Genomic DNA, 66,459 nt, shown 5'->3' with positions numbered 1-66,459 from the left:
AATTAACCTGCGTGGAACCAGTGATATTCTGTACCCTGAGGGTGCTAGTGGATATGGGGTTTTATGGTCCTGGTGGGGGCAGTGAGACAGCAGCTGCCAGCCTCAAAGTCATTGTGGGTTTAGGTTCCTGAAAGTTTGGAAGCCATGTTAATTTAGGTTCACGTGGTGGTAATTTTCGGTTCACGCGGTGGTCATTTAGTTCATGCAGTGGGCACGTGTGAGCTGGAGTCACAAACAGACACCTCAAGTAGATATTAAGTTGTTAGTATGGAAAGGAGGGGGTTGTTTGTGTTTTGTCTCCCACAGGATCCTGCTGGCTTCCAGCATGTTTGATGAAACCTTATCATGTGCAGCAAGAATTCTGGACAGAGATCAGTGAATGCTGAGCAGCACAAGACCAGCCTGACTATCACATGGAAGAAAACATATCCTAAATATGATTCATTTGTGTCTACTAACTTTTACTAACTGGTGTAATGACTCAGTTATCGTGCACCTGTCTGTTGTGTCTTATTGTCCACACCTGATGCTGTGATTTGTGTAATGAACAATACCTTTCAGGTGATCCTTGTTTATCATTTGTAGTTCTCAGTGAGCCTGGCCAGGGGCTGGGAGGATACAGCTACCACAGCCATGACTGCTCCTGCATTGACCTATTCAGTGCAGGCCATGGATCTTGAATGACAAAATAGATTGGTTATGCTTTGTTTTGTATTACTGGTAAGCAACAATCAGAATTGGAATACTATTCCTGAACAGTGTGCTGTCAAGTTATTCTGGTAGCAGTGTTAAAGGTAAAGGCTAGAGCTAAGCCCTGGCTTTAGGATGTGAAGGTAATACGTGATTGCTGTGTGCAGTGTCTGCAATTGTGCTTGGTTTTGCCTCCTGGGATGGGGCAGACGTGTCACTAAGGGGGGAAAGAAGACAGTGGAAAACTATAGAACTTGTAACATCCTGAAGCCTAATGGTCATCACTGTATAGAACGATCTGTTTCTCTGCTGTTCATGTCACACCGGTGATGTTTGTGAAGATCAGGCAGAACGGTGTGGTTCAGGAATTCTAAATCAGACATTGATTGTTTTGCAGTGCTCATATTTGTATGTGTTTTGTCCCAGTAGTGTTACAGCAGGTGGCAAGAATTATTTGGAATCAACAAATGACAGAAACCTTTTGGCTTATGAGTCTACACAAGAACATATGTGATCGTGAAATAAGCTTGTGTGAGGTGTTGGGCCTCCCAGAAGAAAAGTCTTATGTCGAAAAGCTGGTTGGCAAGACTGCAAATGAAGGACTGATGTTTGTGGACCTCCCTATGGGCTCTGGCTCGCATCATGCCTGCAATTTTCTTGTGAACATTCTAGTTAAGTGAAGAAATGGTTTCTTTTATAGCATGGAGGCAAGAGATACCTGTACTATCACTCCATGAGGTGGAAGGGATTGACTGCAGTCAGGGGCAAACTGTGGCAGGATGGCTTGCCCCGATGAGGCCTGGAATCTGTACAGAGAGTGCAAGCTTTCTGTAGGAGCAATTGGTTAGACCAGGATGTTGTCTGGGGTTGAATCAAACTCCAGACACACATTGCCTGTGATGGCCCTAATGGGCCCATAAGAAATTATGGCTGCCAGTCAACCACTTCATACTATAAAAGGTGAATCTGAAGTATAAAATTGTCTAATAGTCTAAAGCTACATTTTGCAGGAAATCCTGACTTTCATCGCATTGTCGGGTCCCATACGAGTGGACACACCTGTCCGTCTCTCCCAACTTGAGAAACTAGACCTGCCAACCGGGGAACGGTTATCCTAAGAACTGTTGGCTCCCAGTAGCTGATCTCTGGAACCCACTTGGATCTCCCTCCTGGGAATGGACATGATTACCAATATAGTATTGTCTGTACTTTTGCTGTTACGCATTTTTGGAGATGTGTCACTCACCTGTGTCATGGTCCAACCACAGACCATGCGGTGGAATGTACCAGGGTGAATTTATGCTGATACTTTTGGTCTGTGTTTGGCCCTGCCACCTGTGAAAGCTTTGCTCTTTCCTTGACAAGTTATGGGAAAACAAGCACTGATAAACAGGAAAGCTGTCCTTGAAGAGAGATTCTTGTATAAAGAGTTTTAATTGGTATTCTGCGATTGGCTAGTTGTCCTCCAAGGTCGCTTGAAAGAGAGATTGAGGAGGATGATGAGGAAGGCTTGGCCCCAGACTCAGTTAAGAAAGACCCCCAAAACATACTGCGCGTGCGTGACGGGATTTCCGAAGTTCGCATGCGTGCACAGAAGAGATGCACTTACATAACCGGGAGGTGGGACTGAGGGCCTTGGGCTGGGCAGTGCTGGCCACACCTGGGGGCTTGTGGCCACTCAATTAAATGTATAAAAAGCAGATAGTGCTTTCTTGGGGTTTGCTAACTTCACACCAAGGACAACGTTGCCTTTGGCGGGGACGCCTGCCAGTTTGTGAACTTACTGACTCTCCAAGGATGCAGTTTCTGCTATGGGTAATTATAGGCATGGTAAGTTGGTAAGATGACTTTATGGGCAACAGCTGGGTAACTGGGTAGGTTGTGCTGAGAGCTTATTTCTCTCCTCCTTCCTCCCTTTTGGGTTTGTTCATTTCGTTGGCCACCTCTTGGTAATAAATATTGGTTTTTGTTGAGCTTGCAACGGTGTCTTGGTTTTCAAGTTTCAGTATGGTTTTGAACCCTCCCTAATACACCTTCACATCCTCAAAGCTTTGCCTTCCGTTTTAATCACATTAGCCAGACCAACCTCACATCAACTCCATAACCTCTTTGTAGATGGCCTAGGGTTTCCAACGCACAAAGAGCATCCAACGGGCTCTGCGCATTTACATCCCTTTGCATGCAGGAGTTCCAGTTCTTTGCCGCTTGCATTACCAAGCAAGAAAAAATAGAGACTAGATCCTTTTTCTCACAAGAACCTCTTATTGCTCAGAAAGAAGGCTTTCTCCATTGAAATTTCCCCCTCTCAAAGTAACTGCTTCCTACAAGGCGCAGGAGACTGCTAAGCGCTTGCAGCGTCACGCTTCAAATGACTGGGCAAATCACTATCTGTCTATGGAACGCTGTTAACAGGCTGAAACGTTCCACATACTTGCACTCCCGGGAGACACCGTTTGAACTTGCAGAACTATTTCCCCTCAGTAAGACGCGCAAGACGGAGATGATATCCCCATGCTAAATCTTTATTGTGCAACTGCTGCTCAAAGCTTTTATTACCTTCCACACACACACGTCACAAAAACTTGCACATCAACAGCGGCTAGATTGACGGGCAACAGATGAAATCCATTCAGTGGCGATTTGTACACGTGTGGCAACTCTTGCGGTGTAAAAATCTTAGTCGGGCGGCCAGGTCAACTGATGGCCACCCAGAACACGTAGATGTATGCGATACACAGACTGCCCACCCTCGGGCCCTTCGTCCACAACCATCCGGAATCCATTGGTCAGGCCCAGGTGAGCAGCACGCTTCTCGCCAACAATCATTACACGCCCAAGAAGCTGGAGAAGGAAGTACAAACCCATAAATAAAATAAAATAAAATAAAACAGAACACGCAAAGAGGGGAGAGGGCAGGAGGGGAAGGAATGAGAGCAGAGAACCACTCAGAGAAAGCAGCTAGCCAATTCCTAGCAATTCAACCATTGCGCTTCGAATTACTGCCCGTCCGCCCGCCTGCAACCAACCTTTGCCAAGCAAAGCTACAACGACCGATTAGGAACACCGCAGGTGGAAAAAAGAGCTAGGCAGTTTTTTTCAAGCTAGACAGGAACGGACTACAAAACAGCCACAGAAGCTGACTTGGTCTCCGGGTTAAAGCCCCCGTTCTATCTTCAGGCAACATAAGCAATCCTGGCGGAAAATAAACCGGAGGCTGCCTTTTGCACGGGTTTACAAAGTCTTTGAACTTGACTTTCCATAGCTAAAAGCAAAGCATCCAGCACCTCTCAACCGGCTTTGCCCTTCCTCACCCCTCACCTGCCAAAAACCCCAAGCCCTCTTCTCCGTGTTAGAAGAAGTACTACTACTCCTGCTCTAAACCATGACAATAGGCACCAGACCGCGCTCCAAAACAACACTGCATTTTGCACCAGAACTACATACCCAGGGATGAGCATTGCTTTAGAGCACTGCTTTTAGTCAAAAAGCTCAATTCCATTACAAGCTAGAGGCAAAAGATTATAGCGCCAGAACACCCAAAGTAGCCTACTGTGCCCTATCGGGAGAGAAAGACGGGATGAGAAGGAGTCTAGTAAATGAGGAACTAATTACAGGTACAGTTTAGCGTACAGAAAGCTTCCACAGTACTTACAGATTCCCCAGAATCTTCTGCTTCAGATAACCCGATAACTGGCTCCTTAGGCATGACTAAGAAAAGCGTCGCAGCTTGGGGTGAAAGACCGTGGAACGCGAGGCACTGGAGGAAGAGTAAACAGTTAAAACGTAACCGGCTTCAGAGAAAGGTAATGGCTTAGGCAAATCCATCTGCCCCACTGAACTCCTACAGAAGCAGATTGCCAGATACCCCAAACGCAAGCCGGAACGTTGACTTGTCTTGCGCGATATCAATGCTTTCTATACCCAAAATACAACGCATTTACAGAGCCCCCTCCAGAAGTGCCATTCGGCATGCAAGACCGCGGGGACAAGGAGACAGACGGGCCACTACTTGCGATTAGCGACCTCCAGTAGGTTTTAGTTCGGGCTGATTGTTTCCTAAGTACTTTTTCTATTGGATGTGGTCCACGCAGAGGCAGGAGGCGAATGGCTTAACTGAATCAGCAAAGAGTTTAGTGAAGTGGAAGAGCAGCGGCCATTCATTGCCCACGGCACAGGGAGCTCAAGTATTGAACAAACGCATAATCACAGGAAGCCTGCAAGCGCACAGTACGAGTCTGTCTTCTATATTGCGCATAAACCATATTGCTGCAAAAGCAGAAGACGTCCCTAACTGTTAACCTTCAGCATTTTAATAACAAAATTATACGGGATACTAACTTAAAGTTAACATCGCATAGGCAACGGCTGCATTGTTTTCCCCCACGCGAAGCACCTCACTCTAGTTCCCAGCACCAGCACCCGTGAAATCCGCAAGCATGCTGTTATCACGGTCCCGCTTCCCCACAGAAACAACATCTGGGAAGCTTTTGCAGCCTGCAGGATGAGCAGGTTCTAGATATTGTTTTGGGGGTATTTTTAAGAAAAACGAGAAAAAGCTGCAATTCTTTGCTTTAATAATCCAGTTTGGGGGTTCAGAACCGAAGCCTAGCACAGCAGAGCTGTGAAACCTCTTCGATGCTATTATGAGGCACATCGAGACCTGCACGTCTCCAATGCAGAACCAACTCGTTACGGTCACTGCTCAGACGTTCACTGTTTACAGACACACGCACACACACCCCACATCCCCCCCGGAATCCCCGAGGAGATTCACTGCGTGTGCCTAAAATAAGCTTTCAGAACTATCATCCTACACGAGGTAGGACCACTCCCATCCCTCGGCAGCAAACTTTGCACGACTTGCAGTGCCAAAGGGACATCGTGCGGCAAACGTCTGCGGCTGACACCAAGCGCGTTACCGTCGGAGGCCCTTCTCTACGCGCGCACACGACACAGTGGGGCTGGGAACCGAGGCGAGCCCGGACAGCACCAGCAACCTAGTACGCGCCGCGGCAGCCGGGGGGGTGGGGGTGGGGGCGGGGCACGGAACAAGCTTTGGGGATGGTGCAGTAGAGAGCGCCACAACCCAGAGAGGCCCCGTCCGTCCCCCGTCCCTCCACCCACGCGCAGCAGCAGCGCCGCCACCCGCCCTGCCGCGCCCCCGGGCACCGCGCCCCGGGTCCTCGGCTCAGGGTGCCCGCGAGCGCGGGGGGAGGGGGAGGGGGGGAAGGGAAGAGGAACCGCGCACAGAGCAAAGCCGCGGCTACCTCCTCGTCCTCGTCGCTGACGGTACCGGGGAAGCGCCTTGCCGATGACCTTTCCGAAGAAAGTAGTGGCGCCACCAGGCCGGGCGGCCCGCGCCCCGATAATCTCGTCAGCAACGACAACGCCCGTTGTCGCCCCCGCGCTTCCTCCACTCGGCCGGGCCCTCCGCGGCGCGCCCATTGGGCCACCGGATCGCCGCCGGCCGATCCCGCGACTCGATTGGATGGCTCGCCTGTCGTTTTCGCTTGTCCCCGCCCCCTTGGCGGGTCCGCCCTCGTCGACCTGGCGCTTAGCGGGGCTCAGGGAGTTTGCGCGCCCTCGGGGCGCGGAGGGATCCGACCTGGGCGAGTCCGCGGAGGGATCTGCCCCGTGTAGTGCTGCGACCCTGAGGGCGGGCAGGCAGGCAACGAGGTCGCAGAAGAGGCTGGGGTAGCTAGAACTACCATTTCTCGTTATTTGTTACTGCATCAAGTCCACCCCAAAACGTGCCTGTGGCTTTTTGGCGCTGCTCCCTCCAGTCAAATGACTGCTTTTGCCAGGGCCTGGCCTTAGCTGCTCAGGACATTTCGCAGAACCAACAGAATTTGCTCTACATTGTTCCCTGAAAGCCCCACCTCAGTTGCAGACCTTTCTAAGCGGCACGCCTCCTGGGAGAAAATACAATATGAAGTGCCTGAGATGTTACATTTTATAATACTATCTGTCCAATCCCAAGTGTGTCCACCCCATAGCCTTTGCTCTGGTCCGCCCTGGGCCCATCCCCTAGGAATTGGGTCTGGGGACTTTTTGGGACCCCCTCTTCATCATTCTCATCATCCTCAGAGCACAAAGGGTACACGGTCACCCAGTTCTTGACTTTGTTCTGTTGTTCAGGCCAAGACATGAGTGTTCTCTAAACAGCATAGGCCTTGTCTTGACAAGAGACTAAACATTTCTACTGAATTCAGGGGTAGGATTGATATAGGGAGCATAGAATGGGGTAGGAGGGTTTAGGAATGTGTAAACTAAAGGGTGCTAAAGGGTGAGGAATACAGTATAGCTACTTCTAAAATCTACTTCTACTATAATTACATATAAAGCTTATAAAAATTAGCAAAGTTAAAAAAACTAAAAGGACCTTAAGGCATCAGATCCCCCCTTAGAGACTGGACAAAACCCAAAGGTCTTGTCCAATCTCTCCTTACACCTACAGCAACTATAACATTGGTATATGCAGTGAGCTATTATACTAACACTAAGTATATACATCACTACAATAAACAGTTGTCTCATTCAAGTCCAATTCGGTAACCATGAAGTGAGTTTGTGGAGGACATCTCCTAAGCCCAGTGAGACATCATCCAGAGATATTTGGTACAAGATTTTGGTTTGGTTTCGAATTGTGGCCAAATCATTATTAATTCTATCAGTCTGGTCTATGTAAGAGCAGCAACTGGTGTTGATAACTTTACACACGCCTCCCTGTGAGGCTAGCAAGAAATTGAGGGCCATTCGGTTTTGTATTACTACATGAGACAAGCTCTGGAATTGTTCTTTTAGAGTTTCAATTGCATCTGAAGTGTGATCTCGAATGTTTTCCATGACAGCCGAAATGTTTACAATTGCTTTTTCCAGTTCGCTTACTCCTAGAGATGGGACCAAGGCTCTGACTATGCTGTGGAAAATTGTAGGGTGCTCAATAAGGGGATTGTTAGTTCTTTTCACTCTTTTTGGATAGGTTTTATCCCATTCTTGTTCATCAATTGGATCGAGAATTGTTATATTTTGGATTACTGCCCCTAGGGCACAGGCCCGATCTTTATCAAGAGGGCAAAACTTTCCAGGCCTCCTTTTCACAGATCCAGTACCATCCTGAACCCTGGGGAGGAATTAATCTCAAAGGGAACTGTACCATCCCTGCAACAATTTCTGGGTTTACCCCTTCCTTTGAATTGTTTTTATCACAGTGGGGGGGAGAATGATTTTTCCTGTAGCATTTATAATCATGCAGGGAACAACATTCTGATTAGAAATCACATTACTTAGGGCTACCGGATAATAAGCCTCTGTAACTGGCTTCCAGGTTCCTGGGAAATTTATCATAGACTTACCAAAGTTTGTCCCATTTAGTAAAATGCCAATTAGGGGCCAGTCACTATCCTCATCATCAATTGCTGGTACTTGCGTACAAATCCAGCACTCAGTTTTCCGAAGAATTTTAGACACATTTTGGACTAGGGCCACATGCAATTTTTGATCCCAAACTTGGTTCATAGTTACCGGTTGCACAAACAGAATACACAGCAAAAACAGTCTATACCACATCTTCTTCATCAGTGTCCGGTTCTGATTGGCTGGTTGTTCCGGGAACTGGTGCTCTTTTGACTCTGGAATAGTGAAACCAGGGTTCTTTGCCAGCAACTTTGACGGTGGTGAGGGAAGTCAGCAGGACTTGGTATGGTCCTCTCCACTTGGCTTGCAAGGGGTCACTGTTCCACCACGACGTAGACCCAGTCTCCTGGCTGGAATGGATGAGCAGGGGTGTCCAGTCCTATGGGTCTGGATAACTTGATGACCTTCTGGAGCTTCTGTAAAGTAAAGCCTAAAGCAATCAAATATTTTTGTAAATCAGCTTTCCCTCTTATGTGTACGTCTCCTGGTATGTCTGGTGCCTGATATGGTCTTCCATACAGTATTTCATATGGACTTATATTATCCCTCTGCCTTGGTTGAACACAAATCCTTAGCAGAGCTAGTGGCAAAGCTTGAACCCTTGACATAGATGTTTCTTGACAAATTTTGCTAATTTGCATTTTCAGAGTACCATTCATTCGCTCAACTTTGCCACTAGCTTGAGGTCTATAGGGGGTATGTAGGTCCCAGACAATTCCCAGAATGTGGCATACTTCTTTCACTATTGTCGCAATAAAATGTGTTCCTCTATCTGATGACATTCCTAGAGGAACCCCAAATCTTGGAATTATGTGATTAAGCAAAGCTTTTACCACTTCCCTCGCTGTGTTATTATGACAGGGGTATGCTTCAGGCCATCCACTGAAAGTGTCAACCAACACAAGTATGTATTTATACCCACCCCATGGTGGTAACTCAGCAAAATCTATTTGCCAGTAATCTCCGGGTTGGTCTCCAACCTTTGTTACTCCTAGTACCACTCTCTTTGTTGTATCTGGGTTGTTTCGCTTACAGATTTCACACTTACCTACTATGGACTGCACAGCTTCAGTCATACCTGTCCCTATTACTGTTTTCTTTAGATGTTTTAGAAGGTTTTCTGTTCCCCAGTGGGTAGCCTCATGTTCCTGTTGAGCTATTTCTCTAAGGAGCGGTGGTGGAACTATAACCTGTCCGGTAGGGGTAACAGCCCAAACACCTTCCTTGAGCTCAGCTTTCAGTGATTTAATTAACTGATTGTCTTTCTCATCATATTTAGGGGTGTATTTTGTTAAATCAATTTCTTTTTGCGGTACTATTGCCAGGATGCCTTTTTCTGCAGCCCCTTTTGCCGCTTGATCAGCAAAATGATTTCCCAACTGGGGAGTTGTTTTCCCCTTTTGGTGGGCTCTACAATGCATAATAGGTACTTCTTCCAGCTTCCAAATACTCTGCAGGAGTGCATGGATTTGGTCTGCATGCTTGACTCCACTGCCTTGGGCAGTTAGTAGTCCTCTCTCTTTCCAGATAGCTCCGTGGGCATGTACAACACTAAATGCATATTTTGAGTCACTCCAGATATTTACCTTCTTTCCTTTGCTTAGTTCCAAGGCTCTTGTTAGTGCGATTAGTTCTGCCTTTTGGGATGACACATCCGCTGGCAAGGCCTTTGCCTTGATCACTTCATCTCTGGTCGTCACTTCATACCCTGTGAAGCACTTACCGTCTCGCATGAAGCTGCTTCCGTCTGTATACATGTCGTACGGTATCTGTAGGTCTTGGTCCGTGGGGAAAAGAAAGACACACAAAACAGGGTGAAACAGGAGGCTAGGCCCAAAAGAGTTAACTAAGAAATTTGGGCCTGCTAACAAGCTACCAACATCCAAAATGATCTGTGCTCATTCTGTTCTACTTACTGGACCAAAGCTTCAGAGAATAGTACAAGAACATGTAATAGGCCTAGAAGCAATAAATTAGAAATACAGCAGGATCAGGTAGACATTTGAATAGGAGAAATAGGTCAGGAGCCAGGGCTTTTTCCAAGCTTCAGTGAGCGGGTCAAGAACAATGGAACAGAAGAAGGGTCAAGCTGAGGAAGATGAGTTTAAACCCCCAGACCCACCAAAATTGAGGACCAAGAGAAGCACCACCCCAAGCCCTGCCTGAGCTCCACCTATACTCCGCCTATTATTAATATGCATAGATAGATGTAATCACCTGAATATGCATTTAATCTAACTCGGTTCTCTCGGTTCCTTAGAATTGTCAGAATGTTTGAGCAGGTCAAATAGAGGTGCCAGCTGGGTGTTTGTCAGTTCCAAATAGGACCTAATCCAGTTCAAAGACCCTAACAGCTTTTGTACGTCAGTAAGAGTTTTGACATTAATAACCAATTGGACTGGCTGAGGAATGACTGCTTTCCATGTAATTTTGAACCCTAAATACTTCCAGGGTTCCTCTCGCTTCACCTTCTCAGGAGCAACTACTAGGCCAAAGGATTGTAGACTCTTTCTGGTTTCAGCTTCCAACACACACCCAGCTGATCCTCAGTGGCCACAGGCAGCAGAAATATCATCTATATAAAGATAGCAAAGACAGAAAATTGCATTTGCATAGGAGACAATGCTATAGCCGCAAACCACTGAGAAATTATAGAAGAGTTTGTCATTCCCTGGGGGAGGGTTTTCTATTCATTACGGTCGTAAGGTTCTGTACGATTAATAGATGGAACTGAAAATGCAAATTTTTCTCTATATCTAGGGTCTAACTGGATCGTGAAAAAACAGTCTTTTAAATCAATAATAACAATGGGCCATTCTGCAGGAAGTATAGAAGGGATCAGTAAACCGAACTGTAACGCTCCCATGGTAGCTATTAACTCGTCTGAGATCATGCAGCAGTCTCCATTTTCCATATTTTTTTTTAACACAAAGACAGGGGCACTCCAAGGACTCTGAGATGGTTCAATGTGATCAGCATCAAGCTGCTCTTTAACAAGTTGTTGCAGGGCCAACAGCTGTTCTGTAGGTATGAGCCACTGCTGAAGTCACACAGGATCTGTATGTTCTAAAAGAAAATTCTGAGCAGTACCTCCTAGTCTCACAACCCAAACCCCTGGCGTGACTACAGGCCAGGAGGCCGGTCAGGATGTCCGTGCAATGATAGTTATGTCAGCTCCTGAACGCAGAAGATCGCTCGCCTGGACAACTGACAGCAAGCTTCGAGTATCATAGAGAATGCAGGTCAGCTGCAGGTAGAACAAGCAGCAGTCACAAGTATTGAAGCCATTTTGCTGAGAACACAGCTGAGATGGGCAGGGCACGTCCCAAGGATGAAGGACTAGTTGTTTTACAATGAATATTGCCACCAGCTGCCGCATGACAAGAGAGCTGCCCCGAAGAGAAGACACAAGGACTCCCTGAAACGACATCGCAGCCCTGGCCACACTGATCAACATAACTGGTGTCCTCTGGTCTCCAATCAGGAGGCCTGGAGACACACTATCTATAACACTGTTGATGCCTCTGAGAAAGGATGCAGGATGGCCCTGACAGCCTGCAGGGCCCTCCTGCAACAGGCTGATCAAGCAGGGCAGCAAGATCGACAACCCTTGATTTAAACCCTGGAAAACACAGAAAAGCCCAAACGACTCTCACTACTGCCATAGCAGATGCAAATGCAGTTATTTGATGGTCTAAGGACCCCACCCTGGCACAAGCCTGCATCATTGCATCAAGGATAGTACTTTTTGACAGTCTGTATTGGCATTATCTCTGGCTAGTTGTGTAACTAGCAGCTTCGGTAACTGAGTGTCAAAACCTGTTTCTCTACAGCGTCTTGCAGCTTTTCCATGAATTGTAAGAATGGTTCCCGGGCACCTGAATGCATGGTCGTGCACCTCGCTCTGGGCTCTGCCAACTCTGCAGCCTGCATTAATGCTTACTGGCTTATGGGTTTTACTTGCTCCAAAACTAGTGGTCTCCTGCACAGCCTACACAACTACAATTTATGGGTAGCATGACACATGAAAAAGGAGCAACACCAGTGGAAAGGTTACACCTGAGAGTTAACTTTCACAAATTTCACACAAGGCTGAAATAGAATACCAAATTTTTGCAAGAATCTCTTATTTAACTTCAGTCCTAATCAAATGGCTAGCCAGACAGGGCTAGTCTTGAAATAACTAAAACCTCACCAGGTTTCATAAGAGTGGAATTACTTATGGTGGGAATTTGAAGAGTTCATATACCATCCAGAAAAAGGACTCACTATGGTTCAACAGAATCATATTACACATCTTTTTAAAATCTTGACACCAGAGGAAAGTATTTTTAAATCTACACAGTTACACCTTCACGCAACTTCTCTCTTTCACACAGTCTATTTCCAGTCATGCATTAGGTGGCCACCTCAGTCATTCGTCACTCACACAGACATTTTAAGTAGTTATTGGCTGTGTACTTCTCATCAGTCTCATAACTTAAAGGGAATTTATGGCATATTTGCTAACATTAACTTGTAAATCTTGTACAACTCTCCATACAAAAGACAAATACAACGGGAACGGACAGGATATTATCTTGGAAATTTTCAACCTTTTTCGTAGAGCAAGGACACTCTATTTGTCATAAAGGCAACAGAACCACTTCTGCAGGAGGCAGGACTACCCCCTTTTGTCTTCTCTTCTTCACCTTTTCCCGCCCTTTGCCCCCCCTGCGTCTCCTGTTTGTCTTGAGCACTCGGCCCCCCTTGAAGCAAAAGTGTTGCTTCGTTAAGGGAGCTTCATTAGCATTTGTCGGAGAACGAGGGAGAGGGAGGGAGGGAGGGGGAGGAGGGGGAATAGAGGTTGGGTTCATTCGGAGAAAAATCAAGAAGAGGAGTCAAATTGCCTTTGCTCTCCTTATGTCGCAACTTAGCTACGTGGTCTGCTGAGAAAGAATGATACATAGGAGGGGAGGAACAGCTGCAGACGGACACGTTCCGGGGGGGGGGGGGATGGTGGTGGTGGTGTAAAACAGGAGAGAAGACAAACAGCTCCCCCACTGCACCGCCTGACACCGCGGCCGCCGCTGCCAGCCCGCCACCCCCCCCCGGGGTCAGCTCTGCTGCAGGCACGCTGCAAGGGAGAGGAGGGTTGCCAGGGGAAACACCCGCCGCGAGAGTAGAATTGCTGAAGAAGGGGGAGGGATACACCCCCCTGTCACACCGCTCGGGACCATGGCTGTTGGCAGCGTGGGGGAAAACAGACCCCCCCCGCCGTCCGCTGCGCCAGGGCCCAGGGCCGCGGCCGCCGCTGCCAGGGCAGCGCTACCTGGAGCCGGCGCCGCCGGCAGCGCGGGCGCGAGCGTACCATAAGAAGCCGCAGCCGCCGCTGCCCAGGGTTGGCGCCGCGGCTGCCGTGGGAGCCGCCAGCATGCACGGAGTCGCCGCCGGCGCATGCGTAGGCGCGCCGCTCCGAGCCGGGGCTGCCGGGGCGAACCCTCGGGCCCCCGGCAGCATGCCAGCTGGGATCGGGCATGGCACTGCAATTACGCACGGAGCCGCTTCCGCCGCCGTCCGCCGCGCCGGGGCCGGGGCCGGAGCCGGGGCCGGGGCCGGGGCCGGGGCTGGGACCTCAGCTGCTACCAGTCTGCCGGCACCCAGGGCCACGGCCGCTGCCGCCGGGGCCGCGCCTCGGCTGCCGCCACCCGTGCGGGCACAGACGGAGTCGGCGGCGCCAAGGCCGGACCCGGTGTCACCCGGCAGGCACCCGCAGCGGGCGGACCTGACACGGCTGCCATGGCGTATGAATCCGGCGCTGGGTACACAGCCGCGGCACCATCCGGAGGAGAAGTAGAAAGCTCCTTAAGGTGGAATTCAGTCACACCGCCCGCAAGATCGTCTCCCGGTCCATCGGCAGCACATTCATGCCGTAGCTGTCCTTGATTATCTTGGACAAGTACTGCCGAATTGCTAGCACCGCGTTCATCTTGGCAGGGCCGCTCGGCTGCCCCCGACCCCGCTCCGTGATCTCTGGTCCCGCTTCGGCTCCCTTCAGCTCCGCCCGGCCCCTCTTTAGCACTCTAATGTCCTCCCAGGCATAAATACCACACACAGTGGGCAAAGCAGCCTCTCTCCCATTCCGAAGACACAAAAGTAACAAGCGACATAACTTAGCTTTGTCGCGTCTAACACCAAGACGCCATAACAAAGCTTTCCAGGCGATAAACACATGCCTTTCGTTTGCACTCATGGTCTGCCCCATGGTGACTAGGAAAAAAATCTCAGGAGCTCACCTGTGCCTTACCAAGTGCCAGATGCACTTGGGCTCTCCAGGCAACTTGTGCCTTCCAAGTGTGGCAGAAACACTTGCGCCTTCAGGTGTGAAAAACAACTGGATCCGGATCCTGCAGCACGCCCCACTGCTAAACAGCTCCTGAGCACCAAGACCTCACTGCGCCTCGCCCCGCAGCTTAGTTACCTCCGATCGTGATACCCCAGACAACATAGGCAATACTCGACCGTCTTTTTCTGGTCCTCACACGGGGCACCATTGTCATAGGGTATCTGTAGGTCTTGGTTCGTGGGGAAAAGAAAGACACACACACAACAGGGTGATGAGACAAAGAGATGTCTGCCTGCTCAGCGTAGCAGGCAGCTTTATTGAGTTCCCTAACTTCTATTTTCTCACACATGTAATATAAAGATATTCTTACAAAAACACCCAGGAATGCAGCACCTGCACTCAACCAAAGAGCTTTAACCTTGTACTCTTTATAACTCAAGGCTGTGTCCATGGGAACTATCTAATTAGCTCCACTGCTCTCACGGAAAACGGCTCAACACTTTGTAATATTCCAAACCCCTCAAGCTTCAATTGTGGGGCTGCGACTTCACCCCACATATACAGTTTCCAGTCTGCATTTTCCTGGGGCACATCTTTCAGGTCTGGTCTGCTGGAATAAGTTTCCTCTATAGTCTGTAAACAGTCATGCTCGGGGACACTGTTGGTTAGTGTTGAGGACAGAAACATAGCAGGGTTTACAATAGATGTTGTTTTCAGAGTAACATCGTCCTGTTCCAGCAACACAACCTGATACTTAAGCATTCTGCTGGGGGACAGCCAGTGGCCTCCCTTTTCTTCAAGCACTGCTTGAACTGCATGGGGTGATGTGCTGCCCAAGGGTGAGCTTCCAGGCCTCTTCAATCAGGATAACAGTCGCTGCAACAGCTCGCAGGCACCCCGGCCACCCTTGGCTAACACTGTCCAGCTACTTAGAGAAATAAGCCACAGCTCTTCATTGGCTTCCCAGAGTTTGCGATAATACCCCCAGAGCAACATTCAACTGTTCATGTGTGAACAGTTCAAAAGGTTTAGTTAAATCTGGTAATCCTAGTGCTGGAGATGACATCAAGGATTGTTTCAGCTGTTTAAATACATCCCTGGTCTCATCTGTCCATGTTACAACTCCCTCTTTGGCCATTTTCAGGGCTTCATACAGAAATTTGACTAGCAACCAATAGTTAGCTATCCACAGCTGACACCATCCTACCATTCCCAGGAAGACCTGCATCTCTCGTACAGTGTGGGGCTCTGGGAGGCGGCAAATGGCCTCTTTTCAGTCTGTACTGAGTCGCCGATGCCCACGATAGATTTCAAGCCCCAGGTAGATGACTATCTCTTTGGCTATCTGTGCCTTCTCTCTTGAGACCCGATACCCACTTAGCCCCAAAAAGTTCAAGAGACTTACAGTGAGTTCGATGCATTGGTCTCAGCTTTTGGCAACAATTAAGATGTCATCTACATACTGCAGGACAACTCCTTCTTGTTGCTGTCTTCTCCAGTCCTCCAGTTCTTTTGCCAGCTGGTTCCCAAAAATTGTTGGACTGTTCTTAAAGCCTTGTGGAAGAACTCTCCAGGTTAGTTGCGTTTTCCTCCCTGTGTCAGGATTTTCCCACTCAAAGGCAAAAATCTCCTGGCTGTCTTTATGTACAGGAATGCAGAAAAAGGCATCTTTAAGATCGAGTACAGTGAACCATCCTAAATCTTCTGTCAATGTGGTTAACAGTGTATAGGGGTTGGTTACCACCGGGTAGATGTCCTCAGTTATTTTATTGATGGCCCTAAGATCTTGGACTAGCCGATAGCTTTTGCCATCAGCCTTTTTCACCGGTAGGATGGGGGTATTAAATTTGGATTCACATTCTACCAGTAAACCAAATTTAAGAAACCTTTCAATTATAGGTGTTAAACCTTTTCAACTTTCTAGTTTCAAAGGATATTGTTTTTGCCTTACCGGGACTGCTCCTGGCCTGAGTGTGATGCTTACTGGTTCAGCTTGCTTTGACTTCCCAGGGTACTCGCTGGTCCAGACTAAAGGTATGACAGCATTTTCAACTTCTGCAGGAATCTCTCCATGATTTTCCTGTATAAAGAAAGCAGCTGCCTCGATATATTTAGTATCTGGAATTATAACTTTTATTTCTCCCCCTTTGCAGAATTTAATTTCAGCTTCTAATTTTTCCAATAAGTCTCTACCCAGTAAAGGTCTAGGAGAATTTGGCATGTAAAGAAATTGATGAGTTACCCAGTGCTTGCCCAATTTGAATCTTAAAGGTTTAAAAACTGGCCTTGTTTCACTTACCCCTGTAGCAGCTACCACAGTTATAGTTTCATGACTCAGTTTCCCTTCCAAAGTATTTAATACAGAATATACCACACCTGTATCAACCAAGAACTCAACACCCTCCCCCCCCCAGCTTAGTTGTAACCAGAGGCTCTGCTGGGGAAGAAACCAAAGCTGTCCAAAGACAGCTCTGATCTCCGCCACCAGCACACCTACACTGAGGAGAGGCCTTACAAGTTCCCCGAATGTGAGAACCGCCGCAGAGACAGCCCAAGAGATCGGTCTCGGTCTCCTCCTGCCCCACTCAGAAGGAAAGGAAACCCCAAGAGCAGGCCAAGTGGTGAACTATGGTTCTTTCTGCGTGACCAAGGGGAAGACATGAAGAAGTGGGATGGTGAATCTACCTATAAACTTGAAGCCCAGGTACGAGAATTAAGAGGGAAGAAAGCTAGTAAGAAGGCCCTCCACGTAGTTGATGCAGAGGCCCTGGAAAGACATCAGCGACCTCCGAGACGCAGAAAGACTGAGATCAATTCCTGTGATCCCAATGAGGGAACCTCTGACTGGGCAATGCAAAGGTCAGACAGTGAATACTCTGACAAGGAACAATAGAGGGGCCCTGCCTTCAGCCAGGAGAAGGAAAGGGATGATAGGGTTTACTGGACTGTGCGGGTTCGATGGTCTGGCACATCGGATCCGCAGAGATATCGAACTCTAGTAGACGTTGGTGCACAGTGCACTTTGATGCCATCAGGGCATAAAAGCACAGAGCCCATTTGGATTTATGGAGTAACTGGAGGAAGTCAAGAATTATCAGTGCTAGAGGCTGAAGTGAATTTAATGGGGGACAAATGGGAAAAGCACCCCATTGTGACTGGTCCAGAGGCCCCTCGCATCCTTGGCATTGATTACCTCAGGAGAGAGTATTTCCAAGATCCAAAGGGGTATCGATGGGCTTTTGGTGTAGCCACAGTGACTACAGAAAAATTTAAACAATTATCTACCCTGCCTGGCCTCTCAGAAGATCCTTCCATTGTGAGACTGTTGCAAGTCAAGGATCAACAAGTGCCCACGGCCACTACAATAGTACATAGACGACAATACCGAATGAACCAAGACTCTGTGATTCCTATCCATAAGATGATCCAAGAGCTGGAGAGCCAAGGAGTGGGCAGTAAGACCCACTCACCCTTCAATAGCCCCATCTGGCCAGTATGTAAATCTGATGGAGGATGGAGACTAACTGTGGACTATCGGGGTTTGAATGAAACTACCCTGCTGTTGAGTTCCACTGTGCCAGACGTGTTGGAGCTCCAGTACGAACTGGAGTCCAAGGCAGCGAAGTGGTACGCTACCATCGATATTGCAAATGCGTTCTTCTCCATCCCCTTGGCAGCAGAGTACAGGTCACAGTTCGCCTTTACTTGGAGGGGCGTGCAGTACACCTGGAACCGACTGCCCCAGGGGTGGAAACACAGTCCCACCATCTGCTATGGACTGATTCAGGCTACACTAGAGAAGGGTAAGGCCCCAGAACACATACAATACATTGATGACATTATTGTATGGCGGGACACAACAGAGGAAGTTTTTGAAAAAGGAAAGGAAATCATCCAGATTCTTCTCAAATCCAGTTTTGTCATCAAGAAGAGTAAGTTCAAGGGACCTACCAAAGAGATTCAATTCCTAGGGGTGAAATTGCAAGATGGACGTTGTCAGATTCCAATGGAAGTCATCAATAACATAATAGCGATGGCTCCACCAACTAACAAGAAGGAAACACAAGCATTCCTGGGGGCCATAGGTTTCTGGAGGATGCATATCCCTGAGTACAGTCAAATAGTGAGCCCTCTTCACTTAGTGACTGCGCTGGTTTAAAGGTAAACCGGCAGGGGAAATGAACTCAACTCAAAAGAGAGATTATAAGTCAGAATAACAATTTAATAAAATAATACAATAAGAATGATTATACAGACAAACAATTGGTTTTAACCCACAAAACCCAAATGTATAACCCAGCACCCTGGGGCATGAACAGAGCGGTGTTTGTTGGGCCCCCTGAGTCCAAAGTAAAAGGAGAGGGGAAAACCTGTTGGTGAGAGTGCTGTTGCAGTCTGGTCAAGAGTGGTGATTGCAGTCCGGTCAAGAGTGGTGGTTGCAGTCTGGTTGAAAAGTGGTGGTTGCAGTCCAGTCAAGAGTGGTGGTCTGCAGTCTGGTTGAGAGTGGTGGTCTGCAGTCTTCCTCTGGATCCCATGAGTGGTTAAAAAAGTCCCAAGACTCCAAGTTTATATATCCTCCAGTTCAGGCAGGAATGCCCAGTACCTCCCTCAGGGCGGGGAGTTCCAGAATGGGTGTGAGGACACGAGCATCCTCCTATCTTGCAGGCCTCTTAACACCTAGTTTATAGCCTGAGGAGTCAGGCATGCTGTGGGCAGATGGTGTAAATGGTCTATTGATACCAGTTTCTGGGAAATGGCATGGAAGGCTATAGAATACAGAGTTTTGGGTTACACCCATCCAGTGATGAACTGGTCCCAGCTGTTCTAACTAGGACATTATTCACCCCTTATTCTATGCCATCCATGTCATGCCCAAATTAAAACCCCTTAAAAACTATATCCCTTTAAAAACTATATACACATATATATACAATGAAACATTACAGACCATTCTCACTCAAAATTAGGTCCCCTTGTGGTACACAACGTGTTTCCCCATCTTTCTGCATTACGCACCAAGTGAAACCAGGTCCTTGAGCAAAAACAATCCCTTGGATGGGTTTGCCTTTGCTTGAGGTGGGACTAATCCAGTCTTCCCTAACATACCTATCATATACACCACAGGGACTTCATCTACAGTATGCAAGGGTTCTGATTGGGCAGGGCCAGCTCGATTGATGGAGCCTCAGGTGTTGACCAACCAGGTGGCCTTTGCTAAATGCAACTCCCAGTGTTTGAAATTCCCCCCACCCAGTGCCTTCAGGGTGGTTTTTAGCAGTCCGTTGCACTGCTCAACTTTTCCAGCAGCTGGTGCATGGTAGGGGATATGATACACCCACTCAATGCCGTGCTCTCTGGTCCAGGTGTCTATGAGGTCATTCTTGAAATGGGTCCCATTATCAGACTCAATTCTCTCCGGGGTGCCGTGTCGCCACAGGACTTGTTTTTCAAGGCCCAGGATGGTATTCCGGGCAGTGGCATGAGGCACGGGGTATGTCTCCAGCCATACAGTACTTCCTTCTACCATGGTCAGCACGTAGTGCTTACCTTGGTGGGTTTTGGGGAGTGTGATGTAGTCAACTTGCCAGACTTCCCCATACCTGTATTTTGACCACCGTCCACCATACCATAGAGGTTTCACCCACTTGACCTGCTTGATGGCAGCACATGTCTCACAGTCATGGGTGACCTGTGAGACAATGCCCATGGTTAGGTCCACCCCTCGGTCACGAGTCCATCTGTATGTTGCATCTCTCCCCTGATGACCGGAGGCATCATGGGCCCATCGAACCAGAAATAATTGTCCTTTGTGCTGCCAATCCAGATCTACCTGAGAGACTTTAATCCTGGCAGCTCGGTCCACCTGCTCGTTGTTACGATGCTCCTCATTAGCCCGTTTCTTGCGTACATGAGCATCTATGTGACAGACCTTCACACTCAGCTTCTCTACCCGGTCAGTGATGTCCTGCCACATCTCAGCTGCCCAGATGGGTTTGCCTTTGTGCTGCCAGTTGGCCTTTCTCCATCGCTCTAACCATCCTCACAGAGCATTGGCCACCATCCATGAGTCAGTGTAGAGATAGAGTCTTGACCACTTCTCTCGTTCAGTTATATCCAAAGCCAACTGAACGGCTTTAAGCTCTGCAAACTGACTTGACCCACCTTGCCCTTCAGTCGCTTCTGCAACTCGCCGTGTGGGACTCCATACGGCTGCCTTCCATTTTCGGTTTGTCCCTACAATGCGGCAGGAGCCATCCGTGAAGAGAGCATATCGCTTTTCATCTTCTGGTAGCTGGTCATATGGTGGGGTCTTCTCAGCCTGTGTCACCTGCTCCTCTTCTTCTTCAGAGGATAGTCCGAAACTCTCACCTTCAGGCCAATTGGAGATAATTTCCAGAATCCCAGGGTGATTAGGATTTCCTATCTGGGTTCGCTGTGTGATCAGAACGATCCACTTACTCCATGTGGCATTGGTGGTGTGATGCGTAGGAGCTCTTCCCTTGAACATCCAGCCCAGCACCGGTAGTCAGGGTGCCAGGAGGAGCTGTGCTTTGGTGTCGATCACTTCTGAGGCAGCTCAAACTCCTTCATAAGCAACCAGGATCTCTTTCTCAGTCGGTGTATAGCTGGCTTCAGATCCTTTGTATCCCTGACTCCAGAATCCCAGTGATCGTCCTCGGGTCTCCCCAGGCACTTTCTGCCAGAGGCTCCAGTAAGGGCCATTCTCCCCGGCTGGAGTGTAGAGCACATTCTTCACGTCTTGTCCTGTCCTTACTGGTCCAAGGGCTACCGCATGGGCAATCTCCTGTTTAATTTGTTCAAAGGCTTGTTGTTGTTCAGGGCCCCACTGGAAATAATTTTTCTTCCGTGTCACAAGGTAGAAAGGGTTTACAATCTTGTTGCCCGTAACAAAGACACAAACCAACAGAGTGCCGGTTTATGCAGTGCTTTATTTGGGGCCCGGGAACCTGAGGACTAGCGTCCCAAGTCAGGATTCCGAAGACCCTCATTCTCAGTTCAGTTTTTATACTTTTACACAAACAAGTTTACGTGCAGTTTCTACATGAAAGCAGTTGCACTTAGTTACACACACAAACTCATATTTCATACTGATAACAATTGGTAATCATCTACTCTAATCATAAATCTGCTTAGGTTGTCTTACTCCTAGAAACTGTTAAACAGACCCTTACCATATATCTAAGGTAACAAATCATTATATACATGCTTGACTAAATCCTTTGATTATTGTTCTTTCCTCTTCAGCACATTCCATTCTCACAAACAAAGTTGCTAACTTACTACGTTGGAGTGTTGCTTTCTAGGCCTACTCTCCTACTAAGCCTTAGCCATTCTACTACTAAATTTGAATTATTCTGCAACATGTCCCCCCTTTTGAGCATTCTTCAGGTTTTGCCTGCAAGGATGCTCAAATGTAGAAATCTTCAAGCTGCAGTTTCTTGCTGGGCAGGAGGCGGTCCATCTTGGGGTGAGATCACTTCTTTTCTTGTTATAGCTTTCATGATGCGTTTTGTATGTTGACCTTCTTTTACAATCATTCTTAAAAGACACTTATAAACACTTATGGCTATGACAACAATAATTACAATCAATATTCCATACTGGATAACAGAAGATATCCATCCTGACACATGAAGACCTAGGGAGCTGAATAATTCTCCTATCCAATTGTGTTCTGCTTCCTTTTGTAGTTCATGAACATTCTCGTCAATTTGTTCTAATTGACTAATATCTTTCTCTACTTCCTGAGTGACATTTGGGATGTGCACACAGCAATGTTCGTCCTTTGCATGCAGGTATCCACAGACTCCGTGTTCCTTTAATAGGATTAAATCTAGAGCCATTCGATTCTGTACTGTCATTCTAGTGGTGGCTTGTAATTGCAAATTTAAATCTTTAAATCCTTTCTTAGTGACCGCTGCTAACCTTTCGGTTTGTCCCATTAATTTAAACAACATCTCCCTGTTACGGTATGTTGAGATTGGTGCAAACAAAGACTCTAATACCCATCCAAATTTGACTCCTGCTGATGGTTCATGCCAATCTCCCAACCCCAAGTCATCAATATTTTTACTAATTTCCCTTTTTCCTCGTGGTTGTATTTCTACTGATGTTAACTTATCTTGCTTCCAAAATGGACAGAGAGTAGGTATCCCTAGTGTGACAGGTACAACTGGACCATCTATTGGCATGTGGGTGGTCCACTGGCCATGCCCCATTACCCACACCAAATTTCCTGGACTCCTAACTGTGGTGGTACGGCAATCAATGTTTTTCACAGATCCCTTAATAGTATGATTATATCCTCGACATTCACATCCTAACTGCAAGAGTGTTTTAACTGGTATTAAACCTATATCATCGTCTTGGGTATCACATGTGTATACTCGAGTACAATTCCAATTCTCCTTTGTACGTGTTTCTGTCCTCCAATTATGATTTCCTCTATTTCCTGTAGAATAAGTTTGATTCTTTTTCCCTTTCCAGTGAATACACCACTGTACTTTTCCAATATAACTATTAGTCTCTAATAGGCTGGGTCCCCAAATTGTTTGCCACTCTTCCATGGTTGTAGAGCTAGTAATATTTTGACATACTTCTTCTTGTTTTTCTCGTTTTATTTGAGCTGGAACTTTAGAACATGGGTATGTTACCGAATCTGTAACTAAGCAAGATCCCTTTAATTTGTCAATGTTTTCGCTTGTTACCCATGTTCCAACTACTACCCATCGAAAAAATCCAGGCATCTGTTCACATTGTTTTTTAGTCATTTTGTCCCTTAATAAACATGCATCTGTCATTTCATTCCATGTTTTGGTTACAAATCTGCAATTCCATGTAGTATTCTTAAACACTTTAGGAATTTCTGGCACTGGAATTATTCCCCATGGGATTGGGTCTCCTGCAGCATGAGGCATAGGGAGACATGCAGTGATTTTTGTGACATTCTGTACTCTCCCAAAATCACGAATTAGGCCTACGACTAGGTTTTCTTGTTCTACTTCTCTATCTGGAATCTGTAGGTTACTTACTTGCCGGGTTATTCTTTCAGTCCTTATGTAGACGGCAGTAATTCCAGTATCCCACCAGTCATCTCTACTTATCCAGTAAGTATATTGGCCCTCATCTTCTCCTCTTCGCATTTCTTTGATTTTCAAAACTATTGCATCTGCCCTCTTTTCAATCTGATGTCTCTTCCCGACTTTCAAGTTCTGTCCCTTAAACCACCACCCATATTCAGAATACTGTCCTTCTGGAATTTTGCAACTTAGAATCAGATCTCTTCCTTCCTGGGCCGGGTAAACACTGTGTTCTGGTCTGACTCTTACTCCTTGATGTGGTACGGCTACTGCTGTCCTTATCCCGTAATCTTTTTCTTCTCCACATGAGACCACACAAAGAAATGTACCTTCTGTCTTTCCTACTCTGGGACTAGAAATATTCAGCCACCCTTTACCTCCCTTACTATTTGACCACCAGCTAACTCCTTGATTTTGTGATTCCCAAGATTGATTTGCCATATTCAATTTCCACCATTTTACTTTAACTGATTTTTGACAATCATCAAATTGGAAGGTACAACTGATTTTTAAGGGAGGACCATCCCACATGTCTAATTGTTTCCTAGTGGGCATAACTCGCACTTTGGTCACCGTTTTCTGAGTCGTGTTTATTGTCTGTATTTCTATATGTTCATAATCAAAACTTTCCCAAATCCAAACTACACACATATATGTCCCTTCCATAGCTTTAGACACCTTGGGTACCTGCAGAACGGTGTAACCCTTTTGTTGTGTAGCATCCCAAACTGTTGTCACTCCTTCTGTCATGATTTGATCTTGATCTCTCCATCTCCACTTGACGTTAACATCTCTTAATTCAGCTCCCTGGTCATCAGAAAATAGACAGGTTAAATTCACATCAGTGTGCTCTGGTACAAATAAATAAGGATCCGGGGTCTCAATTCTCACGGTGGTCTCTGCTAAACTCATCAACCCTAGGAATACTACGATCCTCAATGGTTGGCTCGAAATACCATCCTTGTAGGTGAGAGAGGTTCTACCGACCACGAGACTGGAACCTTCTTGATTCGGGTGTAATGGATCCAATTGTCGATTCCCTCGACCTTCACCGCCGTGTAAGTGGTCATTATCACCTGGTGAGGTCCGTCCCATGTTTCCTTTAACGGTTCCACTGACCAGTTTTTCACATAGACTTGGTCTCCTGGAGAAATGTCATGAACCGGATTCTCCAGGGGCAGAGGTCGATTCCACTGCAGCGCTCCTCTGAGGGCTGTGAGAGTTTTGTTTAAAGATAACACATAGTTAAACACTGCTTGATCCCCCACCACATGAGGATCCCCTTGATAGGTAGCTGCATGATAGGGTTTGCCATACAATATTTCGTATGGACTTACTCCTATTCTCTCCCTGGGTTTGATCCTGATTCTCAACAAGGCGAGTGGTAGTGCTTGGGGCCACGGAATTTTTGCTTCTTGACAGATTTTCTTTAATTGACCTTTCAATGTCTGATTCATCCTCTCTACTTGTCCACTGGATTGCGGTCTCCATGGTGTATGGAGATTCCATGTTATTCCTAATACAACGGATATTTCTTGCACTATCCCTGCGGTAAAGTGTGGCCCTCGATCAGATGATAACCCTAGAGGTACCCCAAATCTCGGAATAATTTCTCTCAGAAGAGTCTTAACTACTTCCTTTGCTTGATTAGTCCTGCATGGAAAGGCTTCTGGCCATCCTGAAAAGGTACAAACATATACTAACAAATACTTATAGGATTGGACCTTAGGCAACTCAGAAAAAATCTATTTGCCAATAGTCTCCTGGTAACTGTCCTATCTGTAACTTTCCCATTTGCACCTATTTTCTGACCACTGGGTTATTTTTGATACACATGGGACACATTGCATTTACCCTTTTTGCTAGTGTTAACATCTGGTTTGAGAGAACCTCCTTTTTCAAAAATTTTACCATTGCTTCTGCACCCCAGTGGCACTTGTTATGTTCCGTTTCGAGTACTGCTTTCATTATTCTGACAGGTAAGATTACTTGTCCTACAGGAGTAATGTACCACCCTTTAACATTTTTCCTTGCTTCTGTTATTTGAGCTAATTTCTCATCTTCCTGTGAATAATATGGTTTTTCTTCCATATATGCTATTGCTGGATTATTCCGAACGGGTAAAAGAGCCATCTGAGTTCATACCTCTCTTGCGGCTTGTTTAGCCGCTTGGTCAGCTTGTCGATTACCTTGAAATTCTCGTCCGGGATCAGTCTGGTGTCCTCTGACATGCATTATTGCCACTGCTGAGGGCTTGTGAATTGCCTCTAGCAATTGTAAAATTTCTTCTCGATGTTTAATTGATGACCCTTGAGAAGTAAGAAGTCCTCTCTCTTTCCAGAGTGCTCCATGAACATGAACTACTCCAAAAGCATATTTGGAGTCAGTCCATATATTAACTCTCTTTCCTTGACTTAGTATTAAGGCTCTTACTAATGCCCATATTTCGGCTTTTTGTGCAGACGTACCTGGGGGTAGTGCTTTTGCTTCTATTATTTGTTGTAGAGTAACTACTGCATACCCAGCATACCTGGTGCCATTCTCCACAAAGCTAGATCCATCGGTATACAACTCCCAGTCAGGATCTGTCAATGGCTCGTCCTTCAAGTCTCTTCTACTCGCGTAGACTTGCTCAATGGTCTCTACACAGTCATGTTCCAGGATACCTTCTTCCTGTGTAGACCTAAGGAATTCTGCTGGGTTGAGATGGTTAGTGATTTTTAGTTCAACATCGTCTTGCTCTCTTAGCAAAGCCTGATACTGTAACATGCGGCTAGATGAGAGCCAATGCCCCCCTTTTTGTTCCAAAACTGTTATGACCATGTGGGGCACGTACACCACCATGTGTTTCCCCAAAGTCAATTTTCGTGCTTCTTGAATTAGAATAACCGTCGCTGCCACAACTCTGAGGCACCCTGGCCATCCCCCACTTACTGCGTCTAGCCGTTTGGAGAAATACCCAACCGGTCTCTTCCAGGATCCTAACCGCTGAGTGAGTACTCCTAGAGCCATTCGTTGTCTCTCGCAGACATAGAGCTGGAATTCTTTGGTTAGGTCCGGTAGTCCCAGGGCAGGTGCTTCCTGGAGGGCTCTTTTCAGTTCCTGGAACGCTTTCTCTTGCTTCGCCCTCCAGGTCAACTTGGCCTCTTTTACTGCTTCATATAATGGTCTGGCAGTTAGTCCAAAGTTGGGAATCTACAGTCTGCACCACCCGACCATCCCTAAAAAGGATCTTAGTTCTTGATTATTTTGAGGCACAGGGATGGCACATATTGCTTGAACTCTATTTGTTCCTAAGCGCCGAATTCCTTGAGAAATTTCGCACCCCAGATAAATAACTTTCTGTTTTACTAGTTGAGTCTTTTCTTTTGAGACCCGGTAGCCTGCTTGCCCCAGCATGTTTAACAGTTCAATGGTTAACTGACGGCAGAGTCCCTGTTCTGTAGCCCCTAGGAAGATGTTATCTACATATTGCAGTATTATATATGAAAAAGGAGATTCTTTTACCTGATTGGTCTTCCATTCTTCAAGTTCTTTTGCTAACTGATTACCAAATATCGTAGGTGAACATTTGAATCCTTGCGGTAATTGAGTCCAAGTAAGCTGTCGCTTTCGTCCAGTCTCTGGGTTTTCCCATTCAAAGGCAAAAATCTTCCAACTTTCTGGTGCCAGTGGTATGCAGAAGAAGGCATCTTTTAGGTCAATCACTGTAAACCACTGAAATCTCTCAGAAACAGATGTTAACAAGGTGTAAGGGTTAGCTACAACCGGGTGGATATCTTTTGTGATGAGGTTTACTGCTCTCAAGTCTTGCACTAACCTGTACTTACCGTTAGGCTTTCTTATTGGAAAAATGAGAGTATTAAACTCTGACTCACATTCTTTTAATATCCCTAAAATTAAAAACTGCGTGATCATTGGGGCTATTCCTTTCCTGGCTTCTAAACTAATTGGGTATTGTCGCACTCTAACGGATTGTGCTCCTTCTTTTAATTCTATTCTAACTGGAGTAGCAGCTTTAGATTTTCCAGGGACCCCTGTTTCCCATACCCAAGGTACTACAGCCTGTTCTATTTCCTGCGGTATCTCTTCCTTTTCTACCTCTTTCACAACAAAAATTTTTGCTAAGTTCTCTTCCGGAATTTCCATCTTGACCCTCCCTTTTTCAAATATAATTTTAGCTTGCAAGGCTGAAAGCAAATCTCTTCCTAGTAAACATTCAGGACTGTTGGGCATGTACAGAAATTGATGATCTAATTCTTTTCCTCTAAATTTAATATCTAGAGGTCGCAAAAACGTCTTTTCTTCTATCTGTCCTGAAACACCTACCACCCATGCAGTTGAATCACTTAGTGGTCCCATCAATTTATTCATTGCCGAAAAACTAGCTCCAGTGTCTATCCTAAATTCTGTCGGCTCTCCCTCTACTTCTAAAACAACTGTTAAATCCCGGTCTAGTCAGCTTTGATTCTGGTAATTCCCTAACATAAATGCTTGGGCGACACCTTGTGGTGTGCCCATATTAACAGGGTTTTGCGAATTTGCAAAGCTCTGGGGGCTCCACGGATTTATCCCATTTCCAGCATTCAGTGGGCATTCATTTTTCCAATGTCCTTGTCCTTTACAAAGAGCACATTGATTTGGTCCTATCCTACCACGTCCTCCCCCATATTGATTTCCGAATCCTGACTGATTGTTAAACCCTCTACTTATTCCTCCTCTTCCTCTATTGCCACGACCTCTTCCTCTATGGCCACTAGTTCCATTGTTCCCTCCTGAAGCTTGCAGGAGTGCCAACAAGCTTGCTTGCTGCTTCTTAGTAGCTTCCTTTTCTCTATTATTGTACACCTTCCAGGCTACTTCTAATAATTTTTCCAAATCTCTTGTCTCCTCACCTTCCAACTTCTGAAGTTTTTTCCTAATGTCTTCTTGTGACTGTCCCATAAAAATCAATGCTAATTGCAATTTTCCTGATTCAGCCTCAACATCTAAATCTGTATATTTCCGAGCTGTCTCTTTTAACCTCTCTAAAAAGGCTGAAGGAGATTCCCCCTTATCCTGTCTTACTGAGTATAACTTTGACCAGTTTAGCATTTTTGGTATCCCACTTCGTACTCCCTCTACCAATAATTCCTGGTAAATTCTTAACTTTTTATAATCTCCAGACACATTCGGATCCCACTCGGGATCTTCCCGCGGCACGAAATCATTTACTGTTCCCCGCGCTACCCGGGGCAGAGTTCGAATTCTTTCTTTCGCTCTTTCCACCATCACCCTTAATACCATTTCTTTCTCTGTTGAATTCAGAATTGTATCTAACAATACCTGTAAATCATTCCAGTCCGGATTTTGAGTTTTTATAACCATTTTTATAATACGAGCCACCCGTTCCGGATTTTCTCTATATGTCCCAGCTGACTGTTTCCAAATTAATAAATCATTAGGTGAAAAAGGAACTTTTACCATGACTTTTCCCCCGTCCGCTCCAACTGCTTCCCGCAAAGGGGCCATCAGTCTAGGGGGTGAGAGTGAAACGTCTGTCTCCCTTCCCCCTCCCCGTCTCTTTTCTCTACTCCTTCCCCGTTCTTTTCGCCCCCTCCGAGTCCGTTCTGCTAGCGGAGTTCTATCAAAACCACATTCTCGCCCTCTCGTTTCTTCCTCATCCGAGGACAATTCTAACGGGGGCATGGTGGGTGATTGTGCCCTCACTCGTGAAAGAAGACTATCTCCCGGGGGCGCACTTGGAGTTATGCTGGGGGAGACTAACAAAGACACATCTTCCTCCGGTTCTGAAAACCGTATTTTCCGCTCTTGACATCCTATACATTTATCATCCAGTTCTTTCAATATCAACATACCACATTCCTTTTGCCATTCAGTCTTACGTTTTAAATAATAGAACAAATCTAGATACGGTATTTCATCCCACATCTCATTCTCTCGTAAATATTGCATCAAGGGGGTTATAATTTCCGGAGTCAAGGTACCATTCCTAGGCCACTGCATTCCCTCTGTCTCATATTGGGGCCATACATGATTACAATAATCAATCAATTGTTTCTTGCTTAACTCTTGTCCGAAATTTCCTTCCTTCCAATGTTTTAACAAACAACCAAGCGGAGAATCACTAGGGATATCATTTTCTGCACAAGATAGTGCCCTAAAAGTCTTAAATGGCATCATAGTCATACACACCGTAGTCTGAATCAAAGTTACATTTTCAATCACACAGTAAACAGTACAATACGAACAGTATAAACCAATACCTTCCTAAACCAACTTGTCAAGTCGCACTATGAGTGACAAGTGCTGGTTCAGCGCGGCTTTCGCCCCGTCTTACGACCAGCGCCTAGGCTTCCCAATGAAATCTTTGCCCAACCCAGCGGGTAAACTCACGGTCCCGTCTTATGGGCAGGCTCCCAACCAACAAACCTGAAAGAATAAAGCACCTCCGGGCTTACCTGGATGGTTGTCCGTCGGGCGCGGGGTCGGGCACGGGTTGATGTCTCCCCAGAAATCACCTGGTTGCCGGCATGGAGTGGATCAGCTCGTGAGCCGCCCCAGTTACCCCCGGAGTCCCATCTCTGGGTCGCCAGAAAACTGTTGCCCATAACAAAGACACAAACCAACAGAGTGCTGGTTTATGCGGTGCTTTATTTGGGGCCCGGGAACCTGAGGACTAGCGTCCCAAGTCAGGATTCCGAAGACCCTCATTCTCAGTTCAGTTTTTATACTTTTACACAAACAAGTTTACGTGCAGTTTCTACATGAAAGCAGTTACACTTAGTTACACACACAAACTCATATTTCATACTGATAACAATTGGTAATCATCTACTCTAATCATAAATCTGCTTAGGTTGTCTTACTCCTAGAAACTGTTAAACAGACCCTTACCATATCTAAGGTAACAAATCATTATATACATGCTTGACTAAATCCTTTGATTATTGTTCTTTCCTCTTCAGCACATTCCATTCTCACAAACAAAGTTGCTAACTTACTACGTTGGAGTGTTGCTTTCTAGGTCTACTCTCCTACTAAGCCTTAGCCATTCTACTACTAAATTTGAATTATTCTGCAACAATCTGACTGTACTCAGGGATATGCATCCTCCAAAAGCCCACAGCACCTAGGAAAGCCTGTGTTTCCTTCTTGCTGGTTGGTGGGGACATGGCTACTATTTTGTTAATCACCTTCATTGGAATTTCGTGGCATTCATCTTGCCACTTCACTCCCAGGAACTGAATTTCCTGAGCAGGTCCCTTTGATCTTACTTTGTTTAATGACAAAACCAGCTCTTAGGAGAATCTGGATTATCTTCTCTCCTTTCTCGAAGACTTCCCCCGCTGTGTTCCCCCATACAATGATGTCATCAATGTACTGTAGATGTTCTGGAGCCTCGCTCTTTTCCAGTGCAGTCTGGATCAGTCCATGGCAAATGCTGGGACTGTGTTTCCACCCCTGAGGCAGTCGATTCCAAGTGTACTGCACACCCCTCCAAGTGAAAGCAAATTGTGGCCTGCATTCTGCTGCCAAAGGAATGGAGAAAAAGGCATTGGCAATGTCAATGGTGGCATACTACTTGGTTGCCTTGGACTCCAGCTCGTACTGGAGCTCCAGCATGTCCGGCACAGCAGCACTCAGGGGTGGTGTGACTTCATTGAGTCCACGGTAATCCACTGTCAGCCTCCACTCTCCGCTGGACTTACACACTGACCATGTAGGGTTATTAAAGGGTGAGCGAGTCTTGTTGACCACCCCCTGGGTCTCCAGTTCCTGGATCATCCTATGTATAGGGGTCACAGAGTGTCGGTCGGTGCGGTATTGCCGACGGTGCACTGTTGCTGTGACTATCAGTACCAATTGTTCTTCAACCTTCAACAGTCCCACAGCAGAGGGGTCCTCTGAGAGACCAGGCAAGGTGTTCAGCTGTCTAATTTCCTTTGTCTCCACAGTACCTACGCCAAAAGCCCAACAAAGTCCTTTTGGGTCTTTGAAATACCCACTCCTCAGGTAATCTATGCCAAGGATACACGGGGTCTCTGGCCAGTCATGATGGGGTGTCTGTACCATTCCTTCCCAGTCAGGTTCACTTCAGCTTCCAGTACAGTCAGCTGTTGGGATCCCCCTGTCACCCCAGAAATAGAGATGGATTCTGGCCCTACATATCTTAATGGCATTAAAGTACATTGTGCGCCAGTGTCAACTAAGGCCTTATATCTTTGTGGCTCTCATGTGCCAGGCCACCGAATCCACACTGTCCAATAGACCCGATTGTCCCTCTCCTCTACATGGCTAGAGGCAGGGCACCCCTAGTCCTGGTCATGGTACTCACTGCGCTCTTCTTGTGAGTATGACCTGGAGGTCCCTTCAAGAGGATCAGACATATCATCATTCCTGTACCGTCTGGAGTCTTGCCCACAAGACTGGAGCAGCATTTATCCTTGAAGAGTTCCTTGTGGTACTTGTTGCTCTTTTCAATTCACGCACCCGGGTTGCTAAGGAAGAGGTGGGTTTTCCATCCCACTTCCTCATATCTTCCCCATGCTCATGGAGGTGAAACCATAGATTGCCATGTGGAGTGTACACTCTCTCCTTAGCTGGGGGATGCCTGTTCCTGATAGCAGAGACTCTTGTTTGTCCTGGTGACTCCAAGCTTATAGATCCTCCAGTTCAGGTAGGAATGCTTAGTACCTCCCTCAGGGCGGGGAGTTCCAGAATGGGTGTGAGGACACGAGCATCCTCCTATCTCGCAGGCCTCTTAACATCTAGTTTATAGCCTGAGGAGTCAGGCATGCTGTGGGCAGATGGTATAAATGGTCTATTGATACCAGTTTCTGGGAAATGGCATGGAAGGCTATAGAATACAGAGTTTTGGGTTACACCCATCCAGTGATGAACTGGTCCCAGCTGTTCTAACTAGGACAGTGACCCATAGGAAGAATGATTTCCAATGGGGTCCTGAGCAACAACAAGCCTTTAAACAGATTAAGTAGGAGATTGCACATGCCGTGGCCCTTGGACCAGTCAGAACAGAACCAAACGTGAAAAATGTACTTTATTTCGCAGTCAGGGATAATGGTCCCACCTGGAGTCTCTGGTAAAAGGTGCCTAGTGAGAACCGAGGCCGAGCACTAGGTTTCTGGAACCAAAGGTACAGAGGATCTGAAGCCAACTACACCCCCATGGAAAAGGAAATCTTACTGGTTTATGAAGGCATACAAGCTGCGTCAGAGGTGATTGGCACAGAAGAACAGCTTCTCCTGGCACCCCGATTACCGGTGCTGAGCTGAATGTTCAAGGGAAAAGTGCCCTCTACACATCATGCCACTGATGCTACATGGAGTAAGTGGATTACTTTGATTACACAACGTGCCTGAATCAGAAACTCAAATTGCCCTGGAAGTCTAGAGATCACAACAAATTGACCTGAAGGTAGAAACTTCAGTCTGGCAGATGAATAGGAAGAAGAACAAGTGGATCCAGGTTGAGGAAGCTCCACCATAAAATCACTCACCTGAAGGAGAAACACATTATGCCCTCTTCACTGATGGTTCTTGCCTTATTGTAGGGAAGAACCGAAAGTGGAAAGCAGCTGTCTGGAGTCCCACCCGACAAGTGGCGGAAGCTACTGAAGAAGAAGGGGAATCGAGTCAATTTGCAGAACTCAAAGCTGTTCAATTGGCCTTGGACATTGCCGAACGAGAGAAATGGCCAAGGCTTTACCTCTACACCGACTTGTGGATGATAGCCGATGCTCTGTGGGGCTGGCTGGATCCGTGGAAGAAGATTAATTGGAAGCGTAGAGGAAAACCCATCTGGGTTGCTGATTTGTGGGAAGACATTGCTGCTCAGGTTGAGAAGTTGGCTGTGAGAGTCCGTCATGTAGATGTCCATGTGCCCAAAAATCGAGCTAATGAGGAACATCACAATAACAAACAAGCAGACCGAGCTGCACAAGTCAAGGTGTCACAGGTAGATCTGAACTGGCAGCACAAGGGAGAGTTGTTCCTAGCTTGATGGGCCCATGATGCTTCAGGTCACCAAGGCAGAGATGTCACCTATAGATGGGCACGAGATCGAGGGGTGGATCTAACCATAGACACTATTTTCTGGGTTATCCATTGTCAGGGTTGAGTGACTACAAATGCTGAGTCATGGTGAGTTGCTACAGGGCAGCCAATCCTAATCATAATCATGGCTGGCCTTGGCGAACGAAGATTTGGGAAAGGTCTCTACCCAGGTTTGTCACAAGTGCGCTGGTGGCTAAAAAGACCAATATGAGACAGGCATGTCCGATTGCAAAAGGCGCAGTGTAGAGGTGTGGCTAAAGGCACAAAGGATGTGCCCAGGTACAGAGCCAAGAGAGCATGCCCCAGAGTTAGTAAACTGATTGGTTAAGAAAGTCACGTGGTATGTAGGGATATAAGGACCGGGAATTTTGAAATAAACGCTCTTTGTCCACACCACCGCACGAGGAGTGTCTTATTCCTTGTTATACAAGGACCCCGCCGCTACAAATGGCAACCCGAAAGGGACATTTTAGCTTATATTAAGCTAGATATCTGTCTTGTATCAAGAAATTAGCTGGTGACTCCGGGATCGTCTCGATTTTGCAGAGACGGGAGTCTTTACCACAAAAAACTTTGACGTCAATAATCCGTGGTCTCAGTGGCATCTGAGAAACGGGAAATTAGTTTAGCGAGCTCGAAAAATATTAGAAATAGTGCACAGGAGAAGAAGAGAAGAAAGAAGTTGAAGAAGAAGCCAAAAAGTCAGAGCAGGCAACCGGAGAGAGCGGAGAGGGTCCAACGCAACACCAAAGTGGTGAGTCCAGCTGAAAGGCATTCCACACGCCTAAGACTGTTCCGTGAGCGCCAGGTGCCTGCAGCTCGGAGACCCGAGCCACGGAGCACCTTAGGATCGTCAGGGAAAAACCTATTGGTCCCCCGTGCATCGGTCACAGGGTAAAAGCAGCTTGCCGCTGCCGAGAGCCACGGTCGGACCACGTGCGCAAAAGCGGCTCTGCCGCTACTGCCCGTACCATCCCAGCCCCACCGCACGACCCCCGCATTGCCTTTCTGCTTAGCGGAAAGCACAAAGCTCCGTGCCGCTCCACCGCCGACCAGGCACCTAGTGCCTGTAGACTTTAGCAACTAAAAAAGCCGTAGTTTGAAAGTACCGGGGAAACGGCCGAGCCAAGCACGTGTGCTGGCCGCCCCACCGCGCCGCGGCAGGGACCCGCGCTGAGAGTGCTGTTGCCCCTGCCGAAACCCGCGCTGCGCTTAAAAGCCACGTGGAAAAGGCAGAACTACGCCGCGACCCTATCGGAGCCCCTGCTGAGTCCTACGCATCGGAGGAGGCTGGCCGCCACCTCCTACAGACTCCTGCCTGTCTGTAACGACAGTGTAGACCCTCCAAGCTGAGGAAAAACTTTTCAGAAACCGCGAAAACCCCAAAGAACTTTTTGCCGCTTTTCGCCGCCTGTTGCCACTGGACCGGCGCTAGGACCGCCCGTCGGCCCCGCGCCACGCAGCGCCCGCCGAACCGCGCGCGCCGAGGACGTCCCGTGCAGAGCCGCCGCCACTGCAACCCACCCCGAGGATCCAGCCACCCTCCGCCCGCCAACGTTCATCGCAGAAGCCAGCGCCCACGCCGCAGACGCCAGCGCGCAGCCGATCCTGCCCCACAGTCGAATCAAGCCCGGACCCCCGCAGAGACGCCGAGAAAAAAAACGCAGAGAAAAGACTGCAGGACAAAAACCAAACTGCTACAAAAAAACTCAGAACACGTGTGCTCCCAGCCGGTCGTAGATAAGGTAAACACAGACACTTGTTTCCATAGAAACCTCATGATACATTGAAACGAAACACAGACACAAACTTTTGCCAGTTTTTGCAACATAAAAGCAGTTTACTCGGTGATAAACTCTGCCTGCACAAGGCACACAGGGAAGAACAAAAAACACACACCCCAACCCCCTGCACACACTGCTGATAACAGCACAACACAACATAGTAACACAAACTCAGGGATGGGGGGAGGGGGAGAAGGAGGGGGAGAAAGAACAAAACATGGTTCAAACGAGAGGGAACCAAAGGGCAGATAAAGAGCAATCAGTCAACATGTGGGAACAATGTCTAGACAAGGCAATTCGCATGGAAAGCCTGAATGTTAATCAGGCATGCCCAGACGATATTAGCCAAAACCAACCCCCTCAGAGTCAAGCCCTGCATAGGGCCACAGAGAACCTGAGGCAATTGATAAGAGGTTCTGGTCTGTCTTTAACCAAAATTTTCGAATATTTGGAGGCATTGAGTTACACCTATCCTTTCACCACATATGACTGGGAAGAATTAGTAAAATTAGTTCTCAGTGACACCCAATATACAGTTTGGTTAACTGATTTTCAGAAAAATTGCTCTGTTCATATTAAATATCCACAGGCGAGCATTAAGGCACACCAATTAAAAGGGGAAACAAATGACAATTTAGAATTACAATTAAAGTACCATAGAGAGATAGCCAGGCGAGCCCTAAAAGCTATGGAAAGCATTTTCACTGCAGATCAAGATGATTATCTGTCCCCCATTAAAGGGTTACAAAGTTATACTGAGTTAAATTTAAGATACTTGGACCAGTTGCAGTCTGCTTTAAACAAGCAAATTGAATACAATGAAGCCAGAGAGATGCTGTACGAGCATTTGGTTTTTGAAAGAGAAAATGCAAGCAGTGAAAGAGCTTTGCAGAGCCCTCCTGCAAGGGAGAACTGTGACTTTATTGAGCTGGTACAGCCCTACCAAGGAGCTAGCTCTGAGAAGCAGCTACCTGCCTCTTTAGTTGCAGCTTTAGATGCCCAGATAAGAGTACAGAAGGAAGTCAGACACACAACCAGTTGTTTTAGTTGTGGAGAAATAGGTCACTTTCAGGAAAGTTGTCCTTGGAAGCCCCTAATAGCAACATTCCATAAACACCCTAGCAGCAGAGAAATGACTGAGTTGTACCAAAGGTGCCATAAGCAAGGTAAAAGATGTGCTACAAGCATTATACTGCTTGTAGGAGCCCTGCTTGCTGTAATCCTTTGTGGTACTACTTTTCATGTGCAAGAAAGGAAACAAATTAAGGCAAGTCACAATATGCCAATAACCAGCCCTCAAAGTACCCGTGTACCCTGTACCCCAAAGAAAGGTGACAGGTGGAAAACACTGCCAAGGTTAACAGCAGAACACACAGTCAAAAAACATGCAGAAGCCTTGCAGATCGGACTGCCTCTACCTATAAGGCTTCTAGCAAATTGGTCACGAGTGGTAACTGATTCAAAAAAACATTCCTTTACCATACTCTGTCACCCTGAGGATGCCCAGAAACCCTTCTTTTCCATCATGGTTTTAATCAGTGCACAGTCTATGCAAAGTCACTGCTGGGCTGCCCTTCCTCAAGGGATGCAAAATACCTTGATAAAGAGTCAAACAGCCATAATACATCATTATGTAGAGGACACATTAATAACCACGGCCACTAAAAATGAACTGCTATTTGTTCCTGCTACTTTAACCAAAACTGCCCAAGGTACAGATCTTCAGGTTGTTTCAGGAAGAATCCAACAACCACAACTCTGGACTTGCCCGAGACAGGAGAACACAGCAAAAAGACTCTACGCAGGTGACACAGCTCGAGGTAAAAAACATTTGTATTTACACGAGTTGCAGAAGCCTCAGAGAGCTACCAATTGCTTAAAACCTGTTTTAACCATAACCATAGGGGACCTATACCCTCTCTTTGTGTTGCTAAGGGAGAACTCCAACCTAAAGTCTGACAAATCGCTAGCTGCAGAGGCAAACCAAGTGTTAGAGAATTATACCAAGGTGATAAAAAGCAAACAGAACAACAGAGATTCTGAAAGGCAAATCTGCCTAGTTTTTGTTTCCAGCAGGTATGAAACATTGCAGTTTGTTTCAGTGGGATCAAACTGAGAGAAGCCCACTGTTGGTTCTAGAACAGTCTTTTCTGTCATACCACCACCTAAAATATGTGTAAATTGCTAATGAGAGTTTGCAAGCTTGTCATTTAGAGCAGAGCACGACTGAGAAAACTGGATGGAGGAGATCCTGCCTTTACCAACATTCCAGCTTTGAAAGACAATTTGGATAGGATGATGCTGAGGACGTCGGATCTTAAGATGCCCTGACAAGTTTTAGTGGTAATATTTTAATTCATCTCCTTAAGCACAGATTGTGGCAGAAATCAGCAGTTTACCTTTAGAGGTCACACCAGATGCAAAACTGAACCAGTGAAAAGCCTCAGGGCCTTCACACATGCATCTAGGAAACACAAAATGCTGCAATGACTTGAATAAATCCTGCCACTGATCAGTAAGAAAACTACAGCCATGAACCAAGCTTCTGTATAGTTCTGGAACTGATTGTCATTCATATTACCTTGGAAAATTGTTGAACAATACTCTGATGTTATGATTGTGTTTATTATGCTATAAGGTTGATATCCTGTCTTGAAAGTTAATTTCCTTGAGATATTGTTAACCCTTACCGGTTGTTTGAAATGCGTTCTGTTTGGTTCCTGTGAGTTACAAAAGGTATGATTTCTATACAAGTGCACACAAACTCACATCCTGACACGCCACAGACAATAACTGACAGTAACTAAGAAGTTGCTAAAGTAGCAATGTTTATACCCAGAGTTTTAAGACAAGCAATTGTCTCATTCACTACATCAGAATACAGGTTCTCTAAGAGACCATTCAAAATAAAAACTACATCATCAAAGTATACCCACACTGTCAGGAAATCATCTAATGCTGTGTCAGAGAAAGCATTAACCCTAGCTGATTAATAGCAAGTGAGATCTAGCAAACAGATATATACATATCTGAATTGGACATATTGAAATGTACATGCAAATAGATATACATCCACAAAACATAACTGCCACTACATCCACTAGACAAAACACAAAAGTGTAAAACACAAGTTAGTTGCTTAGCAACCTTAATACACTGAAATGGATTAACATTAATAATAAGCAGCTACTTCCTATCAGATAGGAAAATTCTCATGTCACAAGCATTTCACACTAAACCATAACACAGCAAAAGTAAAATCACATTTTGAAACACATGCTAAGTTTAAACAAAAAGGGGGAGAACCGGTGTAACCTGTAAGAACATTTGTAAAAAGCTATGTATGTTATCAAATTTTGAGTTGTGACAGTGCTGAAAGAAGCAGGTCTGAAAAGCAGCACACAACTCAGGCGTTTGTTTCTCCTAAGCTACTAATCATAGTAAGATTTGATTTCAGGACAACGAACGAGATTCCTAGATTTATGCCATGGAGAGAAAGCTATGCCTATGCAGATGTAGAAAAAAGAACTCAAGCAGGTTTCTTCCGAGTGTGTAAAACCCTATTCAAATATGTGACCACAGCAGCCGGAACCAGAGTAACGCAGGAGTTTGAAAAGAGTTAAGGTTATGTTTCAAGTTTACATTAGGAAATGACCAATGTGGTGAAAAGCAATCTCTGAAATGTGTGTGTGTGTTCGTGTGTGTTCAAGTGTGCGGTGGCCACCGATGAATGAGATGTGTGAATGAATGAAAATAGTGTTTGACTGATCAAATAATAAAAAACAAACACCTCACAAATGACATTACCTCAGCCACACACAGGTCGCTTTTAAGAAATTGTAGTTTGCTAAGATTACCCTGTTTCTTAAATAAAGTTGAATTCCCCAGTTATAAAAACCCTCAGATTAAGAAAAGTTATAGTCTATACACAGTTAAGACCCCTAAGTTAATAAAGTTTTCCATCCAAGTTGCACTAACCTATAGGAATATAAGAAGGTTTTAAAAAGGTTTACATTAGAGTTAAGAAACTGAGCAAAGCAATGTGCGGGATCACTGCGAAGCTCGGTAGTTTTATAATGTTGTAAGTGTTAAAATTGTTGTTTGCATTGTTTTTTGCATTTCTGTTCATACTGTTTTGGTGACTTCTTAATATAATTAAAGGAGGGGATGTGTAGAGGTGTGGCTAAAGGCACAAAGGATGTGCCCAGGTACAGAGCCAAGAGAGCATGCCCCAGAGTTAGTAAACTGATTGGTTAAGAAAGTCACGTGGTATGTAGGGATATAAGGACCGGGAATTTTGAAATAAACGCTCTTTGTCCACACCACCACACGAGGAGCGTCTTATTCCTTGTTATACAAGGACCCCGCCACTACAGCACAGCAGAAAGACTCCTTAGGTGGTAAATTCTGCAAGGTATGATTCTTTCTGCATTGCCTTTTCTCCTCAAGGGTGATCCTGCATGCTTTCTCAAAGGTATCAGCAGCGTTATAGATAGTGTGTCTCCAGACCTCCCAGTTAGAGACCAGAGTAGATCAGTTATGTTGATCAATATGACCAAGGCTGAGATGTTGTTTCAGGGAGTCCTTGTATCTCCTCTTCGGGACTCCTCTCATGTGGCAACTGGTGGCAAGTTCACCATAAAGCAGGATCTTAGGGAGGCGGTGGTCCTTCATCCTGGAGACGTGCCCTGCCCAGAGCAACTGTGTTCTCAGCAACATGGCCTCAATACTTGTGACTGTTGCTTGTTCTAGGACAGATGTATTAGTCACATAATCTGACCAGTGGATGTTTAGGATTGTATGGAGATAGAGTTGATGGAAGCATTCTAGGAGTCGCAGGTGGTGGCGGTAGATGACCCATGACTCAGATCCATAAGAGAGTAGTCAACACTATGGTTCTGTTTATAAAGGAACACCAATTATAAGGCAATATGTATGTTACACCAAGGAGTATAAATGTCAGAGATCGGTTGCAATAAAGATCCTGTCCTGTTCTATCCCTCTCCTGTCTTATTGCTTGGAACTAGACTGGCTGTGTATTTTTTATTACTGACTTCCGCAACAATGACAAATGACCTCTGGATGTGATACGTGATCAACGTGATCTCCAAAAGTTTTACTGATGATCTTGGCAGGTGATCTCCTAGAGAGTTTGTCTGGGACCTCCGAGGTACTCTCCAAGAGAGACGTAATCCGTGGGGCGAGGCACGGGTGGTGGTGGAGCTTGGCGTAACTAAAGAGTAACAGGGATCGCTGCCAAGTCTGGATGAAGAAAAATAGACACCTGGTACAAAGTGAGCCGCCAAGATTGGGCATTCTGATAAGGGAAATCAGATCTCTACTATCCTCCTAGAAGCATCTTTTAAAGAATAAATGTGTAACTGAAACTACTACATCAGTGGCGTTTAGTGTGTTTGCCCGGCACTTGTTCTGTGAGAGTTTGAAAGATTTGGAAGCGCGCGGGAGGCAGCAATCCATGCAATGATTCACATAAGAACTAAACTCTGAGACGCAGCTACCCAGGAAGATAAGCAGGCTGCCAATGTACTGAACCGTAGCGAACTGTCTTTGAAACTTTAAAAGAGCACGCTTTTAAAAAAGTCACCACCCTCCAAACCAGAAAATGTAGAAAAACCTAACAATTCACTCCAAGAGGCAGAAAAGGAGGGGCCCCTCCCCTCCATTGCCGTTGATGTGGGAATTTTCAGTTGCGTAGTCGCATAATAGCGTTGGTGCCCTGCCGAAAGGAGAGGAGTGCATCGCTACCCGGTCCACAGTGCACCGACCGAACCATGTGAATTCGAGCTGTGGCCACTGCCACCCCGTGCAGAGTCGTGGTACAGAGAAACACCAGAGAGCCACTATGGCCAGAAGACCCTAACGGCATAGCAGAGCGGAACGAGGTAGCGCCGCACGAGTAAGGTAAGAGCGCCCGAGAGCAGGCAGGAGAGTAGCCTGGCAGCAGCAGTGCAAGAAAAAACCAGGAGTGACCCCAGAAGGAAACAAGAACAGAGCAACCCCAGAAAAGTACCACTTCTTGTTGAGAGGGGGAGAGCTGTTTCTTCCCCCCTCTTTCTCACTCTCTCTCTCTCTGGGTCTCCGAGCCCTCACACATGCCAACAGAGCTATGGCATGACAGAAGGGGAGAACTTAGATGCGGAGGAAGAGAGAGAAGAGAATTTAAATGCATGAATTTTCTACATAGTAAATTAAAAAACAGAATTTTAGCAGCAAGTAAACCCCTGACAAAGTTTTTGACAGGAGAAAAAAGAAAAAAGAAAGGTAACCCCCCCCCCCTTGCAAAATTCAGCCTTACCGGGGGAGAGATAAAGTATTTACACAATAGAGATACTTTGTTGCTTAGCAACCAAGCGGGAGGCTTAAACCTCCCCCAGTCAAACCCACGAGTTTAAAATACCGGTTTCTCGGACCTAGGGAGGGAGTAAAACCTTCCTACTTTATAGAAACTGCACCTTTGCCACCTTCTGATTGGAGAAAGAAATTATCTTGTAGTCAAGGGGGGGGAGTGAGGAAAGACAGGTTCATAAGATGGTCTTACTAACTGGGTTTTTTTGAAGTTATTTATCTAAATAGCCAAAATTGTTTTAAGATGAATGCATAAACGTAATGGAGAACTAGAGTTTTTGAAAATTTTTGTAGTAACTACTAACAAGTTTTCTTTGAAGTCTAAAAGCCCATTAGGATGGGGAAGTGTGTGTTTTACTTTAAAAAGAGTATATATTTACCTTTAAACTATGACTGTTTGTATGTATTTGGGTTTTGAATTGAACATGAAGCAGAAATATGTTTGTGTTTTCCAAGTTATATTTTCATAAAAACAGAAATGCATAATTACATCTTACTCATCTGAGAGCAAAACACAAGAATGATAATTTCTTAAATCATAAAACACAGTGACATGAAACTCAAAAGTATGTTTGTGTGAAAGTATGTTTGACAGTGGCCACTGTGAGAGTTTGTATGCGTGTATGTTTTGGTTTTGCTCACAAATACGCAAACACCCTTGAACTGGAAAACAGAAGACACATAACCCTAAACTGAATGGAATTCCATTTGCAGAAGTGTTTTGAGATTGGATAAAAGCTCTCAAAAACAAACCCTAAAGTCATCAAGTTATTAAGTTTGGTTCAAAACTATTTACTTATAAGTCAGTTTTAATAAAGTGTTAAAAGAATAACTTAAATAAAGCTAATTTCTCATAGAGAATAATAAGAATAAGTTAAGTAGTTTTTTTAAGCTAACTAAACATGTTTTATATTGATCCATGGTTATTTAGCCTAACATTGTTTAAAATTCTTTCTTTTTGCATTCGTTCCTTGTTTACCTTTCTATATCTAACAAATGTTTGATAGTCTTTTTTGATAGGTTAAATGTTTTTAATGTTAGTGCTAAATTTGAGAAGATGGTCATTGTACCTTTTTTGAAGTTTTGTGCATTTTACTATGTGTCCCCTGTTTGATATCTTGTGTTCGCGTAATTGGTCAGTTTCTCTCAAACCTTGTTTTTCAACTTAAAAACAAAAAAAGGGGAATTGTCGGGGTCGAGTGACTACAAATACTGAGTCATGGTGAGTTCCTACAGGGCAGCCAATCCTAAGGTATGTTTATAAAGGAACACCAATTATAAGGCAATATGTATGTTACACCAAGGACTATAAATGTCAGAGATTGGTTGCAATAAAGATCCTGTCCTGTTCTATCCCTCTCCTGTCTTATTGCTTGGAACTAGACTGTCTGTGTATTTTTTATTATTGACCGCTGCAACAACGACAATCCATGATTGTGAGACATGCGCTGCCATTAAACAAGCAAAAAGAGTGAAGTCCCTATGGTATGGTGGATGTTGGGATAAATATAGATATGGGGAGTCTTGGCAGGTTGACTATATCACACTGCCACAGACCTGCCAAGGTAAGCACTATGTGCTCACCATGGTGGAAGCCACCACTGGATGGTTAGAGACTTATCCAGTGCCTCATGCAACTGCCCGAAATACTATTCTGGGTCTTGAAAAACAAGTACTGTGGCGACACAGCACCCCAGAGTGAATTGAATCAGTCAATGGGACTCATTTCAAGAACATTTTAGTTACTACTTGGGCAAGGGAGCATGGCATTGAGTGGGTATATCACATCCCATATCATGCACCAACTGCTGGGAAAGTTGAGCGGTGTAATGGACTGCTGAAAACTATTCTGAAGGCATTAGGTGGGGGGACTTTCAAGAATTGGGATCAGCATCTAGCAAAGGCTACGTGGTTAGTCAACACTAGAGGCTCTGTCAATCGAGCCGGCCCTGCCCAATCAGAGTCCCCTCACACTGTGGATGGAGACAAAGTCCCAGTAATTCACTTGAGAGGTATGTTAGGTAAAGCAGTTTGGGTTAACCCTCCCTCAAGCAAAGGTAAATCCATTCATGGGATTGTCTTTGCTCAAGGACCAGGATATACTTGGTGGATAATGAGAGAAGATGGGTGTTATGGGTTATAAATCTGAGAGAGGAATTTTCCCTTCCCCTACTTTCCCTGTAAGAGAAACAGAGTTCGAAGGGGGGAAGGGAGTTGATTAGCCTTACAAAGGAACTGGCTGATCTGCTTAATGGACTTTTAACTGCTGGGGGGATGGGGGAATGTTTGGGGACAGAGACAGGGAGGACACAAGAGATGGAGGTGTGTTCGGACCAGGACAGGGATGGGGACTGTTTTCGGGCATCTCTAGAGGAGGGTCTGGGAGCCAGTTCTCTTCCCTGGTTTTTCCGTCCTGGTAAGGCCTGCCTGCCGAGCCTGCACTGCCAGTGTCGTGTGATTCCCGCCGGGGCCGATGAGTCTTTGCTGCTTCTTTACATCGGAGAGGTCTGTGCTTGCTAGAGAAGGGCGGAGGGCCTTGGAAGCACTGTCATCTGGGAACAGTGAGTCCTCTTGAGGGGTGAACTTTTTTTTTTTCCCTCACCCCTTCCCTCCATTGAGGAGAGGGGGTCCCCCCTCCCTGTTTCCCTCTCGGTTTTCTCCTGCAGGCCGGGGCTGCTCCCTCCAGACCCCTCTGCCCACGCGGTGGCTACCGGAGCCCACAGTGCCCCCTGCTGACCACAACCAGGTACTGCAGGTCCTGCACCTTCCAGCGATCCCACAGCGCCCCTTGCTGACCACAACCAGGTACTGCAGGTCCTGCACCTTCCAGCGATCCCACAGTGCCCCCTGCAGGCCACAACAGGGCACTGCAGACCCTGCACCTTCCAGCGATCCAACAACACCCCCGACAGACCACAATTAGGACTGTGCTAACGGACAGAGGAATATCCATTTAGACTTGTTGTTGTTATTGTTGTTTCTTGTTACTGTTTTTGCTAACATACATATATCTTTTAATAAAGGGTTGTTATTCCTTCTGTTTTTTCCACATTTTCCTCGAGTAAAGCCCCTTAATTTGACATTATAATTGCAAAGAGAGAGGAGTTTGGTCTACCTCATAACTCATCCTCTTTAGCAAACAGTCCAGTCTCACTATGACTGCGACATTTTTGGCGCCCAACGTGGGGCCTGGAAAGAGGAAAGGTGGAAAAAGAATAACTACCCTTTGTGTGAGTTACACGAAGTTTGAACCCCTTGTGTGATTGACACTCGTTTTGAACTTGTAGGCACCATGATGTCAGGGGTTGCTGTTTTCCTCTGGTATATAACCATGCCAAGATATCTGTCCCACCTCTCAATGTATTTCAGTTCAGATACTAGGACCCTCATTGCGATAAGTACCTTTGAGTTTGTGCATTGGGTATATGGCAGGGCAAACTCAGCACCTGTGATTTTCATCCGGAATATGTCCTCAAGGATGCACTACTGCTCTAACCTAAGCTGTTTCCTCTGGGGTTTTAAGGGTAATAGCACCCATTCCTATGGAGACACACAGGGGAATGCATGGGCCCAACCCTTTATTCAGTTCTCTTTTGGGTACAACACAATGGCCTCTGGGAAGTTTAAATCTTTTTTAGATGTCAGGGACATTTCAATTTCATCCTAGTTTGTGCCATTATAGTATATCTGATATACCAAGCCAAGGCCAAGAATTACCGAGAAGGCATTCAGGAACCTGTCCCAGGGGCGGAAAACCTCGAGTGACATGGGTTATGGGAGGACATGGGTAAATTCCTAGAAAGTTGCTCAGCTCCCATAACATGGAAGCTCACCCTTGAACAACTCCTGAACCCTACAAAAATAATGAAAACCGTGAGGGAGAGAGGTCGTGATGGATCCATGGAGAGTCAGTTGGCAGCTGCATGTGGGGCCTTGGCCATTGCCTACAGGAAGTTGATCGGTATGGTGCAACACTTCCAGGGGAAAGGAAAAGATGAGAACAAGATGCCTAAAACCAAGGTGACTCAGGATAAGGCCAAAACTAAGAGGCAGACTAAGCCAACGGAGGTTGCCCCTATCCAAAGAAAGAAATATAAAACCAAATCAGTTCGCCCAGTTGACGATGATGGAGAGGCAGGGTCTCCACAAACGGCTGCTCCAGAGCCAGAAATCATCACTGAGTCTTTATCGTACAATAACCTCCGGAATTTACGGACAGACGTTGCTCGTCGTCCGAGTGAGCCCGTTCTGGCCTGGATGATCCGAGTTTGGGACTCTACAGGCGATGTTGTAAACCTTGATGGCGGTGAAGCGAGGTTCCTGAGATCTATTGCCCAAGATGTGGGCATTGAGGAGGCATTTGTGAAGGAATTGAAGTCCCTGTCTCTCTGGGCACGGCTTTTGGATGGTGTGAGGGAGAGGTTCATTTACAGAGAGTCCTTGCAGTCAGATCATTATACCAAGAGTTGGAAGACCATAGAAGAAGGAATCCTACGGCTGAGAGAATTGGCATTGCTGGAAGTATTGTTTGGAAGGGATGGGCAATCTACCAACGATCCTGACAAGGTTAAGTGTACACCACAGATGTGGTGGAGCTTCACACGTATGGGGCCGTCCACACATAAAGGTTACCTGACATCCTTGCAGGCTGGGGAGAAGCGGGAGCCAGTGATGTCTGTAATAAACAAACTTCGATTGTACGACAGTATGATCGAAGGACCACTACAGGCCCGCATCTCCTCTGTAGAGACAATAATTAATGAACTCAAGGAATTAACTACGGACTTGAAAGAGAGGATTGAGGGAAACAATTTCCATATGGCCCCAGTGAAAACCAGACGCCCTCCAGCTAGAGAGAGCGGACAGACCTCACGAACTGAGTTGTGATACTTCCTAACTGACCATGGAGAAGATATGAGACGGTGGGACAGGAAACCTACCCGTACCCTAGCAGCCCGAGTACAAGAGCTGAAGGAGAAAGAAAAGGGGATGTCTGCAAAAATGAGTGCTGTACCAGTATCCTGCGGGCAGGGATCTGATCCGCTAGAGGGTTCCTCCTGTCAACATTCACAAGAGGGAAACGGTGACTGACAGGATGAAGATGAATGTTAGAGGGGCCCTGCCTCTAGCGAGGTAGAGGCACGGGACAACCGTGTCTATTGGACTGTGTGGATCAGATGACCTGGCACGTCAGACCCACAGAAATATCAGGTTTTGGTTGATACTGACGCTCAGTGTACGTTAATGCCCTCGGTACATGTGGGACCAGAGACTATTTCCATTTCTGGGGTGACTGGAGGATCTCAAGAGTTGACCATGGTGGAAGCTGAGGTGAGCTTGACCGGGAAAGACTGGCAGAAACACCCCATTGTGACTGGTCTAGATGCCCCATGTATCCTGGACATTGACTATCTCAAGAACGGGTACTTCAAGGACCCCAAGGGACATAGATGGGCTTTTGGAATAGCTGCTGTGGAGACCGAGGCGGTTAAACAGTTGAACTCGTTGCCCGACCTCTCGGAGAGTCCTTCGGCCGTAGGGTTGCTGAAAGTCGAGGAACAGCAAGTGCCAATCCCCACTACAATAGTGCATCGCCGGCAGTACCGGACGAACCGAGACTCTGTGATCCCCATCCATAAGATGATCTGTGAGATGGAGAGCCAAGGGGTGATCAGCAAGACCCATTCACCCTTCAACAGTCCCATCTGGCCCGTGCGTAAGTCTAACGGAGAATGGAGACTGACTGTGGACTATCGTGGCCTGAAAGAAACCACCCCACCGCTGAGCACCGCTGTTCCAGACATGTTGGAGCTCCAGTATGAACTGGAGTCCAAGACAGCGAAGTGGTATGCTACTATTGACATTGCAAACGCATTCTTCTCCATTCCCTTAGCAGCAGAGTGTAGACCACAGTTCGCTTTCACATGGAGGGGGGTGCAGTATACTTGGAACCGACTGCCCCAGGGGTGGAAACACAGTCCCACCATCTGTCACGGACTGATCCAGGCCACATTAGAGAAGGGTGAGGCTCCAGAACACCTGCAATACATTGATGACATCATCATATGGGGGGACACAGCAGAGGAGGTTTCCGAGAAAGGGAAGAAAATCATCCAGATCCTCCTGGGAGCCGGTTTTGCCATAAAGAAGAGTAAAGTTAAGGGACCTGCCCGAGAGATTCAGTTCCTGGGGGTGAAATGGCAAGATGGGCGTCGTCAGATTCCTACAGAAGTCATTGATAAGATCACAGCAATGGCCCCACCAACCAGTAAGAAGGAAACGCAAACTTTTCTGGGTGCCATAGGTTTCTGGAGGATGCACATCCCGGAGTACAGTCAAATCGTAAGTCCCCTCTATCTGGTAACTCGGAAAAAGAATGATTTTCAGTGGGGCCCTGAACAGCAACAGGCATTCGAACAGATTAAACAAGAGATTGCACACGCTGTAGCCCTTGGGCCAGTCAGGACAGGGACAGATGTGAAAAATGTGCTCTGTTCTGCAACTGAGAATAAAGGTCTCTCCTGGAGCCTCTGGCAAAAGGTACCTGGTGAGACTCAAGGTCGCCCACTTGGGTTCTGGAGCCGAAGCTACAGAGGATCTGAAGCCAACTACACCCCAACAGAGAAGGAGATCCTAGCGGCTTATGAAGGAGTACAAGCTGCCTCCGAGGTGATTGGCACAGAAGAACAGCTGCTCCTGGCACCTCGACTACCAGTGCTGAACTGGATGTTTAAGGGAAAGGCACCCACCACACATCATGCCACTGATGCTACATGGAGTAAGTGGATCGCTCTGCTCGCGCAACGTGCCTGTATTGGAAATCTGAATCGCCCTGGGATCCTAGAAATCATCACAAACTGGTCGGAAGGTGAGAGTTTTGGTCTAGCAGATGAAGAAGAAGAAAAGCAGGTGGTACGGGTTGAGGAAGCCCCAGAATCCGATAAACTACCAAAAAAGGAAATGCGCTACGCCCTCTTTACTGATGGTTCCTGTCGCCTTGTAGGAATGAAACGTAAATGGAAAGCAGCTGTATGGAGCCCCACCCGACAAGTTTCAGAAGCTACTGAGGGGCAAGGAGAATCAAGCCAATTCGCAGAACTCAAAGCTGTCCAGTTAGCATTGGACATTGCTGAACGGGAGAAGTGGCCAAAGCTTTACATCTACACCGACTCGTGGATGGTGGCCAATGCTCTGTGGGGATGGTTGGACAGATGGAAGAAGGCCAATTGGGAACGCAGGGGAAAACCCATCTGGGCCGTTGATACGTGGCAAGACATTGCCACCCGGACAGAGAAGTTGATTGTGAGAGTCCGCCACGTAGACGTCCATGTGCGCAAAGGTCGAACCAATGAGGAACATCGCAACAATGAACAGGCAGACCGAGCTGCACAAGTCAAGGTGTCCCAGGTGGACCTGGACTGGCAGCACAAAGGAGAGTTGTTCCTAGCACGGTGGACCCATGATGCCTCAGGCCATCAGGGCAGAGATGCTACCCATAGATGGGCACGAGACCGAGGGGTGGACTTAACCAAGGACATTATTTCCCAGATTATTCATGACTGTGAGACCTGCGCTACCATTAAACAGGCTAAGAGACTGAAGTCCCTATGGTATGGTGGACGTTGGAGTAAGTATAGGTATGGAGAGGCCTGGCAAGTTGATTACATCACACTGCCACGAACCCGCCAAGGTAAGTGCTATGTGCTTACCATGGTGGAAGCCACCACTGGATGGCTGGAGACGTATCCGGTGCCTCACGCTACCGCCCGAAATACCATCCTGGGCCTTGAAAAGCAAGTCTTGTGGTGACATGGCACCCCAGAGCGCATCGAATCAGATAACGGAACTCATTTCAAAAACAGCTTAGTTACCACCTGGGCAGAGGAGCATGGCATCAAGTGGGTGTACCACATCCCATACCATGCAGCAGCCGCAGGGAAAGTTGAACGGCATAATGGACTATTGAAAACCACCCTGAAAGCGTTGGGTGGAGGGACAGACAAGCACTGGGATCAGCATCTAGCAGAGGTTACATGGTTGGTTAACACCAGAGGCTCCATCAACCGAGCTGGCCCTGACCAATCAGAGTCCCTCCACACCGTGGATGGAGACAAGGTCCCAGTGATTCACATAAGGGGCATGTTAGGAAAAAAGGTTTGGATTAACCCTGCCTCGGGCAAACGCAAACCCATTCGTGGGTTTGTTTTTGCCCAAGGGTCTGGCTGCACCTGGTGGGTGATGCAGGAAGATGGAGAAACTCAGTGCATACCTCAAGGAGACCTTATTCGTGGATAAACTGGCTGCAACTGTATACTTGTATCTGTATGTAACTCTGTATCTGTATCTACCTATTAGTGGATGCGTACATAGTTAGGATGATGCATGTATGTAGGAAGTTCAAAGATTTAGTCTGATAACGTGTGAAAGCATGGGAGAGAAAATTAGGGGTGGATAATGTTATGGGTTATAAATCTGAGAGAGGAATTTTCCCTTCCCCTGCTTTCCCTGTAAGAGAAACAGAGTTCAAAGGGGGGAAGGGAGTCGATTAGCCTTACAAAGGAACTGGTTGATCTGCTTAATGGACTTTTAACTACTGGGGGGATGGGGGAATGTTTGGGGACAGAGACGGGGAGGACACAAGAGACAGTGGCATGTTCGGACCAGGACAGGGACGGGGACTGTTTTCGGGCATCTCTAGAGGAGGGTCTGGGAGCCAGTTCTCTTCCCTGGTTTTTCCGTCCTGGTAAGGCCTGCCTGTCGAACCTGCACTGCCAGTGTCGTGTGATTCCCACCGGGGCCGATGAGTCTTTGCTGCTTCTTTACATCGGAGAGGTCTGTGCTTGCTAGAGAAGGGCGGAGGGCCTTGGAAGCACTGTCATCTGGGAACAGTGAGTCCTCTTGAGGGGTGAACTTTTTTTTTTTCCCTCACCCCTTCCCTCCATTGAGGAGAGGGGGTCCCCCCTCCCTGTTTCCCTCTTGGTTTTCTCCTGCGGGCCGGGGCTGCTCCCTCCAGACCCCTCTGCCCACGCGGTGGCTACCGGAGCCCACAGCGCCCCCTGCTGACCACAACCAGGTACTGCAGGTCCTGCACCTTCCAGCGATCCCACAGCGCCCCCTGCTGACCACAACCAGGTACTGCAGGCCCTGCACCTTCCAGCGATCCAACAACACCCTCGGCAGACCACAATTAGGACTGTGCTAATGGACAGAGGAGTATCCATTTAGACTTGTTGTTGTTATTGTTGTTTCTTGTTACTGTTTTTACTAACATACATATATCTTTTAATAAAGGGTTGTTATTCCTTCTGTTTTTTCCACATTTTCCTCGAGTAAAACCCCTTAATTTGACATTACAATTGCAAAGAGAGAGGAGTTTGGTCTACCTCATAACTCATCCTCTTTAGCAAACAGTCCAGTCTCACTACGACTGCGACAATGGGGAAACCTTGTGTGTGCCTCAAGGAGATTTAACCTTGGGGAAAAAACACTAATTCATATTCTGAGTTGTATGTTGCAGGAAATAAGTCACCAAACGAGAAAGACCCGAACTAAGCTGATGCTGGTGCTCAACAATAAGACAACCATATGTGATAAATAAGTAATTGTACTTCGTGAAACAAATGGGTGATTAGATCAAAATAAAACAAAAGAATTGTAAAACTTAATTACACCCCCATAAAGAAATAAAACAGACTCTTACAAGGTCAAGAAGCCCTAAAACCTCCCTACTATCCTAAGAATAAAATATGGTAGAACTTTAAATCTTTAGGTGCCTGTTCGTCCAAGAATGCATGAATTATGACTGGTTGTAGAGATAACCCTTTAGCTTTAGCTGTAAGAAAACCCATATATTAAACACTTAGCAAAAACCTGTAGAATGTATATGTATACGATATAATTAATATGCATGAAGTAGCTAAGATAAATACTAAATGTACCCTGTAGTAGGCATGCAGATTTGGGAAACTGGTCCCATTTCTGTCACCCAGCTGACTGCTTGCTTTTACCATATGTGGTGGTTTGGGCTAGGGTTTCCTTGGTGACCGGTTTGTAACCAAGGAAGGGTCCAGATTTACCCAGTATTCCCTACGATTTTTACGTAAGCCAGATTATAAGAAGAAAGGAGGAGAGGCCTTCGACCTCTTTCCTTCCGGCGGCTTGGAGGTGCAGGTTCCCTGCTGTTGAGTCTGCCATGTCGGGGAGCGAGGTCTGGTAGGACCTTGTCGACCTTGGGAGGCGGAGGTTGCCGGCGATTGTACCAGAGCGACTCTCGGTTGTCCCAAGGAGAGTGGTGGGATATTTTCTTTGCTAACTCTTAGTTACTAGATCTCGGGCTACTGATTGGGATATATATATATACATATATTTTATTTTGGTTTTGTTCCCTTTCCCTTCCCCCTTCCCCTTCCCTTGTGAAATTGTATATATTTTAAATTGTATATATTTCAATTGTAACATAAGTGTAAATATATTCATATATATCACTTTAGCTGTCTCTCTTGTTTCGGGTTTTCTTAGTTGGTTGTTTTTTCTCCCTCTTCTCCCTGAGGTTTGGGGGGGGGGACTTCTGGTGGTAAGGTTTGGAGACTTGGCAGGGAGCCAGCTTCAAACCATATCACCATATAATAAACTCTTATTCAAAAACTTATAGAAACTCGAGACTTTGTTTATCACAATTGGTGACCCTGACGTGATGTTCTCCCAGTCCGACTGGGTTAATTAGTACTCGAAACAGGGGGCCCCTTCTGAATTCAGCGGCCTATTTCGGGTCTAATTTTCCACAGGACTGGAGTAACACGTTATATGGTTATATGGTAAAAGCAAGGATTGCTCCCAGATTGCTGCAGCAAAAGGGTCCATAATTCTCGTGCACGAAGACCCAGGGAAGAACAACGGACTGTGAGTATTCCCTGGTTGGGTGGATAAAAGAGGTCAGAGTGAATGAGTGAATGAGATGCAGTTTTGCTGCGAAGTAAATGCGGTAGCCCTTTTAACTGTGTTTCTGTCTCCATGCAAACGGAACAGCCAGTGACCGGGTAAAGTGAGAGAATTGGTGATTAGACCTCTGGGGTCAGTGGAAAAGTCTTAAGGAGGGACCTTTGTGTCAGTGGGGAGAGTTTAGAAGGGATCCCAGAGAGTCGGTGGAGAGATTCTAGAAGGGACCTCGGAAAACTATGGGGCAAGGATTCAGTAAGAAAGGTAGCCCCAAGAGAAAAGGGAGCAAGCAGGCATTGCCCAAGCAGACACTGCTGGATATTACCCCTACCAGTCCTTTGGGGGTAATGATATCAAATTGGGAAGATATCATATTGGTAAGTTAACCAAAGAAAGGTCAACAGAAAAGAGATCAAAAGAAGTGAAATGGGAACTATTAGGTAGCTTACCTCTCCCCTATAACCCTTCTTATCTTTTACAAACTCCCTCGGTTGGAGTTCCCACAGCCCCAAGAAATACTCCCCCTCCCTCTCCACAACTTCCCTCGGCTGTAAACCTCACGACCCTGTTAAATCAGGGGTATGGAAGTCCCAAAAGAACTAAAGCCCAAAGAAAAAAACAAGCAACCCTAAGAAACGTCAGAGCCTTTTTAGTAGATCAAGAAAGTTCTGGTGAAGAAGACAAAAGTTTAAAAACAACGAAAGAACTAGGGAAACTGCTAGAAGACCTCTTGAGAGTAGCTGAACAATTAAACAAATTCTTAGGACTCGATTGGGAATGTAAGTCAGCCCTGATTGAGTACTGTACTTCCTTGACCCAAAGAACCAAAAAAGCTGTTCCCCATGAGAAAAATGTCAAAAAGGCATTTAAAGATCAGCAGGAAAAAAATAAAATCACTATTACCTGGTTAGAAAGACTAAAGAAAAATTTACAGCAATATTTAGGCATTAGTCCTGATACACCAGCTGGTCTAATATTGTTGAAAGTCCACTTTATAAATTATGCCTGGAGTGATATTAAAAGAGAACTAAAAAAATAAGATGGATGGGAAAAAGGGGAGCTCAAAGACTTACTGAGAGAAGCCCAAAAAGTTTATATGAGCAGACCCCAACAAATAGTTTCAAGAGTCCAGGTAGTAAAATGTTTTTATTGTGAAAGAAAAAGTCATCTAAGAAGAAATTGTCTGAAAAGACAGAGAGACTTGAAACTATTTGAATAAAATAAATGAGCTTAAAAGTGTCAAGAGCTCTATTTTCCAAGAATAACACACTGTAACCAGCTCTTGACAAAACTGAATTAAAACCTCAAGGTGAAAAATATAAATTCATAGTAAAGACTGAATCTAATCGAAAATTTATAACCAAAGTTCCCCAAAATTAAAAAGCCAGTAAAACTACAATCAAAGTGATTAGAACAAAGAAAAAAAATTTCACAATACCTCTCGAAAAACAAGTTTAAATTTAGCAGCTTATTTCAAGCACTGGAGAGAACGACTAGACCTCCCCTTTTGCACTACCAACCCACGCGAAACATGCTGAGATCAGCCTAGCAACCCGTCCGAGCAGTGCCCCAAACTCTGTGATAAACAGACAGATCTCTGTAAGGAGCGAGTTCACACTGCCAGTGCCCCCCCACGCCAGACTCTTCCTCAGTCCGGTTACTGGTGGCCTGTCCGTGCTGAGTCATCTACCTTGCCCTGGCACATGAGTTGGGGGCACTGTGTGCCATCGCAGAGTCGGAGTCCCCTCCCGACACACACCCCGGAGGCACCGCGGAATGAAGTGCCAGCTTTGGCTCTTGGTTGCTGCTTCTCTGTCTTCCCCGAGCAGGAGGAGGGGGGAAGGGGGGAAACTGAAGCGGTGTCCTGCAGGAGCAGGACGAGGGAGTCTATAACTTTAATTTTGGTGACTTGAGAAGAGGAAAGTTAGAAATATATTTTGTCCTTTAGAACAACAAACACCAGGTCCTAAAAGTATGTATATGTATGCAGTTGAATGTCTTCACCCATATTTGCAGTTAAATTTGGAGAAGGTTTTGAACAGTGATAAAGAGAGAGGAGGAAGAAGAGAGAAAGTGATTAATTTATGCTGTGTTGGAAGTCCTGCTGTAGTGGGTCTGTGGTTGTGTTTGTCAATATAGTAGAAGAAAGCGTTGTGAAGTTTTTACTGTTAAAAATTTGATTTTAGAAGAGCTGGTATGTGTTCACAAGTGATAAATAAAGTGATAAAGTGATAAATAAAGTGATAAAGTGATTATTTTGCTTACCTGTGTCTCAAGTTTGGCACTTTTAGAGATCCTCACAAACCTGAAACAATGCCAGATTGTTCGTTGCCTTGGGAAATGTACATTAAAACAGTTTTAATGAATATTCTGTGTTGAAAATCATGTTTTTGAAACAGGGGAGAAGGGGAGTCACCGCTTTTACAGTGATTGGTAAGACAGTTATTTCGGTTACTGAGAGCAACCTACTCTCCCCTGGACGAGTCGCTTCTGTGATCCCTCCCCTCCCCCATTAAACAAGCCAACACGAGAAAGTGGGGACTGTGGTAAAATAAGAAGGGGAACCACTGCTTTACTCTCAATATGGGTTGGCAATATATTGAAAATTAACTATTTATAAAAAGTTCATTTCAGCAGACAGACCTGGTAACCAAGCAAAGACACCAAAACTCGGACTGGAGGTGGTATGGATGAAAAAGATTTTGTGTGAAAATGAACAAATACCAATCTCCAAAAAGTGATGCATATACAAAATTGAAGTGCAATTTTGAATAATACTATCAAAACACTGGATAATACCATGACTATTATATTTGTCTTTTGTTATCTTCTGATTTGTAAATATTCTGTCCTAACAGTTTAACAACCTTTTATACTTCCTGATTACTACAGTTATCCTGGGGAAAGGGGAGCAGGGAGAGAATTTATTAACTTCTTTGTACCCGGGGGGAAGGGGGGGTTAGATTGAATCCTAAGGGGGCTGTGCTAAGTCCTATAAGGCTATAAATAGCCCCAGGATCCCCAATACAAAAAGGTTAAAAGAACAAAAATCAGGAAGCATAATTCTAATAAATACAAGAGCTGCATTTTAGGTATTAATCAAACTTTAGTACCTACTGCTGTAAGTTTTGTATCGATAAGGGGAGCCATGGGTCAAACAGAAAAAGCTCATTTCTTGAAACCTTTAAAATACAAATTAGAAAAGCAATTTGAAATCCACAGATTCTTATACATGCCAAACTCACCAGTTTGTTTACTGGGAAGAGACTTACAAGAGCCACTGAAAGTTGAAATTAAATTTGAACAGAACAAAATAAAATTCAAAGTAAAAAGGAGCAATTGATTGAGATTTTAAATCTTGCCCTAATAGAGACTCAAAGTTCGAACAGCATACACGAAGAAGTAACGGATCAAAGTATGAGCTTCGAAAACTTCAAGAAGAGCAAAAATAACATTGTCAATTGAAGTAAAAGTTAAATTAGGAGCACAGCCAATAAAGATTAAACAATATCCCCTAAAATAGAGAATCAGGAAAGGATTCAACACAATATAGAAAAGTTTATTAAACATGAGTTATTAAAAAATATAAATCAAAATATAATACTCCCATCTTACCAGTAAAGAAACCTGATGGGAAGTATAAGATAGTGCAAGATCTTAGAGCAGTAATAAGATAACTAAAGGCTTGCACCCCATAGTAGCAAATCCATATACACTGTTGACTAAATTAACACCAGATTTAAAATAGTTTACTGTCCTGGATCTAAAAGATGCTTTCTTCTGCCTGCCCTGGAGCCCTGAAAGTTAATCACTATTCGCTTTTAAATGAGAAAATCCTCTCACGAGAAAGAAAATCCACAATAATATGTATTGAATGAACTGTTAACATACTAAACTGTCTCAGATTAATTGAGTACTGAGTCTCTCCACAGAAAGCTCAAGTAGTTATACAACAAGTCTCCTACCTCGATTATGAAATCGCTGCAAGACAACGAACCCTAGAAACAGCAAAGAAAGAAGTTATCGGCCAGACTCCCCGACCACAGACAAAGGAAGAGTTCCAAACATTACTCGGCATGACCGAATGATGTCGTTTATAGATCTACAGCTATGGACTTCTGGTAAAGTCCCTGTGTGAACTCATAAAGGTGAGTCCAACATACTCACTTGGGGTAAAGAAACTGATAAAACTTTTCATAAGCTAAAACAAAACTGATGAGGGCTCCAGCCCTTGATTTAAACAATTGGCTTTCACCTCAGCACTTTCTGAAATACCAAGCCCCACTGATTGAACAAAATAATCACTAATATTGTCAATCCAGATTTTTCTTCAAGAAGTCACCAAAAATACAGTTGCACATGACTACTTAGAGACAGACTTGAAAGAAGAACCCCTGAAAGATGCAAAAAACTTCTGGTTCACAGAAAAAATTTTGTCTAGAAAAGAGGACGTAAATCTAGATATGCAATAACCATGATAAATGAAGTAATAAAGGCAAGAGCCCTCCCTGTCAATACCTTAACTCGAAAAACAGAGATTATAACACTTCAGTTGCCAGAAAAGTTGCTATTATGCATTGAAAAGCTCACCAAAAAAAGAGTGTTGCTGGTCATGAAAGAAGAAATGCCATGGATGATCGGAGGCAAAAAGGGCAATAAAAGCAGAAGAAAGCAAAATCCAATATTTGATCCCTGACGGTAAAATTCAAATTCCGTAGTCAAAGACAGAGGCTAGATACTCTAAAGAAGACTGAAAGTTAATCCAGAATTTAAGAGGAAAAATAGAAGAAAAACAAATGGGCCAAGACACCACAGGGTGTTAGTATTTTATGAGCACTTATCATAACAGAACACAAGAAAACACATTAGGAGCAGAAGCTCTATACAAATATCTAAGCCAAAATATAGCAACACGAAATCTCTATACCACTGTGAGACAGGAGACGCATAGCAAAATTCAACTCAGACAAATAGAAAACAAAAATAATTATCCAAGACAAGAATGGCAAATCGATTTTTAGAACTACCCAGAAAAAGAGGGGTATAGATATTTGCTTGTTCTCACTGACACTTTTTCAGGTTGACCTGAGGCGTATCCTTGTCAAACTAATCTAGCCAGAAACATGATAAAAGTACTGTTAAAAATTACATTGTACATTTATAAAAAACAACTTAAAAATGTTAAAGAGCTAATCCTCGAAACAAGCTTGTAACCTCGAGAGGCCAATTCATAATGTTATACCTTGAGATTATATATATGTAAGATCTTTTACAGGTGAACCCCTGGAGTCAAAGTGAAAAATCTATATCAAGTGATGCTAATTACATGAACTGCAATCAAAATTAAAAAAAAAAAGCAACTTCCTTAAATACATTACACCAAAGTCAAGAAAACGCCAAGATCTGCGTAGACAACATTGCCAACAGAAAATTTAAAATAAAATTAAGACATAAACTGACAAATAGAAACTTAAAGACATTTTTGAAACTTTTGACTCTATTACTGTACACAATAACTAAGACAAAATATACAAAATTAATATTACAAAAATCAGAAATCTCGAATCAATAAGTTAATTAAAAAAAAGGAGGGAATTGTGATAAATAAATAATTGTGATTCGTGAAACAAATGGGTGATTACATCAAAATAAAACAAACGAATTGTAAAACTTAATTACACCCCCATAAAGAAATAAAACAGACTCTTACAAGGTCAAGAAGCCCTAAAACCTCCTTACTATCCTAAGAATAAAATATGGTAGAACTTTAAATCTTTAGGTGCCTGTTCGTCCAAGAATGCATGAATTATGACTGGTTGTAGAGATAACCCTTTTAGCTTTAGCTGTAAGAAAACCCATATATTAAATACTTAGCAAAAACCTGTAGAATGTATATGATATAATTAATATGCATGAAGTAGCTAAGATAAATACTAAATGTACCCTGTAGTAGGCATGCAGATTTGGGAAACCGGTCCCCATTTCTGTCACCCAGTCGGTTGCTTGCTTTTACCATATAATAAACTCTTATTCAAAAACTTATAGAAACTCAAGACTGTTTATCACACGTAGAAGACAAGACCTGTATAAGCGTGGGATATAGGCGAATATGGGATATGAGTGTGATGTAAAATGGTATGGAATAAGGGGTGGAGATTGTAGTGGGTTTGTAACCCTCCCTGGGAGGGAAACAGAACTAGGATAGGTCACCTGATGTATATTTTACCAATAAGGTATTCCATATCATGTTACATCAGTTCAGATATAAAGAGACGAGAAGGAAACAATTCTCTTCTCTTCTCTTCTCTTCTCTTCTCTTCTCTTCTCTTCTCTTCTCTTCTCTTCTCTTCTCTTCTCTTCTCTTCTCTTCTCTTCTCTTCTCTTCTCTTCTCTTCTCTTCTCTTCTCTTCTCTTCCGGGACAGTTGCACGGGATAGACAGCTGTTATTCCGAGGAGGAAAACACCTTTCACAGGGAAGTAGTCATTACTGTCAGTTTTCCCTGAGTGTATAGTGCTTATAGTTCTCTTTTTTTCCTCTCTCTGTGTAAATATAAAACCACCTTTCTCAGCAGTCTCGGTTTTGCAAGTTTTTTTTTCCTCTTCTTTCCCCCCTTCCCTCCTCCTTTTCCCTCGGGGGGGGGGGGGTTGGGCAGAATCTCGGTGGACACTGGGCATTCAGCCAAGGTAACTGATAAAACTGTTCTAGTGGCATCATGCCAGATAAGGAGTTGGATAAATAGATAGTTCCTTCTTTTTAATAATTGGTCCATAGTGGGCCAGATTTCCTCTTTTTGCAGGAACCTGCCAGCAGATGAGATCAATAAAGCTTTCAATTGCGGCAATGGGCAGAAAAGATAACTGACCCCAAAATTGCTTCTGTTATCAGTTTACAAGTATCCCATGAGAAAACAAAGTGGCAACAGGACTGGAGAATTATACTGTTCTTTGCCTCACTGATCATTTGCATGTGTTTTTGTCTTAATAGTTTTGTGATATGCATATCTGTACGTATTGTGGTATCAGTAGTTTTGCAATATGTGAAAATTTACCACAAGCATTGTTTTAAGGTGTTTGTCTCTTCGACTCCCAAAATTGCTTGTATTATCAGTTCATCAATAATTGTTAATTTGTTTGTGTTTTATCATGAGCAACTCATTCATAAGATTGTATATGACAAGCCATTTTATGTATTGCTAGTTTAATTTTTGCCAAATTTATTTTGCCTTTTTATTGAACAAAAATGGTTTGGGAAAAGCTTTTACTTTTTATCTTATGTATGTATAATTGTCTCAATCAATTGAGAATCAAGGAACTCAACCAAATTTAACCTGGGAGTTAGTACAAGAATTTATGCATATTTGGAATGTTGCCTTAGAGTTTTTGATTTTTTAAATTTTTATAGACTTTAGAAGTAGTTATGTAGTGAATGTAGATTTTAAAGTACCTGTATTATATCCCTCACCCTTTAGCACAGTAGTTTACACATTTTCCCAACACTGTTACCCCATTCCATATCACTCCCTCAAAATTCCGTTAATTCCGTTAACTTGTTTAGACTTCCCTCAAGGTAGGTCTTCATTCTGTTTAAGAACATCTGCACCCTGGCCTGGACAACAAGATATCACACAGGCAAAGCGACCTTCAAATCCAGGACTTTGGAGGACCTCCAAGGACTGTACGTGCTGTGATGAAGAGGAAGATGATGAAAGAGGGGTCCCAAACTCCCCCAGACTCAATTCCCGAAGGGGTGTGCCGAGGGGCAGAACGGGGAAGAACTGGGGGTGGACGAGCTGGGATTGGATGGACATCATTATAAAATTGTAGCACCTGGGTCGAAAGTAGGCGCGCGATGGTTTTGTATTCCTGGAGCCTGGAGGCTCATTAAAACTTCTGCTTTCTTATCTCCTACCTAATTGGGCCTGGAGTGTTTTTTTCCTCGGTCTTTTAGGCATCAGAATAATACAAATATGTATTACATGCATTAACCTTCTGCCTCAGAAGGCATCAAATTTATGATAATTTGGCTAAATTTCTCAAAAATATTAAGTGAAACTAAACCTGGACAAAACAAAAGAAAGTGTCACCCAAAGAGAATACAAGAAAGCCTTTTACCAGTTCCCAAGTAACTCAATGTATTTGCATAAGAATTGATGTGTAATTTCATGTCTAATTTCAAGACACATTGGCCCCTTTAATAGACACAGTATTGCAGAATCCCTCACACCCACTACCCATTAAAGGAGACCCCCATTACTCACGGGGTGGGGACAGTGGCTAATGACAATTAGGTTTGTGTCAGTATTAAATCCTAATGTTTGCAACTTTGTTAATAATAGGAAATTTGACTTTAGCTATTCAGATCCTGTTATGTCCCATATGTCTACTATTTTACCGAAGGGTTTTTGGAAATTGCATTGCATTGGGAAAAAAAATATATGAAAGGTATCTCCCACAAAGAAGATTCATAGTGAACAATGAAAGAAGAGAAATTATTGAATGCATAAATCACGGGGTGGTGTCAGAGACTGAAATGGTTAATGATTTATGCATTCTTGGATCGCCAGGGGACTTTTGCAGGCTGGGAAGAGGTGGTTGCTCACCCAGCGGGGCCCATCCCCCTGCCAGTGCTGCTGAGGGGTCAAGTCCTTTTACCCTTTTACCATACCCCTATGGTAATCCCCCATCTCTTGGAATGTATAAGCCATACCTAGCTTCTACAAAATTCCCCCATCCCCATCGAAGCAGGAATGCATACTAGGTACCTTAGTGACTATACACAGGCAGAACAATAGACATCACCTATGGCAAATATGGGTGCTGAAAGAAATGAGGTTGCACACCACACAGAGTTCAATTTTGGGACTCGTCCACTGATCTTTCCGGTGTTCCCCTTTTATTAGGGTTCCTGTGTAAAGAGTACATGGTGTTTTTCTTTTAGTTAACCAGAATTCCCAGGATTGTCCTAAACCAGTGCCTTGATCCCACACATTCACCTCGCATCATGTGGTGGTTGTGTTTAGCCATGAGAGAAAAATACACGCTATCATGCCGACGGTTCAAAGTGGTTTTTGCTTTGAGAACACAGCACTCTCTTTAACAAAAACATCAATCAAGGTCAAAACACTCCTTTTGGATCCTAATTAACTGAATGCAGATGCTGCCAGTTTAACTGGTTCCCACATCTCCCCCTTTTTGTTTTGACACACAGGGTTCACTGCGAAGAGGGCCACGATCCGGGCTTCTTGTCTTCGGGCTTGTCCGATATGCTTCCAGAGGACTTAAAATATTAAAAACAGACAAATTATTAAAAAATCTGCTATTGATGCTGACATATTACCCAATACACTGTCCACTGCATGCATGGCCTGCACTGAATGGGCCAATGCAGCAGTAGCCATGGTTGCAATAGTGGCCATGATTGCTGCAGAAATGATAAAAGCAATTAGCCATCCACTTATGATTTCTTGATTGTGTTAACAGTTTCATTAATTTACTGTATACTGCATCATCCTCCCAGCTTCTAGTTAGGTTCACTGGGAGCCACAGTTCGGCTCTTCTGTGCATGGGAATTATTAAATTGAGAGTGGATACAGTTTGATTTGTGATACAACTAAAATAGTAAGGATTACTTACAGTGATGTTAAAGGTATTGTAAGTAACACTAATCACAACATCAGGTGTGGTCAACAAGGCATATGAGCAAGAGGTACACACCATGACTGAGTCATTATGCCAGTAAGTAAGAGTAGACACAATGAATTATCCCTAGAATATTTTCTTCCATGTGACATTCGGGTAGGCCTTACGCAGCTCAGCATTCATCGGTCTCCTTCTGAGATTCTTGAGGGACAGCCTCTGCATCTGTGGAATCGGATTGTGTCTCAGGTCCACTCATGATAAGGTTTCATCAAATGTGCCGGAAGCCAGCAGGGTCCTGCGGGAGACAAAACACAAGCATACCCCCTTCCCCATAGTAACAACTCGATAGGACCTTGTCATTAGGTATCTTCTTGTGGGGTTTTGTACAATACTTATTGATCTAAATTCAAAAACTTAAGGGTAAATACAGCTTTATCTACTTGGGGTGTCATATTCCCCCTTTTTTGTTTTAAAAGTATGGTATTTAATACAGAGCACACATTTCTTGCACCTTGGATAGTTGAGGTTTTTGTTTTGTTCTTTTTTTTTCTTTTTCTCTCTTTTTTTTTTTTTTTTCTCTATTTTTTCTTTTTTTCTCTCTTTTTACTTTTGTTTTTTTCTCTTCCCCCTTTTTTTCTTTTTTTTCTTTTTCTCTTTTTTTTCTTTGTTACATTGTTTTCTATCAGTTGTATTTTCAAGGAAGATTTAAACACATATCAAAATAATCTCCATGTACATATTTCAAGACAACAAATAACCTGGCATTGTTCTAGGTTCGTGAGGATTCCCAAAATCACAGAGACACAAAGGGTGTAAGCAAAGCAACTTTATCCTATTACTTGTGATAGCAATTAATACATACCGACCCCTGAATTCCTGTAAAGCCACTGAGCAGGAGGAGCATGGTACTCGGCAGGAGGGGCAGGCAGGCAATGCACCTTCAGGGCGTCTCCTGGATCAAAGTAGTGTGCATATTGTCCTCCCCCCGCCCCCGTCCAATCCAGAACCACCTCCTATATCCCCCTCACATGAGTGGAATTTTCGAATTGTGACATCGGCTCACGCATGGTCAGCGCGTAAAGCGAGACCACAATGGTTTATGATACCAACTCTGTGCCAACAACGGCTCTGTTGTTTCTTTTCCAAAAGTTAAGTTCCCAACAGTGAAACCATACAATATTTTCCCATGCCACATTGATGAGCACAACCACGGACCAACTATGGCAGGGTCTCAGACATGACTCAGGTCCCTGACACAGGCATAAATCAATCAATCAATCTGAAGTTCTAACTTTTTTTTTCTTCATCAATTTTAGTATTATTCTTAACCTTTTCCTTTAAATCTCGACTATGGCATGTGTGTGAGGGCATCTAATTGTACTCATGTACCTAGGACTAGGTGTTAGTTGGTTTAAAGCACAAAACACACTGTATAAATAACTTCCCTTTTTAAAGTTACCAAGAACAAAGTTATAGGCACTTAAATTATCAAATAGATTCAATTCCCTGCCCCATTATTACTACACAACTCTGCAGATTCCTGTACTGCAGGTTCTGCTGTCCCATTCTAACAGGATGAATGCAGGCACTTACCACCTCCATCCAGCAGTGGGCGCTGAAAAAGGGTCCCGTAATGCAGGTCACACATCAGGGTTACCAGATCTGGCGAATATGGGTGCTGAAAGAAATGAGGTTGCACACCACACAGAGTTCAATTTTGGGACTCGTCTGTTGATCTTTCCGGTGTTCCCCTTTTATTAGGGTTCCTTTCTAAACAGCATGTGGTGTTTCTCTTTTAGTTAACCAGAATTCCCAGGATTGTCCTAAACCAGTGCCTTGATCCCACACATTCACCTCGCATCATGTGGTGGCTGTGTTCAGCCATGAGAGAAAAATACACGCTATCATGCCGATGGTTCAAAGTGGTTTTTGCTTTGAGAACACAGCACTCTAACAAAAACATCAGTCAAGGTCAAAACACTCCTTTCGGATCCTAATTAACTGAATGCAGATGCTGCCAGTTTAACTGGTTCCCACAGTCACCTACCTCAACCGTTCAGTAAACAAACACCGCACCAGTGCAGTTTCCATCTCCTTCAGGTAAATCACTTCCATCTCCTCCCGGGGACAACTAAACAAAGGTGAAGTCCTTGGCTTACCTACATGTCTGCATCACCAAAGTTCACCCCATCGTTTGGGGATATCGAAGAGATGAAGAAGCCTTTCAGTGGGCACCTCAGATGCCTCAGGAATGAAAGAAAGAATTATTCTCCCTCACCTTCACACATTATTCTGAGTTGGAAGGGACCCACAAGGATCATCGAGTCCAACTCTTAAGTGAATGGCCTATGCAGGGATCAAACCCACAACCTCGGTGTTATCAGCACCATGATCTAACCAACAGAGCTACTGTATTTTTACACTCTTCAACAATGTGGTCCCTCCCGTGAAGGTGCTCCACAGGTATAAGCTCCTGCTGAGAGTAACTCACAGGATCCCCACAGGGTCCACAGGATCAAACCTGTTCTAAATAACCTGCACATGTAAACTTTTTTTTAGAACTAGGAGTAAATAACCTAGTGTTCGAGGGCAACAACGGACCACCCTGCTTTCCCATGCCCATCTCCCTTTTTTAATAGCTGTTAAAGCAAGATGAAGTTTGCTGTCTCCCTGTGATGCAGTTTTGGCTTGGGTCTGACTGGGATGGAAGCAACTTTCCCCATAGCAGCCCTCATAGTGATGTGCTTTGCAGTTGCAGCTAGAAGGGTGTTGACAACACACCAGTGTTTCGGCTACTGCAGAGCACTGCTCCCACAGCATGGAGGCTGTCTCTCCAACCATCCCCACTCCCACAGTCCAGTAAGCTGGGGGTGAGTAAGAGGTTGGGAGGGGACAGAGTCAGGACAGTTGACCCAAACTGACAAAAGAGAGATTCCACTGTGCTATGGAAGCACCACAGCTGCCAGTCAGACCAATTGTTTTCTCCTACCGTATCCCTCCTTGTCAGAAAAGAGATATCAAGGGGGCGTTATCACAGATCCATTGATAAAGAGCTCCAAAGGGAGTCGGATGCTTCCAACACATTCCACTGTGACGAAACCACCATTACATGGCATGCCTGTAGCGTCACATATGGTATCTTCTAAACCTTTAGCAGCAGCCTACATTGGCTTCGTGTACATTTGCATACCACTGCCAAAAAGCTAAGACTGCTTCCCACAAGGGGCAGGAGACTGCTAAGCGCTTGCAGTGTCACGCTTCAAATGACTAGGTAAATCACTACCTGTCTATGGAACGCTGTTAACAGGTTGAAACGTTCCACATACTTGCACTCCCGGGAGACACCGTTTGAACTTGCAGAACTATTTCCCCTCAGTAAGACGCGCAAGACGGAGATGATATCCCCATGCTAAATCTTTATTGTGCAACTGCTGCTCAAAGCTTTTATTACCTTCCACACACACACGTCACAAAAACTTGCACATCAACAGCGGCTAGATTGACGGGCAACAGATGAAATCCATTCAGTGGCGATTTGTACACGTGTGGCAACTCTTGCGGTGTAAAAATCTTAGTCGGGTGGCCAGGTCAACTGATGGCCACCCAGAACACGTAGATGTATGCGATACACAGACTGCCCACCCTTGGGCCCTTCGTCCACAACCATCCGGAATCCATTGGTCAGGCCCAGGTCAGCAGTACGCTTCTCGCCAACAACCATTACACGCCCAAGAAGCTGGAGAAGGAAGTACAAACCCATAAATAAAATAAAATAAAATGGAACACACAAAGAGGGGAGAGGGCAGGAGGGGAAGGAATGAGAGCAGAGAACCTCTCAGAGAAAGTAGCTAGCCAATTCCTAGCAATTCAACCATTGCGCTTCGAATTACTGTCCGTCCGCCCGTCTGCAACCAATGTTTGCCAAGTAAAGCTACAACGACCGATTAGGAACACCGCAGGCGGAAAAAAGAGCTAGGCAGTTTTTTTCAAGCTAGACAGGAACAGACTACAAAACAGTCACAGAAGTTGACTTGGTCTCCGGGTTAAAGCCCCCATTCTATCTTCAGGCAACATAAGTAATCCTGGCGGAAAATAAACTTGAGGCTGCCTTTTGCGCAGGTTTACAA

The 66,459-nt window shown here is 45.1% G+C and overlaps 1 long non-coding RNA gene across 1 annotated transcript; it reads left to right on the top strand.

Annotated features, from left to right (window-relative positions):
• The first annotated feature begins 10,776 nt into the window (after nt 1–10,776).
• On the top strand, nt 10,777–33,964 carry LOC116780081. The gene is made up of 4 exons (XR_004354322.1): nt 10,777–10,787; nt 20,750–20,754; nt 31,428–31,434; nt 33,869–33,964. It is a non-coding gene; the product is annotated as an uncharacterized LOC116780081 (long non-coding RNA).
• Nucleotides 33,965–66,459: the final 32,495 nt, after the last annotated feature.

Source organism: Chiroxiphia lanceolata, chromosome W, assembly GCF_009829145.1.
Source record: "Chiroxiphia lanceolata isolate bChiLan1 chromosome W, bChiLan1.pri, whole genome shotgun sequence".
In the NCBI taxonomy this organism is placed as follows: domain Eukaryota; kingdom Metazoa; phylum Chordata; class Aves; order Passeriformes; family Pipridae; genus Chiroxiphia; species Chiroxiphia lanceolata.
The sequence above is the reverse complement of the archived record's forward strand: the minus strand, read 5'-3'. Positions and strand labels throughout refer to the sequence as shown.